Source organism: Ictalurus punctatus, chromosome 5 (genome assembly GCF_001660625.3).
Source record: "Ictalurus punctatus breed USDA103 chromosome 5, Coco_2.0, whole genome shotgun sequence".
In the NCBI taxonomy this organism is placed as follows: Eukaryota; Metazoa; Chordata; class Actinopteri; order Siluriformes; family Ictaluridae; genus Ictalurus; species Ictalurus punctatus.
The window spans coordinates 22,388,824-22,452,578 of NC_030420.2; the positions used below are offsets into that span (position 1 = coordinate 22,388,824).

The 63,755-nt window shown below is 38.0% G+C and overlaps 1 protein-coding gene across 2 annotated transcripts; it reads left to right on the plus strand.

The window, feature by feature from the left end:
* The first annotated feature begins 11,096 nt into the window (after positions 1-11,096).
* Positions 11,097-34,931, plus strand: slc6a17 (solute carrier family 6 member 17). 2 transcript variants are annotated; one of them, XM_047155668.2, is made up of 12 exons: positions 11,097-11,174; positions 14,627-15,000; positions 18,274-18,431; positions 21,145-21,271; positions 24,266-24,447; positions 24,709-24,819; positions 25,198-25,439; positions 25,630-25,822; positions 26,661-26,853; positions 28,452-28,611; positions 28,847-29,009; positions 29,833-34,931. In XM_047155668.2, the coding sequence occupies exons 2-12, from the start codon at positions 14,712-14,714 to the stop codon at positions 30,199-30,201; spliced, it is 2,187 nt and encodes a 728-aa protein (XP_047011624.1). In that variant the 5' UTR covers positions 11,097-11,174; positions 14,627-14,711; the 3' UTR covers positions 30,202-34,931. The 2 variants fall into 2 exon arrangements, with proteins under 2 accessions (XP_047011624.1, XP_017322654.1); XM_017467165.3 differs by having other exon boundaries at positions 11,115-11,346.
* Positions 34,932-63,755: the final 28,824 nt, after the last annotated feature.

The following is a 63,755-nucleotide window of genomic DNA, read 5'->3' on the forward strand; positions in this document are numbered from 1 at the left end:
CATAGTGCCTTTGTTTTTTCCCTTTAATTTCATCATAGACGTCTGAGAGTGAACCATGTAGGCATTAAGCAGGTAAATTAACATGTGGGTACAGATTAGAAGTGTACAAATGCAATAAATACATTTTTAAAAAAGCAGTTTTCATATAGCTCAGTTTTCTGTACATTACTGTGTGCAATCCCTGATCTTGTTTGATCTTTTTAAAGAGAGCTGGATATCTAACATTTATTTAATATGTATGAAAATGAATACAAGTGACAACTAACACAGTTTACTGATTTACTCTGAACCAGATACCAATAAAACTAACATGCTCAACAGACAGTGCCTAGGTGGGAATTCCCGAAATAATGTGGCAGTGTGATTCTTTATATCGTTTTAATATTCTATTTATAGCATATTCTGTATAAACTGTATTACTACCCTTCCTCTCTTTTAGCTTGTCAGACACCTTAACTAATTACAGCATAAACTATGTTGTTAATATCTTCATTTCTGGTTTGACAGTGTAAATTGCAGCATAAACAGTACAATGGAGAGATCCTTTAGAGTAACACTTAGAGCCGTGGTATAATGGTTTACCACTTTAGTTAGGGCATATTGCATGTGTCTCATTCAAAGCACCATACATAGTGTGTATGTATACACTCTTGAAGTGTGACCAAAAGAAATATCTAAAAAATGTTACAACAGTTTTTCATATGTGTGTCAAGACTTGCTTTTTGCTTTAGAAGCCAATTAGTAATAATACTTAAACTTTATTTCATTCTGTGCCAGCTTTTACACTCCCCAACCACTTTACTGGGAACACCTGTATAGCTGCTCATTCATGCAATTATCCAATCAGCCAATCATGTAGCAGCAGCACAATGCATAAACTACTGTAGCTACAGATTAACAGCTTCAGTTAATGTTCTTATCAAACACCAGAATGGGAAAAAATGCAATTTCAGGGACTTTGATTGTGACCTGTTTGGTCATGACAAACTGATCTCCTGCTGATCTATGAAATTTACACCGAATGGGTGAAAAAAAAATCCAGTGAGTAATAGCTCTGCAGAAAAGAAATACCTTGTTTATTAGAGAGGTCAGAAGAGAATGGCCAGACTGGTTTAAGCTGATAGGGAGGCTACGGCAAATCAAATAACCACTCTTTACAAGGTGTACAGAAAAGCATCTCCCACAAAAATGCAGAAGAGCAGGTGTTCTTAAAGTGGCCAGTGAGTGAATACTCAAGCGCGCACACACACGCACACACACACACGTCTGTCTGTCTGTTTCTGTGAAGCACATTGTCTCTGCAAATCATGCCTTGCACTATAATGTGGGATTTAGGCCTGATTTAATCCTCTCAATCCGGGAACGTGTTACATAAGAGAGACAACCACACTGAAGATGACTAACACAAATATAGCGGCATTTGCTTTCTGAAGGCTCAGCTGTCCAGTGGCAGGACTCTGCAGCATAGGAAAACATAGACTATATTAGGATTACATTATCAGAAATTTCAGCAATATTAATAAGAAAAAACACATCAACAAACACAAAGGTAATATTTATATGTGCAAAATAAGCTAACCAAGAAAGCTGTTCTTTAATCAGCAAAATCCTATGCATCCTTAAATAAAATATCTAAGTTGAACTTTCAATAAGGAAGAACAGGAAACCATAATCCACCAAGGCCCCAACATAGTCTTTCAGGTAACTAATAAAGTTTCAGATATAACTTAAATATGAGCATCAATTCACAAACAATGTGCCAACCATATTTATTATCAGCAATGATGCCAACATTCACTCAGCTTCAGAAGCTGTTGAGGCTAATTTGGGGCAGTGGTGGCTCAGTGGTTAAAGGCTCTGGGTGACTGATCAGAAGGTCAGGACTTCAAGCCCCAGCACTGCCAAACCACCATTGTTGGGCCCTTAACCCTCAGTTGTATGAATGAGAGAAATGTAAGTTGCTCTCTATAAGGCCGTCTGCCAATATGCCAAAAATGTAAGTGTAATTTACTCATCCTTGCTGAATATAATAATGTGAACTGTTTGTTTGCATCATTTACATTAAAATTTCTTGTTCTTTCTTCTTTAAACAAGGCTTTACTATTTTCCTGTATAAATTCTTTGGATGGGCCACTGGTACTGTTATTAGTAGTTTTTACTATAAAATGATTACTAACCAGTGAAACGACACCATGTGTGCTAAATCTTCTAGTAATGCAACTTACAATACATTCAGTAAGCATACAAAACTGAAATATAACATTGACATAAGTATTCAGACCCCTAACTCAGTCCTTAGTATGTATCACAGATATTACAGCCTTTTTGGGTGTGATGTGACAAGCTTTGCACACCTGGATTTGGGGATTTTCTGTCATTCTTCTCTGCAGATCCTGTCAAGCTCACTCAGGGTGGAATAGGACCATCAGTAGACAGCCATTTTCAGGTCTCTCCAGAGAAGATCAAGTTCAGTCTCTGGCTGGGCCACTCACAGATATTCACAGAGTTGTCACTAGGGTCCTATTGGAAGGTGAACCTTTGGCATAGACTAAAGGTCCAGCTTTCCTTCTACCCTGACCAGTTCCCCAGTCTCTGCTGTTGAAAAATACCCCCACATCATGAAGCTTAGAATTGAGGGCAATCTTCGTTTCATCATAGTAGAGAATCTTGTTTCTTGCAATACACATTCTTGCAGTACATTCAGTACATTGCTGTACATTTCCTGCAGTACATTCTTCTTTTAAATAAGGCCATTGTGCTCTTGGGAACTTTCATCCATCCATCTTCTATAACGCTTATCCTTCAGGGTCACAGGGAACCTGGAGCCTATCCCAGGGAGCATCGGGCACAAGGCGGGGTACACCGTGGACAGGGTGTCAGTCCATCGCAAGGCACAATCACATACACATTCACACACCCATTCATACACTATGGACACATTGGACATGCCAATCAGCCTACCATGCATGACTTTGCACTGGGGACGAAACCGGAGAACATGGAGGAAACCTCACAGCATGGGGAGAACATGCAAACTCCACACCCAGGGCAGAAGCAGGATTGAGCCCCCAATCCTGGCAGTGTGAGGCAAACGTGCTAACCTCTAAGCCACCATGCGCCCAGGAAACTTCAATGCATCAGAATTCTTTTCATAGCCTTCCCCAGATCTGTGCCTCGACACAATCCTGTCTCTGAACCCTGCAGACCTTTGTCTTCATGGCTTGGTTTTTGCTCGGATAACCATTTTCAGCTGATAGACCTTATATTGTATAGAGGGGTGTGTGCCTTTCCAAATTATGTCCAATCAACTGAATTTGTCACAGGTGGACTCCATTCAAAGTATAATAACATCACAGAGATGAGATAGAGAAATAGGATGGACCTGAGCTAAATTTCATGTGTTATAGCAAAGGATCTGAATACTTACGTCAATGTGATATTTAATTTTTTTTCTTTTTAATAAAATTGTTTATTAACCACAAATCTGGTTGCAAATCTTTTGCTTTTTCATTATGTGGTATGTAGTGTAGATTGATGTGAAAAAAATATACAAAGCATTTCAGAATAAGGCTGCAACATAACAAAACCCTTCTGGATGCCTGATCCATCCTGATACTCTACTTCTGGTTGGAGTTCTTCTCATCACTTGGAAATCAACCTCAACTGTTGCTGAGGATGGCTCCACATGGACAGCCTAAAGAGCAATGAGAGGTAGAATTGGTAGCATTAAGTGAGAGGATGCTACCACATAAAAACCAAGAAGATGACTTTGGACTGCAATTGATAGGAATAGTTTTGCTGTGATGGCTTAGGACTACAATTGCTATGATAGCTTTAGGTCTTGACAGTTTTGCACTCAAGTCTCCACCAGTGAACAGTGGATAACTTAAAAAAAACAGACTTCATGTGAAAACTATAATGAATTAACTGGTTACACAATTGCACTATTTGACCATGTAGTACAAAAGTAACAGAAGGGAATTATTTATAATTGCACTATTCATTGTCATCTAGATGGGAATGGGTTCCCTTTTGAGTCTGGTTCCTCTCAAGGTTTCTTTCTCATATCATCCCAGGGAGTTCTTCCTCGCCAATGTCACCTCTGGCTTGCTCATTAGGTATATATTTTTTTAAATGTATATCCTGACTTTATGTATTTCTGTTAAACTGCTTTGTGACAATGTAAATTGTTAAAAGTGCTATACAAATAAAATTTTACTGAATTGAATTTAAAAAAAATGAAGGGGTCTAAATACTTTCTGAATGTACTGTATTCTATTATATTGTAGGCTATTATAGGCACATACTACATTAACTCTTCCTCCATTTATAGGGTGCTATTACTTTTACTGTCCCAACTGAATAGCTAGTTTATTTATTTAGATTTATGGATTTGTTTCTTTCAAGTCATTAGCATGAAATTTTGTGAACGAGTCTCACAAAAAAAAGGGAAATTAAATTCATGTGCAATTGAAATAAATAAGCTATTTAAACCTGCCAACATAATCCGTATATGAAGTTGCAGTATCTCATTCTATCACTTGAGGTTCACATTAGCGAGTCTCCTTATATGCACATTTATTTCAGGAGCTCTTGTAGGATACAAATGTTTTTTTCAAACTGGATTTTAATAAATGCAAAACGAATAAACTATTTCGTATCTAGTTTGATGAGTGAGGCACAAGGTGTGTAACCTTGTACATTTGGTCCAGATGGTAGAATTTCTGCTTGATGTAGTAAATCAGGTAAGTCATTTGAAGGTCATCTAACACACTAAATAAGAGAGTGAGTCAAATAAAAACCTTAAATATCATAGTGTATTTCAGTCTGATTTCCAGAAAAGAGCAGAATCAGCACTGACTAAAGTAGTCAATGACCTACTATGTTCCTTGGGTTGTGGATATGTTTTTGTTTTGGTACTGCTGACCATAAATTGACTATAATATTTTAATGGATTGGACTAGACACTCAAGTCCTTGCCTGTTTTAGATCCTACTTTGACAGACCATTACCAAATGTGCAGTAGGGTGTGCCAAGGTTCCATTCTGGGTGTCTTATTGTTCTCCCATATACAGCAACTTAAACAGGAAGTTCACAAACATAATGCTGGCTTTCACTAACCTGATAACATGCAATCTTTCAATCAGTTTGGCCATTCAGCAGCACAGCTACATAAAATGGAGCAATGTGTTACAAACACCATTATTATTGCCCAGTAACACAATAAGTGCAGTGGCCAAAAAAATAAAACATCATGTAAATTCAGAATTTCAGCTATGTTTAGTTAACTAGCTAACCAGGTATTGCCTACAGTGAGTAAATGATAGCTCACTGTGGCTTTGGCATACCATTATCAGAATTTAAATGCTCCTTACACTACATTACGTCCACTCCATTAACATTACATTTATTCTTTGGATTTTAGCAGATTGCAACAGTTTGTGTAAATGCAATTGTTTTCATTGCACATCATTCATTCATTTATCATTAGTAACTGCTTTATCCTTGTCAATGTCACGATGGATCCAAATCCTATCCCGGTATTACTGTGCACAAAGAGGGGGAATTCACCCCAGATGGGAAGCCAGTTCATTGTAGGTCATCACATATACACATTCACACACTCATTCACTCCTGGGGTGATTTAGCATGGCTAATCCACATATCAGCATGTTTTTTGACAGTGAGAGAAAACACATGCAAACATGCAGAGAACATGCAGACTATTTTCACTGAACAGTCATTTTAATATATTTGATATGACTGTAATTATTAACACAGTTTCTGGATTAGATGCCATTAAATTTTTAGTCATTTTCAGCAGAAAACATTGCAGCAGTATGGCTGACATTGCAAGCTTGTTCTGGACTCTGACTCTGACTATTAGAATATTGGTCTTGTCTGTCATGGTCAAATGTAATGATTTGTCTAGATCTCATTCTGAAAACTCATTATATTATGAAGACTTTGACTGTACAGCTATGAATAAACAACTGTGTATTCCCTATAGTTGTGTTATGTGTTATTTCAGTCAAGAATAGTAATTGTTCCAGGGTAATTAAGCACTGAGCAAACGGGGTTTGGGTGTTTAATGATGTTGCCTGGGTCTGACATTTTTACTGTAAGAAAAAGATGCACACTGAATACCAAAAGGGAGACATCTTTCTCTCTCCGTGGCACTGAAAATGTGATAGCTATGTAGCAGCAGCCTCTCATGGCTTCTCTGACGCATACAGCAGAGAAAAGCACTATGTGCCAAGGACATTTCAGCGACACAGACACAAGGTTTAGATTGCATAGACTCTCTTTTTAATATACCATTATCTGCTATTATCTAGTAAAATTGTCTAATCATTAAGAAGTGATATAAATGTACCTGAGTTTTAGTAATACAGTACTAATACTAATAATAATAACCATCATCATCATCATCATCATCATCATCGTAATATTTTATCATCAACCCTGAATTCAAATTCATCTCTGTTACAAACTGAACCAACTGTGATTGGTAAAGAAACACAGGAATCTCTTTGTTATATTCCCTCTACCTCTCCAGGTCTGATATTTTAATGGCTGAAGCATCCACCTCTCCTTCCTCAAGCACATCCTCCTCCCTCCCCTCATGTTTCTCTCTGCTACCCCACCCCACATTTACCTCTTATTCTCAGCACCTGATGGGTGTTAGCAACACCAGAAGACATGGAAGGAGAGCGAGAATCCACAAAGCCTATTTGGCATCGTAATGCAGTCTTACTGTGAACTACACATTGGCTTTTCTGGTGGCCATTTGGCCTCGGTTTGCTGCCAAGACTAAAGCCTACATGCATGACTATTGTAAATGTTCATAGTAAATAGATGTCAGTATTGCAGCTGAAGATAATTGTTGCAGGTCTTTTTCCATTTCAAAATAATACTCCTCTTACTGTACATGGTACATAACAGTATGATTCACCACAACATCAGAACAATTAATTTGCTTAAAACAGTTACTTGCAGATTGGATTTCAATTGTGTTTATATTTTAATTAAATGTGACTCATTAAAACAGGCCTGCTGTTCTGCTTTTTGGTTAGGAATTGAATCATCACGGTTGACTCAAAGAGTGAGGTCTTGCATTCCTCACCGATTCAGTGACACCAAATGCTTTGCTTGGCCATTATGATGTGCCTGTCAGTATGGACACCATAAATTAAACCCTCAACACTGCTGAAAGCTTGTACTGCAAACCGATTGCTTGCTTAAGTACTCCATAAAGTGTCTTAACTAATCCCATCCCATTTGGCCAAATGCCACTATCAGTATGGAAGCAGTGAGTGATAGCAGGTCTCTATTTAAGTGTTATCTCTAAATATAAACAGCAGCTATAAACGCCAGGGCCAAACATGCTATAAATTCAGTCCCTTCCCCATGCTCCATTAGTTCAGTAATAACCATCCAACGAGTCATGTTCCTGCATCCAGTTCCTATGAACCTTTACACACAGTGTATGATGTCTCTATCAGTAAAGAGGAATGATGAGCACTTTCTAGGGATAAATTGAACCCATACACACACATGAGATATGTGCATTATTAGCAGTTACTGTATATTTGAAAACCTGCATCCCAACAAGCCAGTGTAGTGCTGCACTACTGACATGCCAAACAAACTGCAGTTTGTGGGGCGATCAGAGTGTGTGTTGACCAGCTACTGAGATACATCATGCTCAAGGTCATCAAAGTGATCATGGAGATTTCTCAATAATTAATAGCAAAGCCACTTTGCTGCATTTCAGTGTGCAGAGAAATTCTGATACAACAGCAATGTGTCATGTCACATGCTACAGTACTGCAGAAACACTGTTATGAGATATAATCACGCCAGACCAGAAACAACATTTTATTTTTTGAAGAGAAATGAAATTATTAATTATGAGACATGACAGAATAAAAAGTTATCTGATAAAAGATGCTTAGAGCAGGTCTGCGTCACTGTCATTGTTTTAATATCCGCTTTTCGTTTCTCCATGGCCCATTCATACTACCCTTACAAAAGCAGGAGTGCAATGAGCAAGAATCATATGATCCGCTGTTGCCATAGAAACTGATCCCAGCAGTGGGCTCTGGTGAGGTGAGTCACATGAGAGGAGCTTTCTGTGTACCTCATAAGAGAGAGCCACACGCACGCACGCATACACGCATACATGCATGCACACACACACACACACACACACACACACACACACACACACACACACACACACACACAAACACGCACACTTGCTTCAGGCTTGGGAAGCTCCAGTGTAAACACGGCTGCATGTTTTTGCACAAGGGATTACTGAGCGCTTTAGACTTGTTTCATTTGTTTTCACTGTTATCATGCATATCCTTACATGGTGCTTCATAAAAAATTCTGCCATTTGTAGGCCCAATGCAAAATGATTTAAAGCAATTATTTGAATCTTTTGCAAATATATACAATTATCATTTTCTCTTGCACACACCTGGTGTGACTACAGCTACCTGTTTAATGATCCAGAGTCTATATAGAGCTGAACAGCTGTGTCCATTCACTGATCTCCCACATCAGGACATTTGATATCCATAGCTTACACCAGTCTTTCTGTAAACATCCAACACACACACAGACTGCCTTCCATGCAGACTGCCTGCCTGCCTTCATTTTCTGTTTATTCTCTTGACTGATGTATTTGATCAGTGAATATGTGAAGTCCCTCAGTCCAATCCTTATACAGTTTGACTGTATACAGCTGAAAGTAATGAACACACACTCTTTTTAATTAACTCAGATGAAAGTGCAAAAGGTATTTTCTGGTATCACTTTTCATGGCAACCCATGTAAAATAGGAAATAATAGCCTTCACTTATATAATAACCTAAACTATCTGGTAGAGGAGTAACCTAATGTGGCAAAACAGACAAATCATCAGTATCTCGCCCACACTGAACACACATAGCTAAAGTCAAGGACAGACTACATTTTCTGGTGTGAGGAAAAAGTATGAGTCAAACACAGTCTGACACCTCTCCTGAAAGTGATTGTAGACCTCCCTCTGAGTAAATCTCCACATGTGAATAATCTACACATTGTTTCCTAGTTTTTCTGACATGTAATTGCTTTTATTTTCAGGTGTTTTTTATGATTAATATTATTAATAACTAAATACATTTTGACATGTAGGTCATTTTCAGTTGTGATTTTCTCACAGGGTTGCATGTTGGTGCAGCAGGCAGTGTTGCAGCCTCACAGCTCTAGGGTCCTTGGTCTGATCCTGAGCTTGGATTACTGTATGTTTGGAAATTCTGTGCATGTTCCATGTGTCTGTCTGGGTTTCCACCTAGTTCTCTGGTTTTTTCTCACCTCCAAAAACATGCCAGTAGGAGGAGTGACTACTCTAAATTGCCGTTGGGTGTTAATGAGTGTGTCAATGTGTGTGTACATGGTGCCCTATGATGGACTGCTGTCCCAGCCATAACATTAAAATCAGCCATAACACTGACAGTTGAAGTGAATAACATTGATTATCTTGTTACAATGGCACCTGCCAATGGGTGGGATATATTAGGCAGCAAGTGAACAGTCAGTTCTTGAAATTGATGTGTTAGGAGCAGAAAAATGGGCGAGCATAAGGATCTGAACGACTCTGACAAGGGCCAAATTGTGATGGCCAGACAAATGGGTCAGAGCATCTCCAAAATGACAGGTTTTGTGGGGTGTCCCTGGAATACAGTGGTTAGTACCTACCAAAAGTGGCCCAAGGAAGACCAACCAGTGAACCGGTGACAGGGTCATGGGCGCGCAAGGCTCACTGATGATTGCAGATTGCTGTGTATGGGGCTGCGTAGCCACAGACCGGTCAGAGTGCTCATGCTGACCCCTGTCCACCCCTGAAAATGCCTACAATGAGCACTTGAGCATCAGAACTAGACCAAGGAGAAAAGGAAGAAGGTGGCCTGGTCTGATTAATCACATTTTCTTAAACATTATGAGTGGCCAGGTGTGTGTGCATCTTATGAACAGTTGGCTACAGAGTGCACTATAGGCAGAAGGCAAGCCGGTGGAGGGAGTGTGATGCTCTGGGCAATGTTCTGCCGGGAAACCTTGGGTCCTGGCATTTATGTGGATGTTACTCTGACACGTACAACCTACCTAAACATTGTTACAGACCAAGTACACTCCTTCATGGCAACTGTATTCCCTAATGGCAGTGGCCTCTTTCAGCAGGATAATGCACCTTGCACCTTGTCACACAGCAAAAATTGATCAGGAATGGTTTGAGGAACATGACAAAGAGTTCAAGGTGTTGACTTGGCTTCCAAATTCCCCAGTTCTCAATCTGATCAAGCATGTCTAGGATGTTCTGGACAAACAAATCCCATCTATGGAAGCCTCACCTCGCAATTTACAGGATAATCTGCTATTAACGTCTTGGTGCCAGATACCACAGCACACCTTCAGAGGTCTTGTAGAGTCCATGCCTCGACCTGTCAGAGCTGTTTTGGTGACACAAGGGAGACCACAATTTTAGGCAGGTGGATTTTAATGTTATGGCTGATCGGTGTATTTTCATATGCTAACATTTTACACGTAAGAACATGAGATTCAGGTGAATCGTTCTTTTTCTTGCTCACATATTGTTCACATGTGCAACTTCAGGCAATAAAATTGTGAAATACACTTTCATATGTTTTGCCACATTCACAGAATCACATAAGGGGGAAAAAATCTTATAATTCCAATACCTGCCCCAAACAAAACCTGTACAATAAAATGTTCCAAAGTATTGGTTTCTTTCCCACCACGAGTCTGTTCAAGCCTTATGTGTGACGTTTTGTAAACAACTAGCCGAAACCACGCCCTTTTCGTTTGGTTAAGAGGAAGAAGGTATGTTCCACTGTTAATCAGATTTCTATCGAATGTTCTTATAGATATAATGAAAGAAAAGATAAGCTCGGCATCATCTGCCATTAGTATTTCATCAGCCAGGTCCCGCGCTACCTGGGTTACGCGGTGCTGACGCACAAGCGCGCTGGTGACTCACGCGCACTTATAGTAGGCTAATTTGCTCTCGCGATAAAAAGCTGGCGGCGCTGGGAATTTTTCGAACACAAATCAGCGAGTTGGTTGCACTACATGCCCGCCTCCTGTGACCGCCGTGGCTGGACCGGGTATGATGCTGAAGTTACTATTTTGGGTTGATAGCGACGCTGTATCAGCTTCACTGGAGCTTTGCGCAAGGCTCGCGCTGCGCACTGGTTATTGCTGAAACGTCGAATTATACATGCACTCTCTGATTTATACGCTGGCGATTCTTTATTGCGGGTTTTTCACGTCCAAAAGGTAAGCAATCTCCAGTATTTTTGCCAAACGCTCCCTAGACATTATCTGCAAGAAAGAGTAAAATGATGACTTCTACCTGGCGACGTATTCTGATATGATGCTTTGTTTTTGGTTTATGATAAAGGCTCGAGCAGATATCAACTCATCACTGATTTTGTGTATGGGTTTGTATTCATCCTGTGTAGTGTGCATGTTCTGGCGTGTCAGTAAAAATGATTAGCGGATAGATTATCCTGACCGGACCTGCGTATGTGATGCGTCGATTTCTGAGAGGAAACGTGACACACTTGTTTGACCTTGAGGATGCTCTGCGCCCGCTGTCTTCCACCGACGTGACTGTTTATGCGCAGCACGTGCTCATGTTATCACCCCGGTGTGCTCGTCTATTTGCTTACGTCTTAATGGGTCATAAGACACGAGCATGTTGCGCAGTGAATGTGTGACACCTTTGTCCATCACGGCAGGTGAGCTCGAAGTCCCAGTTCCCAATACATGATCACGTGCAAAGTCCAGAGTATTGACCATGTGCTATTTAGTGGAAAGCATGCTAGAATATATTCATACTTTCATTCATCTTCAGTAATCGCTTTAAGGTTGTGGTAGATCCAGACTCTTTCTAGAGAACACCAGATGCAAGGTGCGGATACACCTTGGGTGGGATGCCAGTCCATCGCAGGGTACATTTACACCTAGGAAATTTTGTAGCTTAACAGCATATGTTTTGGGAGATTGGAGGAAACCTGAGAACCCAGAGGAAACCCACATTACAAGGGAAGAACCTTTTAATTCTGCACAGATAGTAAGTCAAACCTCTGATTGACCTAGGACCCTGGACCTGTGAGGAGGCCACGCAACCCACTGCAATATTGTGTCACGCTGCGAGAATATACTGCTCACTATAAATGAAAACAAATTAAAATAGATATGTGTCCTCTAAGGCAATTCAACCCTTATAATGAGATGAGTGAACGAGCATTTAATCAAAATCTCATTGTCACATAAGTGTACCAGTAGGGTTGTTGCCATCCATTAAAGAGTCTAATCTCACACTGTAACATTCTTCATAACATTTGCCTTAGCATTGCACCTGTTAATGTGCAGGTCCGATGTGTTATTATGGCTCAGTTAGAAGATTTAAGTTATACCAGGGAACTGATGTGGACCTGGACAGTGCCAGACATCAGAATAAGCCTTCAAGAAAGTTAAATTCTCTTGATCCAGGATATTGTTATCTGATTTGTGGACAGTCAGAATGCAGACAGATGGATGATTGAAAAAGAAAGCAGAGGATCATATGAAGCAAGGAGGGAAGTGAGGATTTTGCTACTGCCTAGCAACGCATTGAGACAGACTGGAGCATTTCCCATTACAGCTGGCAACTGGGATGTAATGTGTAAGAGCATTTGGATCTTTGGCTCTTGACAAACCCAGCTACAAAAGCTGAGCCAGAGTTATGCTAGCATTACAGCTTAAGTGTCACTAGAAATATCAGTACACAAACCACATGTCAAACTATCCTACATGTTAGACAGAATTGCATAATTCTTTTAATATATATATATATATATATATATATATATATATATATATATATATATATATATATATATATATAATTTTATAATACAGTTTTTCGGATCTCTGATATAAATCTATGTGGGATACACACATGTCTTTTGGCATACACTAAACCTACCATATCTTTTTAAACTAATGGACATATCTTGCCACAGTGTATTCAGATGAGAACAAAAAATGGCTGATTTGTGAAAGACATTTAATTTATTAGTTTACATTTAGCTCAGTGATAACAAGGCCCACCTACATGGTCACTACTGAGACCGTGAATCTGAATCCCAGCAGCAGGGTTGATGTCTGCAGTGATGTAAAGTGCTACGTATATCCTGGAAGTATATCCTAAGTGGGAGTAAGTTTTAGTCTTGGCAGCTTAGTGGACATAATCAATGCAATGTTTTAGTAGTCCTGGCAGGTCAGACAGGTCTGCTTAATTTGCTCTGTTTCTCGGCACCTGCATTTCTAATGCATGCCTGTTATGAAATAAAGATGACTGTGTGTTTAGAGTGCACATTCTATTTAATAAACGTAAAAATCCTATCCTCCACTAAACAACTGCAATGAAAATGAGTTTTGAATGATTGCATGCAATTCAGAAAGCTATTGTTTATTGTATTTTGCTGGAGATCTTAGCTAGGTACATGTGACTAGGTAGCATAGTCACATGCTGATGAGAATATCAAAATCCAGTGAGTGATCTGCAGTAAGTTGATTTAATCCCATTGTGACACATTTCCTTCGGTTTAGAAAGAAACAATCTAAATGAAGCAAAAGGGCTGCCAAAGCCGACTGATCCCTGAGGTCTGTAGAACTGATCGTTAACATACCTAATGTTGTGTAATATGCTGATATGGCACAGGTGTGCATATCTGCACTTACATCTACATAATGTGGGCTGTACATTGGTACTTCAGATACGGTGCTTGAGACAGAATCGAGTCCTGCTGGAATGCTATTTGCATGATGAGGATGCGAAGCACACTCAGTGGGCATTGCCTAGCAACACAGACATTCCTCGCAATGTTTGCCCTCGATTGATTAAACATGGCCGTTTTTCTATTAGATAATGAGCCCGATTATGTGAGACTAGCCATATTCTACTTATCATTGTAATTTGATGTAGGGAAATCCAGTCTCATGGTAATCGTATTTTTTTTTATCTCGTAGTTATTTTTATGTTTCTTGAGAGAAAATTGCTTTGTTTTATATATCACATGTGATTTTTTTTCCCCATCCAGTGTATCAGTTATCTTTAATAAACATAGCTTTGTATTTCAGTGTGGAAAATGACTGTGTTTGCAAAAAATGGCCTGCACAGACTTCATCTAGAACTATTGATTGTAACCCACTGGAATTAAAGGATTTGTTGAAAACTTGCTCAAAGTTTAACACAAGCTGATTATTGCCACCAGGACCTTATTTCTAAACAATTCAGACAAAGCTTCTCTTCTTTCAGGGCAGAATTTTCTAGGAAGTAGCGAGAAACATCTGTGGTGTGTGCAAATTAAATTTTGTAGTTCAACAGGGACAAAAAATTTAATTTTTATTAGAGAAATTGGGCAAATCACATGTTTTATGGTTGAGATATTATTTTCACATAATTTTTAAGTTTTGTTCCATTTTTTTTTCCAGAATGTAATCACAGTTAAGTACTGGCTTAAAATTGTCCCAGTCATATCTAATTCTCTCCTCTGATCCCCCACAGCACAGAACTCCTATCTCATCAGAGTGCTGACTAGCATACCAGCCATCTTGTCGCACTCATATTTCTGATTTAATCCAGTTCAGCCATGCCTAAGAGCAGTAAAGTGACACAGCGTGAGCACAGCAATGAACATGTCACAGAGTCTGTGGCTGACCTGCTGGCCCTGGAGGCCCCTATGGACTATAAGAGTAGCCAGATGAGCATGAGCATGCCTGGAGGAGGCGCAGCACCAAAGCCTGACATCTCTCCAGACCTGGAGGATGGCCGGCCAGCCTGGAACAGCAAGTTGCAATACATCCTCGCCCAGGTGGGCTTCTCAGTGGGGCTGGGCAACGTCTGGCGCTTCCCGTACTTATGCCAGAAGAACGGAGGAGGTAAGGAGTTGGTGGTTGCTTGACTCCAGTGTGGATGTCTTTCTGTGGATTTTTAAATTAATTCAGTTTTATTTATATAGCACTTTCAACAATAGACATTGTCAGAAATGAGCTTTACAGATACCAGAGGCAACATTGGCATGGAAACACTGAGATGACATGACTAAGAAACCCTGAGAGAAACCAGACCCAGAAGGGAACCCTTCCTCTTCTGTGTGACACTGGATTGAGAGTTTATACTTTATTACTCTCCTACAACAATATAGTTAAACCTTATTGTGAGCATATCTTTAATCCTGGAATAAGCACCGGGAAATTCTTCATGTTTTTTAGCTAATGTCATGTCCGTGCTAGGCGATATTAATGAGTAGAAATTTTGAGGAGCTATTTGATTCTTTGAGTGCAAGACAAAGTTGAGCAGATTAACAAATATTGATGGTTGTATACTGAATACATCTTCCTAAACATATTCCATATCACAGTGCATAAAAAGCAACTTATTCAGAATACATCATGAAAAGACACATGAGAAACAACAGTGCTGTGTGGTCATTCTTCAGTTTCACTATAGACAATGTTCATTGCTGTTATTGGTTGGCAGTATTATTTATGTTATACTTTTGGATGGTAAATTTATGAATTACTGTTCATGTAAAATACTCTGCAATGAAATGAATGATAATTATAATTGATAGTTTGAGAGTTGTATAAATGATGTTTGTATTTTTACTAAAGGAAGTCTGTCATGGCTACGTGTTTGAACTTTTGCCATGTACCACTGCTCTCTAGAGCAGAACATAAATGAGAAAATGTGGAAAAATACTTAATAAATAGGCATCGGTGGTGTTTATTCTTATAAGATTATCCTAACAATAAAAAAGTGTGTGTGTTCTGAATACAGAAGACACTTCAGTTTTGTATTGTGAATATGTAACACTGTGAATTGTATTCCATTACAGCCCAACCCTGATGCTAGACTAATCTTTATGTAACATTTTATAGAAATGTTATTCAGTTATATTAGGCTTGAAGTGTGCAGTCATTGTGTTCCACATTTATTGAACTGGCAACGTAGCATAGTTATTTATGGCAACCAAAGGCAGAGACACTTTATAAACGAGCTAGTCAAGGCCACAGAGGGCACGATATATATAATCTTACGTACCAATTATGTTTCTAGCAGCTATTACTCTCTCTGCTAAGGCTGTGTATTGTGAGTCCTATGTAAAAAAAAAAAAACATACAGCTTAGTATTTATTGCACTGAATAGTATTTGTTGTCTTATTGTAGCATTGTTGTGTAGTAGATGAAAATAGAGTGACCTAAGAGATATGTTACAGAAAACAGAAACATTCCCGGTTTGTCTTTGTACACAGAAGTCATCATTATTATAGAAACAGAAAATGTCTCTTTTAAAGGAACAGGGATTTCTTTCTACCTCATAGCACATTCAGGTGTACAGGTCAGAGACGAATGTTGAGATATTTACGTTTTCTGTGTTGACACTGGATTTGTTGCTGAAAATGTCAAAATCATCATCAATGCCTGTCAGTTCCCTGCCATTAGCATTAATTTTAGACAAAAGGATTTTTTTATACCTTGTACTTGCATCTCAAATTCTTGCACTTGTATATCGAAGAGATATTGTAAGATATAGATAGGTAAAACCTATAGGTAGAACATGGCAATGTGACATGTCCTGGCTTGTCTAGTAGCCATGGAGTTGCCTCTCTTTTTTTTCCCAGTGGGCCTTGTTTCCTTTATCCTACCTCTCTCTTACTCTCTTACCCACTGTGCTCCCTTCTGTCTGTCTCCTATAGTTATATGCAAGGCCTGCAATTTTCCTTTCATTATCAGGCAGGATGGATAAGCCATGGACAAAAAGGCTAAACAGAGAAGAGGTGTGTCGCCCAACAGCAAACAAGCTCCACAATCAAACTGATAGCAAGCAGATTTTTTTTTTTAATGTACTCATCAAACTGTCTGATCAAAGTCATAACCTTGTATTAGTCCCTGTCTACTATGCAGTTATTTCGAGAGTGCTCTCTCTGACTTCAAACAGAGACTTGCGAAAAGCAGGATCAAGGTGCTGTCGGTCATCTCCGGCTGAAATCTCCGTCACCATGGAGCTGCTTGACGTCAAGCCTCTGAATGATTTGCTGTTTCATTGTGTCGCATCAGGCTCTATCTGCTCATTCATGCTTACTGGGCTTTCAGCTTTCCTTATGTGATTTTAATTAATTGAGCAAGGCACATTCCAGAGAAAAAGTACTCTATAGATGTATTCTTGTTTTTTTTATTATTTATATATGAGATCCATGATCGAAGGAAATGGGGAAATATTAAAACGGCATGGTCATTCAGAAGTGAGTAGTGCTACAGTGAACCTATCTTAAACCCTGTAAACTCATAGTTACTGAACAATAGCCTTTAAGGCAAATAATTGAATAATAAGTGGGGGCCTTAAGATGTAATATTTTAGCTTAAAAGAGCTGTATGTATCTGAGGATAAGAGTAGTAGGCTTAATGCTAGTTATTTGTAAAAGTGAAGATTAAAACAGATGACTACTTGCCTATAATGAGCCTCATTTATAAATCTTAAAGTTTTGTATAAATGTTTTCCTGGGCCAAATCAAACTACATTCCTGCCAGATTTACAAACGTTTCTGTAATGCTTATTTCCTTTGTGAGAAATGCCACTCAGCCATAAATTGCATTCATAGCACAGCTCATTAACATTTAGTGATGCTCAAAAAACTCCATAAAAGGCAAAGCTCACAGACAGCTGAAATGACAAAATGATGACTGAAAGAGTGCCTCCTAAGCACAATGTATGCTAAATCTTCCAGTAATGCAGCTCAACCACTGCAGCATAAGCATGCATTAACTCTTCCTCCTTTTATAGGGTTTAAACATGACAGCATAGTCCACAGAAATATTCAGTAACTCATCGCTAGTTAAATCATTTAAATCCTATCGATCGAAGTTGACATTTGTCAGCCAACTTAAACATGAATTTACACAACCTCACGAGCTCTTGTGGGCTACAAACCTTATTCTGAACTCAGAAGATTTTCATGAAAACAATATTTCTGTAAATGCTGCTGCAAACAATTAAATCAAATAAATTTGTATCCAGCTTGATAAATGACATGCAGTGTGAATAAATAGTTGGTGATACTGACCCATGTTGTGTAAAATATAATATCTCTACTCATTCATTAAATGCATTTCTTGTAAGGTTATCTCTAAATGGAGTTATCTTGTTTTCAGGTGCCTACCTTGTCCCCTACTTCATCCTCCTCATCCTCATTGGCATCCCACTTTTCTTCCTGGAATTGGCAGTGGGTCAGAGGATCCGCAGAGGAAGCATTGGGGTCTGGAACTACGTTTGCCCTCGACTGGGTGGCATTGGCGTGTCCAGCCTAATGGTGAGCAAATGGAGATAAATGCAGGCTGGTGACTTATTAGTTAACTAACGTTTCTCAGCTTTCTTTGTAGGTAGTCTAGAGAGATGGCAGTAGAGTTTTCTGTAAGGTCGTTCAGGACCACAAGAATAGCTGTGACTAGGCACACTCTCAACTCTAGTTTATTAATTACATTATCAAAGACCACATAATCCATCAGTTCATACAGCATGACTAATGTATAGTAGCTGTTCTTCAACCCTAATTCTGAAAAAGTTGGGACAGTATGGAAAATGCTAATAAAAACAAAGAGGAGTGATTTGTAAATGTACTTTGACTTGTACTTAAACAAAATTAAACAAAAACATATAAAGACAAGGTATTTGAAGTTTTACCTAATCAACTGCATAGATTTTGAAGATAAATGTTTATTTTGAAATTGATACATGCAACATGTTCCAAAAAAGTCGGGACAGGGGCAATTTAGGACTAATAGCAATGTGACAAATTGAAATAAGAAGGTGAAGTGAAACAGGTGAGGAAGTCATCTAATCATAGTACATGGATGTGTTGAGGCTTGCCAATCTGCTAACAGATGTGTCAGCGAATAAACCAACACTTTGAGAACAACACTCTCCAAAGACAAAGCAGTATGATTTTTGGCATTTCACCTTCTACAGTGCACAATATAATTAAAAGATTCAAGGTATACGGTCAAATCTCCATGTGTAAAGGGCAAGGCTGAAAACCACTTCTGAATCTCCGATCCCTCAGAGGTCACTGTCTTAAAAACAGTCATGAATCTGTAATGGATATCCTGACGTGGGTTTGGGAATACTTTGGTAAAACTTTGTCAGACAACACCATTCGCCGCTGCATCCACAGATGCAAGTTAAGTCTTTACTGTGCAAAGCAGAACCCATACATCAACACTGTCCAGAAGCATCGCGGACTTCTCTGGGCTTGGTCTTATCTGAGATGTACAGTAGCACAGTGGAATCATGTTTTGTGGTCAGACGAATCAACAATTTCAAATAGTTTTTGGACAAAACAGCTGTCGTGCTTTCCGAGCCAAATAGGGAAAGGACAATCCAAGCTGTTATCAGCGTCAGGTCCAAAAGCCAGCATCTGTCATGGTATGGGGGTGTGTCAGTGCCCATGGCATGGGTAACTTGCACATCTGTGAGGGCACCATTAATGCAGAAAGATATGTACACATTTTGAGCAACATTTGCTGCCATCCAGAGCAGGACAACGCCAAACCACATTCTGCCCGGATTACAAACGTATGGTTGCATAAGCAGAGAGTGCGGGTGCTAGCATGGCCTGCCTGCAGTCCTGACCTGCCGCATACAGTAGCGCAGCTGAAGAAATGGATAATGGATGAATGGGGAAAATTTTGCTTGCTAAACTGAACAAAATGGTGTCTTCATCGCCCAAATGGTTAATAAATATTATTAAAAGAAAAGGTGATGTTACACAGTGGTAAACAGTCGACTGTCCCAACATTTTTGGAGTGTGTTGCAGTTATCAGATTTGAAATGAGTGTATATTTTCACAAATAAATTCAATTCACAAAGTAAAACATCAAATAATGTGTTAATGTGTTTTCAATATAGTACAGGGTGAATTGAATTTTCTAATGACTCTTTTTGTTAGTTTTTTTTGCATTTTCCATACTGTCCCAACTTTTTCGGAATTGGGGTTGTAGCTGGACACCAGAATATCTTCAATGCCATGACTGATGTCTGCTTTATTCCAAACTGGGACTTGACATGGTTAGCTAAATGAAGTGAAGAAACCATACATTTTTGATGAGTCACTCAGCCCTGACCTGCCTGGTTGTTGGGTGATTCTCTGACTCAAATTGTAGAACAACCAGAATCATCTGAACAAAATCTTCCATGGATCATCACATACTGTATATAGTGACAAAAACTAGTCTCAGTGCTCCACTGAGGCAAGTCTTCACTGTTGCCAAAATCTGTTGTGTTCTGTTCATGAACTGATCTTGCATCATGGCCATCTTGTTTATAATGAGGTGCCAGTTTGAGGGACATATCATCTTTAAGACTAGTAAAGCAGTACTGAAATGCCTAGAAGTGAATATGCTGTGAGAAGAACAGCTATTAATAGCCACAAAGAGAGAAAGTGGCCCATGCCAGAGAGGAGATGTACTTTAATAATTCATTAACTCTCCTGGCTGTGGACCTGTGATGTTGCCAGAAGCCATTTTGCACACCAGGCCTAAAGACATCAAGAATAAAATGTACAAATGTATACAACCCCAATTCCAAAAAAGTTGGGACGCTGTGTAAAATGTAAATAAAAACAGAATGCAATGATTTGCAAATCTCTTAAACCCATATGTTATTCACAGTAGAACATAGAAAACATATCAAATGTTTAAACTGAGTAAATGTACCATTTTAAGGAAAAAATAAGGTAATTTTGAATTTGATGGCCACAACGCATCTCCAGAAATTTGGGACGGGAGCAACAAATGGCTGGAAAATTGTTATTTAAAAGAAACAGCTGGAGGTTCATTGGCATTTGATATGTTTTCTATGTTCTATTGTGAATGACATATGGGCTTATGAGATTTGCAAATCAATGCATTCTGTTTTTATTTACATTTTACACAATGCCCCAACTTTTTTGGAATTGGGGTTGTATTTTAAAAACTACAGAAAACAAAATGGTCATGTTCTCTTTGTCTTCTGTTCTCTGTCTGAAGGTGTGTGGCTTTGTGGGTCTGTACTACAATGTGATCATTGGCTGGAGCATATTCTACTTCTTCCAGTCATTCCAGTTCCCTCTGCCCTGGGCTGAATGTCCCATCCGGAGAAATGGAAGCCAAGCCAGTGAGTGTGCTGCAATACTGAAAGAAAGGCTCTTTAATGGCTTACTGTTTTCATATATGAAGCAGATATAGCACTGCACTTTTGTATATGGTTCTGCTCTGTAATCTTCTATTATTTTCATAGCAATCTATGCATATATCTAATTACTTAAGGAACATATGTATGTATGGAGCTTAGAAGCTGACGAAAGTAATTTAATATTGATTTTGTATATTTGACTTAAGGCTGAGTCAAATGAAAACTTTAAATGTGCAACATAAATTAGAATCCTGACTTTTGTTAAACCCTAGGCACTTGTACGCCTACTGAACAGACTGAAGATTATGTACAAAAATGTTAGTTTTGTGACACCTATTTGCAATAAACAATGCAAAATAAAGAAATTAAAGTTTTCGTCTGAAAACCTGTATATACAGTAGCTATAAAACATCTACACACCCCTGTTAATATTGCTGATTGAAAAAATAAGGTTTTTGTGATATAGCAACCAATAGAATTCAAGTGAAAAACCAATCAGAAGAACCAAGAAAAAGAAAAAACATACAATAACCAGGTTGCATAAATGTGCACACCCCTTAACTAATACTTTGTTAAATACATTTGCTTGTAATGCAGTCTTACTGGGTAAGAGTCTACAAGCTTAGCACATCTTTATTTGACCATTTTATTCCACCCTTCTTTGTAAAAAAAAAAAAATGCTCAAGATCTATCAAATTGTGAGGGGATCTCCTGTGTACAGCTCTCCTGAAGTCATTCCATAGATTTTAGGAAAGGATTTAGGTCTGGGCTCTGACTGGGCCATTTCATAACATTGATCTTCTTCTGAAGCCTTTCCTTTGAACCTTAAATACAATAAATACATACAGAGAAATACATACATAAATAAATACATACAGAATTTCATGTAAATTAGGACACAGATGAATCATCTGGCATTCCCAGGGAAAAGTAGATCACACTTTCAGAGTGATCAAACTCAGCATTTAGCTAATCACAGTCACATCTTACGTCCATGTCTGTGAAGTCAAGTGAAGAGACGTGGAGTTAAGTGGAGGCAAAATGGAAGATATGAATCATAATGATTTAAGTGCATTTAAAGGTTTTATGTTCTACTAAAAATAGCTGCATTCAATTAAGCAGCTAACTTTACCAGCAAGCTAACATTAGCATAGCCTAAATAGCTAGAATGTTAGCACTGAGTATTTAACATCACTATTCTCCTGAGGAAACTAGCTACCTTTTCCCTGGGAGCATCCCAGATGATTCACCTTTGTCCTAATTTGCACAAAATCTGTATTTTGATATTTGACTTTTATATTGTATTTAGGGTTCTGATTTTTCTGTCTCCAAAACTATAACCTATAACTTAGAATTTTATGTTTTAAAAGGCTAATCTTACTCCTAGCAAGCTCAAAAAAAAAGAATATAATATATAAGAATATAGTTCAAATATGTAAGAAATTGGCATTCAAATGCTTTTGTCAGATCGCAAGCTCCATAAGTATATAGACTCCTTGGAGAGAAGAAGCAAATGTTTGACTGTATAGAAAGCATCAAATGTAGATTACCCATCATCATATGTGATGTCTGGTACTTAATTCCATTGATTGTAGTCATCTCTTTTTATTTCACAGTAATAACCTTGAAAATGTTAATTTGAAATCCCCAGGATGTCTTGAATTCATGTAAATAGGAATGCACACAATGTTTAAGGAAATTGACAAAAATGTTTTGCATGCCTTGGATCCTCATTTTGGATCCTCATAGCAGTAGCATGACAGGGATATAAATTTAATTTTTGTTTCACATATACAAAGACCGGTCATTTGTAGACCAGTCAAGGTCTCACCTTTATTAATAACGTTTCACCTTATTAAGCTCAAGCACAATGATTGATATGTAACACAAGTACACGTTTTCATGTTTATCTGTGACAGTCAGTATGTTTACATGGACAATAATAATCCGATATTAACCCAATTAAGACAATACTCTGATTAAGAAACTTGCATGTAAACAGCGATTATTATCCGATTAAAGTCATACCCGAAGTAAACACAAATCGAATTAAGATATGTGGAGTACTCCTGTTTTAGTCACATTATCAAAGTGCATTACAGACATGCACACACCTTAATCACACTATTAACGTTGTGTTGGAGTTTTCACCGCATTTTGCGACAGGACACGTACATACATGCCAGTGCTCAACCGTTTGACGGTAAGCAAGAGAACGAGGCTCCTTCCAAAACCTCGCATTTATCTACTATGTAGTAGGTTAAATACATGTATTTCGGCTACTATATATTAGGTAAGTATGCGGTTTTGGACGCAGCCCATGGCTTCGAGCAGTCATCTATTTGCAGGTATAGCATAACAAATAATTAACAGCACTTGAAGCTTTCGGGAAATTAAAAATTGTATATACGCCCAAAACTGTATACAGTACCATAACGAAGGCGAACTGTATGTTGATACATGAAATTCTGGAGGGAACGCCAGACGGCATGGCGTGGGGATGTAATGACGTGTGCCATTAATCCATCTATGTTCTATAACAAGAGGAATATTCTAAACACAACTTGTGTAAACACCATAATCACAATATTGTCTTATTCAGAATAAGGTCAATAATTAGATTACTGCCGTCCATGTAAACGTAGTCACTGAGCATAGTACATACGTTTTTATTTTGATTATTTTATTTTCTTCTATGGTGTTTTAATACAAATATATATATATCCCTGATTCAAATCTGACCGCATGCATGTCATATGTAGAAAACCTTTTATGTGGTGAAATTTATATATATTTCAGATATATCAGGTTTTGAAAATTACAGGTTTTCCTCAACTGAAAACCAAAATCATGTATCTCAGCCAGAATAACCAGCTAGTATTTAGCTGTATTGAATGCACATGACTACTCACTAACATTGTGGACAGTGAGGCATTACAGTTTGTGTCTTCCCTTCCTGCTTTTACTCCTGAACAGTTGTAGAGCCAGAGTGTGAGAAAAGCTCCGCCACCACATATTTTTGGTATCGTGAGACACTAAACATAACCAGCAGTATTGCGGACAGTGGAGGGCTAAACTGGAGGATGACTCTGTCTCTGCTGGCTGCGTGGATCATTGTCTGCCTGGCTGTCATCAAGGGCATTCAGTCCTCTGGAAAGGTGAATACAAGCTCAATACAATCGTTTTTTGACCACTGAAGATTTTAAGCACATATACAGTATATTTTAAGCACGTATATATTTGGTGATTGATCACTCATCTATATGTAGAAGATGTATCATCTATAGGTAGAAGATGAAAATAATCCTCTCTTCCTGTAAACTGGCAGAGTTTTTTTTACCAATTTACCAGATGATGTACTTGATCTTGTTAAGAAAACTCTCTCTTGTACTCCCTGTGCTCTGTGGGGAACTCCTTAGGTGATGTACTTCAGCTCTCTGTTCCCGTATCTGGTGCTCTTTTGCTTCCTGGTACGGGGATTGTTTCTTAAGGGGGCGGTAGACGGCATTGCTCACATGTTCACACCAAAGGTAAGAAGGGACCCACAAACACATGCTCTTAAATTGACTTGAGACTCAGCACCTCTGAACAGAAGCCAATTTCAAGGTTTAGTCTTCTGTACTAATTATATCATGTCACGCTGGCCGCTGTCTCCCCCTGGTGGTGAACTCAGGATGACGTTATGCATATTTATAGAGCTATAAATTTATTACTCATTACTCATGCATGACCGAAAGGGATCATGGGACTATGTGAGTTATTAAGTAGGTGCATATAAATAGGTACAGGAAAGTAATTTTTCAAATAATAAATCATTGCATGAAATGAAAGAAAAAAAGGGAAATTGTCAAGTACTCTTGATCATACATGAGATGGATGAACATTCCACCGAATACATATTCCTGCAGCTGGAGATCATGCTGGAGCCACAGGTATGGCGTGAGGCTGCAACGCAGGTTTTCTTCGCTTTGGGTCTGGGTTTCGGTGGAGTCATTGCTTTCTCCAGCTACAACAAAAGGGACAACAACTGCCATTTTGATGCTGTCCTAGTGTCTTTCATCAATTTCTTCACCTCCATCCTGGCCACGCTGGTGGTGTTTGCAGTTCTTGGTTTCAAGGCCAACATTATGAACGAAAAATGTGTGGTGGAGTGAGTGCACTCTTTTACTGAATTTGCTATTAATTGTATAAAATCTGAATGTAATCAGCAAATTTATGAGGCATTGTTCAATGAGTGAGTAGTTCATAAGATATGCAAAAGGTTGATTGGTGATGTGATTAGAGATTAGTATGCAAAATTGATATCAGAAATTAATCTAATGGCTGTGTTCTCTTTCTAGGAATGCTGAGAAGATTTTGGGCTTCCTGAACTCCAATGTGCTGAGTCATGATCTGATCCCTCCTCATGTTAATTTCTCCCACCTCTCCTCATCAGACTATGCTGAGATGTATGAAGTTATTAAAATTGTGAAGGAGGACAGCTTTGCTCAGCTGGGCCTGGACCAGTGTCTACTGGAGGATGAACTCAATAAAGTCGGTCTAAAATCCACTTAATTAATGCTGTTTGGTTATGTTTATACTGTCTCATTAGCAATTTTATTTTACCGTTAGATGAATTCAGGTTGTAATCCAATGAGTAAATATTCTTTATAACACAACACTGCTGAATGTTCAACTCTGATTGGTCAGAAAGTATTCATTCATTTTCTGCAACAGCATGGTGCTGACAGTTCAGATTGCAAGGTTTACAGTATATTAATGCATAATAATAACTTACACAGGGACTTTTATGGTAGATGCACCACATAAACTAATTTAAAAACCTGTGTAATTATTGATATTGTGAAGTTTTCTATGAGGATTATGTAGCATTTTTGGAAGGAATCTTCAGTGTCCACACTTTCTAACAGTCAGAGGTAAAGCTGTTCCTTCAGGTTTTCCAACACTGGAAAGTATTCAGGACAGACAGCTGTTGCAGGAATGACTGTTCATAACTATTATTGTTATAATATATTGTTATAACAGGAGTGATAACAGAACCTAACTGGTTTCACATATGTTCCATAACATAAAATATAACAATAAATGGATAAAAGTTACAGTATGATGTTTAATATGATATATTATAATATAATCAGTAAATTGTTAGCATTGGCAGATTGTTGTGGTATAAGAGGAATAAACACTTTGGGATGTGGTATCATTAGAAAACGGTGCATTTTTGGTTGGGAATGACATCACACCACCATATACTCCTATAATAGCATGCCCCGTTGAGTTTTATATCTTACTTATTTTGGACATTTGAAAGCCTTTTTCACAAATTTTTATGTCGCTGTCTAATTTATCTCTTGTCTCATTTCACCCTCAGGCCGTTCAAGGTACTGGTTTGGCCTTCATTGCTTTTACAGAGGCCATGACACACTTCCCAGCGTCTCCATTTTGGTCAGTGATGTTCTTTTTCATGCTGATCAACCTGGGTCTGGGAAGCATGATTGGCACTATGACTGGCATCACTACTCCCATCCTTGACACGTTCAAAATACGCAAGGAGATCCTGACTGGTGAGAACTGACACACACACACACACTCTCAAGTACTCAATAACACATTTTACACATTATTTTAGGAATGACTTTATGAGTATCTGTGATATTAATAAGCTGCTTGTATTTGGATGACTTATCTAACTACTGGAGGTAATAGCCCTGATAGTCTTGGGTCAAATAACCATGGGAGTTATAAAATAGTTTTGGCAGTCACATCTAAGATGCAGACTTGAGCAGATGCCAAGTTTAGACCAAGCAGCTGTTAATGGCTCTAAACAGTCTGTCAGTCAGCAGACTCAGAATGCAATGAGACACATCTATCAAATTTGAGAAGGCTGATTACAATATTTATATTAGTAAATTAAATATTTTATTCACCATCACGTCCAAAATTTTGGCCCTATATGTTATGTTCATATTTGCTGATACTTCTATATGCAGAACACAGTGCCTCCCTTTCAGACCTGTACTCTCGTGTCCAGATATGACATATCCAGTGTACTCCTAATGGAGCTGAAGGTGTAGCTGCATTTCAGAAATATGCCACTAGAGGTGTACTTGTGAAGGATCTGAGAGTGCAGGTTTAAAATTTGGGGTCTGATGTTGTGGCACTATGACTAATGCAATTGACTATACTTGACTATGACGATACTTCAGGCAACTTCTGTCATTGGCAGGATGCGTGTTATCCACCCAAAAGTACCGCTTCCTGTATGTGTTCAAACATTATGAGTAGGACTATGGTGGCTGTTCGCATGAACACACTTGCCTGTGAAGCTACCAGTGAAGACACCAAGAAACATGATCAGATTGTTTGGTCATAAAGAGCTTTACCCTTACCAAGCATTACCGTCCATCTCATGAGGGTTCAGCTAAGAACCACAGCAGTGAACAGTGGCAGTGGTATACAATTGTGGTCATTATAAATCCCAGGACACTTATCGTAAAAGAGTAGGGGTATACCCTGGTGTCCTGGCGAAATTACCCTGGTGTCCCCCTATTGGCCTTTCTCTTTCATGGCCCCCTAATAATCCCCGTCTCTGAATTGGCTACATCACTCTCCTCTCCACTAATAGCTGGTATGTGGTGGGCGTTCTGGCGCACCACACACCACATACTATGTAAAGCGCTTTGAGTTTCTAGAAAAAAAAAGCATTATATAAATGTAAGGAATTATTATTATTATTATTGTATATAATATTACAATATTACTGCACTGAAAGCATAATTCCATGTTATAAATGTTTATTTTATGTCTGTACTTTTATGTTTGCCTGTTTAAAATTATTTCTGCAAAAAAAAGCTGTGGTGAAAATATTCATAATTTTGTTTGCTATTTTGACGATAACATTCAGCCCTGCATCAGTTTAGGGCCAGGATGTAATAATATTTTTTGTTAACCTGGGCCAACTCTAAATTTCTTTTGGCCACTATTATGCCATTGTGCAAAACGACCTTGGGCCAGCTCTGCTATGTGGATCTGGAGAAGATACACTGATAGATTTGGCTCTAATCCGGTGCAGTGTGCATTTGTTGTATGGGAGTAGACTGTGAGAAAGGGTCTCATTTTCTTTAGGAGACACTGGATAACCTCTGACCCTTATTTTCCTCAGTGGTTTGCTGTATCATTGCATTTTTTTGCGGCTTGTTATTCGTCCAACGATCAGGAAATTATTTCGTCACCATGTTTGATGACTACTCTGCTGGCCTTCCACTCACAATCGTAGTCATCATGGAAAATATATCTGTGGCCTGGATTTATGGCACCAAAAGGTACACTGTGTATATTTAGCAGCACTTTCTGTCTGGTTAGTTTGTGTACAAGTTTCTTTGCATAAGTAATGCTGACCTTTTTGAAGTTATTTTAAAACAGGATGCAAATCCCATGAATTTGCCCAGAAACAACACAGAAAAGTTTAACACAAAATGTGTGCTATAATATCATATCTCTTTTACTTTAATCAGTTTCAAATGTTCATGCAAAAATATTTGTATGGTTTATTATCAGGTTCATGCAGGATCTAGAAGATATGCTGGGTTTCAAACCATACAGATTCTACTTTTATCTGTGGAAATATGTGTCTCCAATCTGCCTCCTTGTTCTTATTACTGCTAGTGTTATTGATATGGCCATCAGTCCACCTGGATACAATGCATGGGTTCAGGACCTGGTGAGTGAAACCCAGCTTTAAAATGCCTATTTATTTCATTGTATGACTAGAGGTGGAACCATATGAAGAATTCACATTATGACAACCATGCAATACAATATCATATTTTTGGTAGTTGTAATTGAATTAAAATTTCAATTTGATGACAGTGAATTACATATAAGCGTGCAGCAGTGCTGCAAGTATTACTAAACCTGTGTTAAAGCCTATATTACTGCCTTCGTTGTAATACATTATTGTTTATTGTATGTTGTAACAGCTCAGTCACGTGGTCTTGTATGGCTCCACATACTCTGAGATTAATAGTAAATGAATTACAAATGTTATTTAACAAAAACGGATATATAATTGTTGATATGGTGAAGCTTTCTCTAAGGAGACGTTTGTTTAACATTTATGGAAGGAGTCTTCAGGACAGAGGACTTTTAAATTGCACTTTTAAAATGCTTGGTAATATAACAAGCTGCATTTTGTTTGTGCGTGTGTGTGAGAGAGAGAGAGAGAGAGAATGACTGAATTATTTTTTGGACATTCTACAATATATCACGGACATGCTACAAAATTAAATGTAACTATAAACAGAAAAAAAATGTGTTCTTTAATTTAAAAAAGGTAATGGCAAATTGCTGTGGTATAATAAAACTTATACCACAATAGTGTTTTTTGTTGTTGTTGTTGTTATTGTTGTTTTGTCTATTGTTTAATTGTTATCTATATTCATGAAATTGAAATTATTTGTGGGACATCATTATCGATTACTGATATGGCATCACCTGTGTATCAACATTACCTCAGACTCCTCTTTTTTCTCTTCTCACTCTAGGCGATCGAGCGCTTCCAGAGCTACCCTACATGGGCTCTGATCATGTGTTTCGCGCTCATCATTGTAGCCATGCTTCCTCTGCCACTGGTATTCCTCGCACGCCACTTTAACTGGCTTCCTGATGGCTCCAACAAACTGTCCGTCTCCTACCGCAAGAGTCTGACGAAGGACACCTCCAACCTGGAGGACGAGACACGTTTCATCCTGGGTAAACACACCAGCGAGACTCCCTCTCCCATGCCCAGCCACCGGGCGTACCTTGGCCCGGGCAACACCTCACCTGTCGAGCTCATCACCAACTCCACGTCCATCAGTGGCTATGGCAGCAGCTACCAGACCAACCCTGTTCCACCTAAATCTGAGTCCTGAGTTCCTCCCTGATCTGAAGGCATCACCCACGAAAGACTGATAAACCAAAAGGAAAAGGGTGTGAGAAGTCACAGCATTTATCATTATTTAATTGAAGCCATAAAGGGTGAGAGGGATGATGTGTGTGTGTGACGAGGTAATCAGTGAATAATAGAGGACTGAAAAAAAGGAAAGAAAGAAAACAGTCACAGAATGACATTCTCCATATTTAGCCCTAATTAGCAGACGGTGAGTTGCAATTAGTTCCTTCTCTTTCCTACCTACACCTACACATTTGGACCAAAGGCATTTCTACAGGATAGCTGGTGGACAGAAAGCACTGAATCATCCACATAACACTGAGACATTTACATAATCTTCCGGTAAGTCATTCACTAAAAAATGCCCTACTGAATTTTATACATACTGTAGATATGTATAAGAATGAATGTAGATTCATTTTTTAAAAACATTTAAGCCACTGATTAATTAGCCACTGACCCTCCATCGCCAGAATCTTTGGGTCTAGTAATGCTTACAGGGGAATGAAGCACAAAGGTGTTTTAGTATGTTTCTTTCTGTTGTAACTATTCTTCATGCCTGGGTTGAGGTATGACAACTGCTAAGTAGGGATCCACTGATCCCATCTTTTTTTTTTTACTTCCTTTGTCAACACAATGCACATATCACAGTTCTGAATAATCAATAATACATGAAACCGATGTAAAACCTAATTACACAAATAATTGCAAAAGGCTTGCTCTGAGAACCACAAATTGAAAAGAGTGGAAATAATATTGCTAAGATATTTTCAATATATGAAGAAAATTGTATGCCAACTTCAAGCACATTCCCAGCATATATGTAAAAAAAAAAAAAATAATAATAATAATAATAATAAATTCATTACTCTCTCTCCCCTCTCAAGCACGGCAGCTCTCGGAGGAAGCACGTGCTAGCCTTGACCCTCCCTGCTTGGTAGATGTCATGTGACAGGGGAGAACTGGCCAGTAGGTGGAAATTGGCAAACAATCAGATTAGGAGGAAATGGGGTAAAAATCCAAATATATACTGTATTTCAGGGGCTCAGATCAGATTTGATCAGATACTTTTATTATTTTCAGATACTGCTTTTCAAGCCAATATTACTCCAATACAAAGAATCATTGAGTACATTAGTGCAGTGTTTTGTGAGGAACAGTTTTGTTTAGAAATTACATTTGACTGAGGAAAGCAAATAAAATCTGGCCAAGTAGTACAACAGAGAGAAATGTACTGTATAGATCAGAGGTGTCCAATCTTCTCTGCAAAGGGCTGGTGTGGGTGCATGTTTTCATTCCAACCAAGCAAGAGCCACACCTGATTCCACCTGATTAATCAGATGATCTTGGCTTTCAGTAGACTCAGGTGTGGCTTCCACTTGGTTGGAATGAAAACCAGCCCTTTCCGGATAAGATTGGACACCCCTGGTGTAGATAATGTTGATGTATTTACCATAACTCTTGTCCTGTGTAAGTGTTTATGCCCATAGATCACTAGGTCCAGCACAATCTACCATAATCTCATACAGTACTGACCAGATGTTTCCACTCGGGGGGAGTATATGCACCAAAACCCCTACAATGCATCTAGTTTTAATGCAGTATCTCTCTCTCACACACACACACACACACACACACACACACACACACAGTATCAATAACAGCATGCCTTTGTGGCCTATTTTAGAATATTTTGTCACACTTAGCATTTCAGATATATGTACATCTAGTTTTAGCAATCAAATGCCTGCCAGATGTGCACAGCACAAAAAAAGAGGCACATTTAAAGTGTTGGGTTGCAATAATACTAAAACAATTTTTAAGGCAATCTTTATCTAGCACAGCAGTTTTAAGTACATACAAGATCTATAGTATATATTAGTATAAATATAGCAGATGACAGAAAAAAATACACATTGCACATAATACAAACATATTAATAATATTAGTAATAATGGTCCTCAGTGATCATTGATAGGATTATGTGCCTGTTCTGTGAATGTACAGGCCCAGGTTCGCAAAAGCACTGCAGCACAAGGATCATTGTAAAATGATAGCGTGAGCATCACTTCAATTATTTCTCTCTCTCCTTCTACTAATTAACATGATTTTAACTTAACTTTGGGAAACTGTACACCAGTCGAATCTAATTAGCTTAGGTATTCACACTGTCAGTTTTTACATATTGACTTTATAGCAAAAACATTTTTACAATGTAGTTTTCTTGCTTAGCCCTTTCTGAAAGGAACGGATGTAATTATTCAAGATCCATGAGAACTGAAAATGGTTTATATTAAAGTCTGTAGATGTTATGTATGCCAAAATTATGTTATAGTATAACAATAATTTTCCACAACTTGCAGTGTATTTGAACAGATACTGACTAAGCAGCCTGCACAGGTCTACTGATGAACACCTCACAAAAAGACAAAGGGTGTTGAATTGGATTTTGGAAAACCAAACGTGCTAGATTTTTAAAATTACTTTTTCATTTTATATAATGTATCCCTATACAGAATATATTACAGAAATAGGATGTATATGGTAGACATCAGCTTATTTGGAAAGGTCATAGACTATTATTGCCCTGGTGTTTACTCTATCCCCCAAGTATTTCTGCAGTTCACACTATACACTAGTTTTGCATCTTGGCAAATAATGCTGCAGAGCTTTTGATCACTTTGCAGCTCTGTGTTTGCTCCTCCTGCAACTGCCATGATGACTCGTGGTGTAAAAATAGGCCTGAGCAGCATCCTTCACCACGGTGTTTCCCCATGGGAGCCCGTGTCCCAGACAGCATGCTAACGAATTCTCATTGGGTGAGGTGGAGGATGGAAGGCCCACAATTCCCAGCATGAACATGCTGTTCCTACACAAGTCTCGTGGAACCCCTGGCAACAAACCCTTACATCAACAGGGAACAAACAAGCAGAGGGCTTCCATGCTTCCCAAGTTCCTGAGTGAGAGAAAGAATTAATGAAATGTAATGTAATTCACTGGGTTCCTTTAATTAACCAACTCCTGAAATGATTAAAGTTTCAATATGATTCAAGTATGCCACTACTGTTTAGCTGAGTTCATAATGTGGGGTGTGTAATCAGTTGACTGGATAAACTTTTCCTGGGCTGATAATACTACAAGGAAGAAGCAATTTGTTCAGTCAGGTCCAGCATCATAGTTGTTCACGTTCCATGTGTAATACCACATTGTCACCACAACGTGGCCTCGTTTACTGATAAAAGGCTGTTTGAAGGCGTGTCTCTGTGCCTCTCTCCTTTTTCACCTCCACAGCATCTCAGAGATGTCATGCCCGTATCTCCTGCCCCTGCTAAGCACAGCTGCAAGACAGTTCCTATGATTATTCCTGTAACACTGTCCTGATCGTTAGTTTGTTTGTTGCACACTTTGCTTGCTTCTTTTGAGACCAGTGCAATTAATTTCTCCAATACCCCAAACAACCTGACAAGGGGAGGGCTTTAAAAACACACAGTAGCTGATTAATAAGCATGAACCAAGGGTTATATGAAGGTGAAGGCTCCCTATTTATATTTCCATCAAATTTGTCATCAAATATTTGCAATTCTCTGACAAATGAGAGCTACACAAACAGCTAGGGCAAAGACTGTAAATCGCACTGACACACACACGAACACACACACACACACACAAAGCTGGAAAGAAGAGCCACATCCTCACATGTACGAAGCACATTACTTGTATGATTTATATAAATGGCACGTTTTCCAGTAGCACATTATATAATCTACACAACAGCTTTTCATTCAGGGTTACAATTTTTAGGACAATCTAGAATTTGTCACGAACACAGCTGTATATTTATTGAGTTGGAATTTTCCTAAACCTATCAAAGTGATTACAACTCTTGGGCCTCTGGCCAGCATCATTAAATCTCACCAGTAGGACAGGCGAGTCCTATTGTAGCTAACTTATTTTCATAGAAGGCATTTTTTATTTAAGTGGTGTAATATTTAAGTGGTGCTGGAGGCCATGGTATTTGTGAGCAAGCTGTTATTATGTATATGTATGTAAATTGTGATTCTCAATATAATAACTGTAAATATCAGTGTATATTTTGTTAAATTACTGTGAGGAGTATATACTGTATGACTATACAAACAAGTGTATTCATGTATTATTGAGTATCTATGATGTACATTGTAAACTTAGAATAACTATTTTGTACATGTCTGTACATGTGTATGTATTGTGTGTAATGATTGTGTCTGATGTCTCAACATGTGTGTTGAAAAAGGCAGGGTCGTGTTTGTTATTGTTATTTATTTATTTATTTATTTATTTTAAAGTTGATGATGTGGGTAGCGCTGCTTTCATTGGTTCTTCCCTGTGAAACGGGCTCAGGACCATGCTATTAAATGTTCTCTGGATTCTCTGCGTTACATAGAACGTTTGTTCACTTCAAAAGATTTCATTGGTAAATGTTTGTTTAGTTAGTGATGTTGATGTTAACATATGATTTAATGCCATTTGGACATTCCGCACTCTATTCAGTGTGCTCTCTTCAATATTATCATTTGCTGCTGGCATTTTGTGAAAAAGTCAGAACCTCTTGCACTTCTTAGTTTACTCTGACAACATCCTGTGTTCATTTTTATTGAAAAATAATTATAGGCAACAATGTAAACCAGCACAGTTTATGCGTCGAAATATAAAAGAGGCAAAGGAGAACAATAGTGTATATATATATATATATATATATATATATATATATATATATATATATATATATATATACACATATATATATATGAACACACTCTGGAAGTGTGTTTTTATCATTAGGGATATTTATTGTGAATGTAAATATATTTTGATCATGTTAAGTACTGCAATATTATTTTTTAAATGATTTACACAGTAAAACACAATCATGCCTTTTCAGTAGTTGTTTTTGTTTTAATCTTAAAATCTCGTAAAGTCTCTATGTTTGTGCTGTACTAGTTTTAGGTGCAAAAAGCAATATTTCTGCAGGCCTTTCAGCAAATGTGGACCATAGATAGACAGTGGGACAGATTTATGAGGTAATATCACAGTCATGGAGCATGTTCGGACCAGCACTGCCTGTGTTGTTGATAGCATAGCTGTTTTCACAAAATGAAAAATTGCCATAATGCAGTACTTTAGGCGTTTTCACTTGATATGACCCCACACCACCCACGCCCTGTTTATTAGGGTGTAAGAACATTAATATGCTAGCCACACTCTTAGCTGTACCAAGGACTCTTCTGATGTCAGTGTCATTGATATTGTACAGTATTTCTGATATACTTGGAAAGAAAATGAGCTATATGACTACTGTATATGGTCTACCACAAAAATCATCAATAAAGAGTTTATTCTCAGGTCTGTATTCATTTTTCTTTTTAAATGCTACAGTGCATAGATTTTTTTTTTTTATGAAAGAAGTCAGGTTACACCATGTCTGGCAGGAGCCACAGCCAATGGGGAGAAAGTGTGAAAGTGTAAGCAAATTAAATAAGAGTGAAAGAATCCAATACTACATTGTAAGGAAAATGATTCAGGACTGATGGGAGTTTTAGCTTTTTTTCTTGCTAAACAGATGGCATTTACTTATTCTCTAATTTGGTGAGAAGCTATGAAATTACAGTTACAGCATTTAACAGATATCCTTATCCAGAACTTATAGAAGTGCTTTGTAGTCTCTAACAAAAATACAGCCTCATAATAGTTCACTAGGTATGAAAAGTCTACACACCCCTGTTAAAATAGCAAGTTTTTGTGATGAAAAGAAATGTAAATCAAGATAAAATCATGTCAGAACTTTTCTGATCCTCAATGTGAAATTACACCGTATAACATTTAAAAATTTTGAATAATTAGAAACATTTTAGGGAAAAACTGGAAACCTAAACATGTTACATTAACCTTGTTGCATAAGTGTGCACACCCTTTTCAAAGCCTGTGCAAGGTCTCACTGATGAAAGGTATCAATAAGGAGAGGGGTACAAAAAAAATCCAAAACATTATATGTTGGAGTGGAGAAAATTCAGCACCACAGGGACATTTCCAAGAACAGGATGTCACTCCAAAATTTACAAAAGGACAAAACAAAAACTTACCAGGGAGGCTGCCAAGAAACCTACAGCAACAGTAAAGGAGCTGAAGGAATATCTGACAAGTACTGATTACTCTCTGCATGTGACCACAAACTCTAATTCTTCACATGTCTGGGCTATGGGGTAGGGTGGCAAAAAACATCCAAGCCCAGCTAACTCACCCCAAACCATGTGGCAAAATGTGTTATGGTCTGATGAGACCAATTTCAAAAACCATAATAATTCCACAATTCCAAAAGGTATGTTTAGTGCAAAAAAGCACATCACCAAAAGAACACCATACCCACGGTGAAGTGTGGTGGTGGCAGCAATTAAATTCAATTCAATTACATTTTATTTGTATAGCGCTTTTTACAATGGACATAGTCTCAAAGCAGCTTTACAGAAACATATAAACACAGGATACAGATTTTAAGTGTGTGGATTAATCCCTATTGAGCAAGCCGGTGGCGACGGTGGCGAGGAAAAACTCCCTAAGATGATATGAGGAAGAAATCTTGAGAGGAACCAGACTCCGAAGGGAACCCATCCTCATCTGGGTAACAAAGGATAGTGTGAAAGTAAAAGAAAGTTCATTATGGTTTTTACACAAAGTCTTTGTTGAACTAGTCCACTGTTCACTAAAGGAGACTTGAGTGTGAAATTGTATGTGGTAATTGCAGTCCCAAGGCCATAGTAGCAACTGTGTTCCCAGCAACCACAGCAAGAGTGTCCACGTGGAATTGAGGTCCAAAACCATTTCAAGGTACTTCAAGCGGTATCATCCTCAGCAATCTCCAGGCTGTAGCCTCCAGTTGATGAGAGCTCCATCCAGAGGTAGGGCATCCGGATGGATCAGGCAGGTCCGGAGTGCAGAAAAGGTCAGGATCACTGGCATCTTCATAAAATTATGTGTGGCTCGAGAGAAGAAGAGGGAAGTAAAGAGAAGGAGAGATTGTTAGGTTCGCTTACTATCCTGTGACTATCCTGTAAGACTGTGTACTTTGTGTAAAAGAAAGTTTATTCATGGTAAGCTTGAGTAACAAATACGTTTTCAGCATAGACTTAAACACTGAGACTGTGTCTGAGTCCCAAACACTAATTGGAAGGCTGTTCTATAACTGCGGGGCGTTGTAAGTGAAAGCTCTTCCCCCTGCTGTAGCCTTCACTATTCGAGGTACCGACAAATAGCCTGCACCTTTTGATCTAAGGGCGTGGCAGATCACAGAAGACCAAAAGTTTGCTTAGGTACTTAGCACTGTGCTTTAGGGCTGCTTTTCTTTAACCAGAACTGGAGCTTTTATCAAAGTTGAGGGAATCATGAATAGCTACAAATACCAGTCAATTTTAGTGCAAAAGATTCAAGTGTCTGCTAGTAAGCTGAAGATGAAAAGGAATTTCAACAATGACCAAAGGAATACATCCAATTTAAAAAAGGAATGGTTTAACCAAAAGAAGGTCAATGTTTTTGAATAACCTAGCCAGAGCCCAGCCCTAAATTCAACTAAAAAATCTGTGGGATGACCTGAAGTGGACTCTTTACAGGAAATACCCTCACAATCTGATGGATCTAGAACGTTTTTGCAATGAAGAGTGGGAAAATATTGCCAAGTCAAGATGATGCTGAGAGACTCTTGGGTGCAGAGCAGGCTGTGGTGAGTGCCTTCAGGAAGGTGAGGGCTGGTCTTTTTTTTTGTTTGTTTGTTAGTTTGTTTGTTTTTTAATCTGATGCATGTAGCAACTGGAGACTAGTGGAGGGAAAGAAGCAGTAGGGTTGTTGGGGCACTCAGGAGTACTGGATGCTAATAGACACAACCCAGAAAAGTTTGCAATCTCATTTAGAACCTCCAAGAATGTTGTGGCAAGCTTGAATAAAAAATTAAACAGACAGACTAAGATAAAATCTCTGAATGAAGTTTATTTTTTATTCATGGCTGGGGAAGCAAATCTATAAACGAATCTTCCAGCAACTACATATTAACATATTTACCAGACAGTTTACAAACTAATTACTTATAAACCACGACAAAGAACACTTATTATATAGGCAGTGGCAAAGGGATTACACAATTTTTTATTGTTAGTACCGCCCATCTCATACTTATGAAGCTCATATGGCCTAATCAGCAGAACATTGTGACCTAATGCTGTTTCCTTCAGACAGCTTGTACCCACACAGTTGCAGAAGGCGCAGTAGCATCTCAAGGCTATCAGTGGGCCACGGTTGCATGAAACAGTAAACATTTCCACACGCACATACCTAAAAGATCCCACTGCTAGGCACAGCTCTTAAGCATACTACTAATCATGATCGTCTAATAATTCACATGTAGTACGTAATATTAAGCTGATGAAATGAATAAAGTCAACTCTCACAGGGTGGTGTGGGAGAACTTGGGGAGATGCAAGTCTTTGGTGGCTGTATTCTGGATCAGTTGAAAAGGTCAGATGGTGCACAGAGGCAGACCAGCCAGGATCAAGTTGCAGCAGTCCAGACTTGAGATGATAAGGGGATGAACAAGCACCTGAGCAGCCTCCATGAATAGAAATAGAAATGAAATCTTCATGATGTTATAAAGGAGAAATCTGTATGACCATGACCAAGTCAAGTTAGCGATGTGAAGGATCATATGTTGTCCAGAACTACCAGAAAAGGTTTGTATGGTATCAAACGGTGAGATCTGAAAGTTGCCCAGAGAGATCAAAACATCTTGACATGGAGATAATACAGGAATTGCCAGGGATATACAGCTTAATCTGGCTGGGATTTAGTAATGAGATCCAGCTGATAAGCATAAGCAGTTCTTGTAGAGTGTGCTGTTTTGAAGCCAGATTGGTTTGGATCTTGTAGGTTTTCTGGCTAAGACAGAAAAAGAGATGGGTGTATACATCACTTTAAAGATGTAAAGACTAAAGAAAGTAGGGAAGTGATATTGGTCAGTAGTTGCTGATGTATGTGGTATCTAGTGTGGGTATTTTCAGAATGGGTAGATCCCTTTTTGTCTTGCAGGCAGTCGGTACATAGCCAAATGTTATGGAGTTGTGTGTGAAAGTGATGAAGGTGAGGAGGTTTTGCCAGATGGTCTGGAGCATTGTGGAGGGAATGTGATCCAGGTGGTAGGATGGTTGGACAAGACCATTTTAAGGGGAAGAGTCATTTTGCAGTGTAGTAATAGGTGTAGTAGTGAAAGATAATCTTTTCTTCAAGAAAAATGTCAAAATGACATCAGCAATCAGGGAGGAGGGTGACGAGGGAGGTGGAGGGTTAAGAAGTGTGTGTGTGTGTGTGTGTGTGTGTGTGTGTGTGTGTGTGTGTGTGTGTGTGTGTGTGTGTGTGCATGGGTGGGGGGGTGGGGGGATTATGGTTTGTTTAGATCAGATGCAGGCACCTCCAGCTTTCCCTTGTAGAAGGATATCTTAGCAGCTGTCACATCAGAGTAGAACTCTGACAGAAGAGAGCAGTATGAGAGGAGATCAGCATGAAGTTGTGATTTCCTCCACTTTTTCTCACCTGCCTCTAATTCTCTCAGATTTCTGCATAGAGCATCTGGCAGCCAAGGAGCAGGGTGACAAGACTTCTTAGGAATAGGAGATCAAAAGCAGAGGAGGTCAGTGGATGAAAAAAGTGAAGAGAGAAAAGTATTGGATACTGGAAGCTAGAGAAGAAGGAGAGATAAACTGAAGACTGTGGCAGGTAGGGAAAGAGATATGAGTCGTTGGTGAGAGGCAGGGAGGGCAAGAGTGAAAGACACAAAGTAGTGATCTTTGAGGACAGTGAGGACGATATCAGAGGGCACTTGTTAAAGGTCAGCCCAAAAAAAGTGCAAGAGTAAAAGCAGGACTGGACATCTCTGGAACAAAAGCAAACCTATGCCACTGCCCCTGCCAATTTCTCATAAAACAAGTCAGATGATTTATCCTTGTTGTGGAGTTATATTTGTAACTTAATTGAAAAGTACTTTAGCTAGAGAACTCATGAAAACTGTTAATAATGAGTCTTTATTTGTTCTTATACATTACAGCACAGTGAAATTATTTTCGTTGCATACCCCAGCATGCCAGGAGGTTGGGGTCAGAGCACAGAGTCAGCCATGATACAGCGCACCTGGAGCAGAGAGGGTTAAGGGCCTTGCTCAAGGGCCCAACAGCGGCAGCTTGGCATCACCCGGGCTTGAAACCCCAATCTTCCAATCAGCAACCCAGAGCCTTAACCGCCAAGCCACCACTGCCCTTAGTGACTAACAGAAGGTGTTGGTGAGTTTTGTCATTAAATATGATTATATCAGGCAAGAATGAGTGATTCAAGCTAGTTTTTTTTTTAGCTCTTGTTGAAAGGTTTTTCTCTTTAATCTGGTCCTTAGTAATTGTGACAGTCACACTGATGTGCACAAATTGTTATTTTATTCTCATAACTCCAATAGCAATCAATCAATCATGAACAATCATGAGTCAGGAATGCTTGGGCTGCACCCCAAACGGCACACTGCCTTTCTAAAGAGAATATCACTACAGTATTTGTGCCATTACTCAGTCCATACAGGAGTTCACTGAGCTTTTTTTTACGTCCAAAATAACATCCATTGTTGCTGATTTATTTATTTTTATTTTTTTTTAATTTGCAATGCAATTTGTGGAGTTTTTTGAATTGGCGGAATTGCAATTGCACAGAATTGTTTTGTCTTTCACGGTGATGTTTGTTGGTAAATGAGACCTTTTAGCTGTACTCATGTTCAGCGCACATGAATCGAAGAGAATTTGATTGAATGTGTGTTGTGATGACGTCACATGACAAGTGTTGGCTCAAATCTGGTGAAACTCTGTGGTAATTTTGAAAAATTGCAAGCTCCTCTGAATATTGTGGAGTTTGCTTGATTTTGCATTCATTTCTGTAATTGCAAAATCCTAGAGGGACTGAATACTATTTAGGTGTACTACTTAGTGCGCATTGTGCAGTTTGGGCCTTGAACGTTTACAGTATCCAAATGTGCGCTCTTAACTGAGATTAATACATGCAGGGGAGGAAAAGGACAGCCTATTTTATGAAGTGTCTAGCAACAGCAATTAAATTAAGAGTTTTAAACAGAAATTCATATAGTGTGACCTACAATATGTCATTGGGTTGTGTAGGTTCAGTTATTGGTTGCCTTCCCTTCTTCATATAAACTCAGGGAAAAAAAGAAGCATCCCTTTTTCAGGAGACTGTATTTTAAAGATAACTGTATAAAATCCAAATAAGCTTTACAGATCTTTATTGGAAAGGATTTAAACAATGTTTTTCATGCTTGCTGTACATGCACCTGTGGAACAGTCCTTAAGACACGAACAGTTTACAGGCGGTAGGCAATTAAGGTCACAGTTACAATAACCTAGAAGAAAGATGCCTAGTGTGCCTGCTCACTTACGTGAACATGCCATAGACCTGCTGCAGGGAGACATGAGGACTGCAGACGTGTCCAGAGCAATAAACTGTAATGTCTGTAATGTAACATGCCTAAGACAGTGCTACAGGGAGACAGGAAGGACAGCTGATCATCCCTGCAGTGGAAAATTACATGTATCCATGTGTCCCCCCAGATGTGATCGAAATGTCTGTGAAACGTTCAGTTTATGTCTCAGTTGTTGAATTTATATATATATATATATATATATATATATATATATATATATATATATATATATATATATATATATATATATATATATATATATATATATAAAACTAAGCCCAGATCAATTCATGTAAAGCACAAGACACGTACTTGCAACATTGTCTTATCTTTGTGTTTATAATGTTTTTTGGGACTTTATATTGAGAGACAAGTGGTTGGATTAAAGCCAGCCAGATACTATTATTGCATTCCAAACCTTTTGGTTACAAAACGCCCTTCTGCATCTTAAAGTATCTAGTGTTAGAAATTATGCATTCACTCTCCATTATGCAAGCATACAGGCAGTGCATACACACTGCATACATATACATATGGAAAGTTAAGCACTCAGTCACAACCTGCAGACTAGAGTGTGAGTCACTGTGTTGAGTGGAAGCTTCTCTAAGTCCTTACAGCCTACACACATGAATAGTACATTGGGGGAGTAAATAGCACATTGCAATGAAAGCAAAAGCAACAAAAAGAGAGAGATTACATTTTTATTAACACATACCAACAAACACTTCAGTGTAAAACAGCTGACTTCATTTAGTTCTTTTCTATTGAATTGTTGCATACTATATTAAGGTAGTTTTAATTTTCTTATAAATCTTTTTACCTTTTCATGTGTAGACCAAATGGTATTAAATACTGAAAGTGTACCAATAAATATCACATTTCATCTGCTTGCCATAACCTGCTATAGAAATCTGTGTTCAGCTTTTATCCATTACTCAGTGGTTGCAATAGAATTTAAAGATATCTTAGGGCTAATTAGGAGACATTTATATAATATCTGAGTGCACATTTAATTTGTATTAAAATATTTGTATTAAAGTAAAATAGCCTTCATTAGGGAGGAGTAATTACATACAAAAAAGGTCTAAATATGTATGTCTTTAATTCAGTAAATCATCTCACTTCAAAATTTCACTTCAAGGCTTGGAGTTTGAAAATAATGTTTTTTGGGTTTTTTTATTTTATGTCTTCTAAAACTTATTTTTAACATTTTTTTTTTTATTATTTTGTAAAATTTCTCTGCCTAAAGCTGCACTGTGTAATGCAAGTTAGCTAGCAAAAAGTGAATGTAAATGTTAAAAGTAAACCTTAACCTTAAAGCTTCTACCAAGCTTCTCATTCAGACCTCAGTACAAAAAACCTTTCCGCAAATAAATGCACTTGTGGAAATGTAAAGTAAAGTAGTCACACACCTGATTCAATTAAAATATATTATAATCTTGTTGTAAAATGGCCCTACTACCTGGATAGTTCACATATGGACAAACTACAGCCTGCATGCTTACTGTCCTGGAATACGTCAATACCTCAACTGAATGTTAGTGTTATTTATTCCTATCAATTTAACGTGGTATACATGATATATTATGTAGCACAAGAGCCTAAGCAGCACTGCTTCCAATATGCTCCCTTGTTAATGTGGCCTTTAACACTGGACACATGCAATTTTTATAAGTTTTTGTTTTAATGTGAAAATTATTGTGAATAGATGAAAGATTTTGTCTGAAACACTGCACTACATTTCAGGTTTTAGATAAGCTTTGAGTGTTACTGGATTTGTTTTATTGAAAATATGCATGAAACTATGACTTAACTTGACTTTCCTGCAGAAGCAATATATCTTCCTAACTGTACCTAGCACTGTTTATTATTTATACGTTTTTCTCATGTAAAGACATGAACCAATTTTTAAGTTACATATACCAAATATTATAAAACACTCACGTGTGTATTTAAGCGTGTGTGTGTGTGTGTGTGTGTGTGTGTGTGTGTGTGTGTGTGTGTGTGTGTGTGTGTGTGTGTGAGTGTGAGGTACACAGTTTCAGACACAATGGCGCATACTGTATAATGGTACAGTGGGGGAAATAAGTATTGGAGTGGTCCTTGGCTCTTGGGCTACTCTTCTGACTATTCTTCTGACTCCCTGGTCAGAAATCTTCCAAGGAGTTCCTGTGCGTTGCCGAATGATGACGGAGTGATGTTGCTTCCGCTTGTGGATAATGGCCTCAATGGTGCTTACTGGAGGATTCAGAAGTTTTGAAATACATCTGTATCCGATTCCATCAATATGTTTTGCAACAATGAGGTTGAAAAGGTCTTGGGAGAGCTGTTTGCTTTTACCCATCATGAGATGCTTCTTGTGTGACACCTTGGTAACGAAAAGCCTTTTTATAGACCATCGATTTACTAACTCAGCTGACATTACTTTGCACAGATAGGGGGCATAATTACTTACGGATTTCAGCTGGTTCCTTGCCTTACCTTGCATTGGAGAACTGCTTTTTCTTAGCGTGTTCAATACTATTTTCATTCCACTTTATTACACATAACTTAATTTATGGACTTTAATGTTGTGAATTCTTTATATTTCTGGATTTCTTGAGTTAATACTGATGTCTGGTGAAAATTTCATGTGAATAGCCTCACTGGAAATATATCTCCCCCACAGTATATATTTAAAGGAAATACATAATGTAACCCCCAGTATTTAAAATCTAATGTAGCCTGTCCATGAGCTACTTGATTAGCAAATGTTAAGGTTAGCTAGCCAACTCTATTCAGCCAACTCTACTCTGAAAATGCAGAGATGATCAGACTTGTACATATCTACATAGCATTAGATAACATTTAATATAGGTGTGTATAGCTATCCAATTATCTACCTGACTTACAAATTGTCTCTAGCTGCCTCTCTATACTGTTTAGAATGTCACTGCTAAGTCCCAAGCAAAATAGCATCCTGTCTAGTAGAAGCTAGAAGTCTTTCATAGACTACTGTTCTCTTTAGAAGTGAAAGGCCCTCCTGATTTTTATTCTAGTCTTGAATTGTCTGAACTGTCTTTAATAATTTCTGGTTCATCTTAATATTTAATTGATTAATTGAGATTGGATATTATGATTTATGTCTTACCATTTTTTTTATGTGCTACCTAGCTTTTGTATTAGCCCACTGCTGTATTCTCTCTTATTATATACCTGCAGAATTATTGACAAGCATGCAAGAGAATCCCCATGTGCTATTAGTTAACACCTTTGTCTTTTTGGTTCTTGATTATACAGAGCATGGGCAAAACACAAAGCGTGGACTGTTCCCCACTGATAGACTTTTAGAAGTGTTTAATAAAACCGCACAAGGCAGCATTAGGTCTAAATTTTCACAATTCTTCTGCCTGAATAAGAAGTGAAAGAGTTTATATCAGACTCTGCACTCCCTGCCTTAATCCTGAGCCATGGGATGCTTGCGGTACATCCTGTGTCTAAAGTGTGTCTCTGTCCAGCTATGCATGTAAGACTGAAGACCATACACTGACAGGAAATGAAGCAGAAGGCAAAGTAGAATCGACAAGAGCTAGTCCTCTCAGCTGATATTAACAATGAATGCCTCCAGATGGATCACATGGCCTCTAAGGGATGCTGCAGATGAGAAATGTGCAAGAAGTGCTTGAAGTCTCTACTATATAGATTAACTCTACCTGTACACTATATATTTGAATATATAGATTTGAACAGATACACGGGAAGTATATGTTGCTTTGTCCATTCAACCCCAGCTACATTCAGGCCCTTTCTAAACCTTCTCCACAATCCTTTTAGGACCATTTCAATAATTGGATAAAATTGCTGCAGGGATGCCTTGATCAAGCAGATTGCCTTCCTAAATGGGTGCATTGCTTTTGAGATGTATGTCCGCTGGCCATTATTGTCACATGGGCAATTGAGCTATGAACAGCGAGCAAGTAAGCAGGCATTAGCATGGCTCTATATCTCAGCTCTGACACAAATTATCCCACTTGAGTCTGGAGGAGGCAAGTGGCACTCACACTGCTAAAGGCAGGGTAAACAGTGGTCACTGACAACCGAACATCAGCAACCATTTGAGCTATTGAGCGCTGACTGTCCTCGGTGCTAAAAGCATGGTGATTTACTAAAGACAAGACAAAATCCTAACAGCTTCTCAGGTGAAGCTTCACATGGAAATGTGAAATAGAATAAATAAATATATCCTTGAAGATATTTTTCATGGTTTCTGAGCTGTTGTGATACTTTGAACCAGTTTTACACTGTGTCTTGCTGTTGCAGACTTAAATCGCACATTGTAAAAGAATTCTTTGGTCAGGAGTTGAGAATTGCAGTCTTAGAACTGATAATGTGACCTGCAGCCTTTTTATTGCGATTACAACCAAAGACAACCGACAAAAAAAGTTCTGGCAGTGTCATAAACTTTTTATTAAAATAAACTTTTTATTAAAATTTGAGAGTGTGGCCGCTGCTATGATGCTCATGTAAAAGTCATTAATAACCACTAATGATTGTTGACATAAGCAGTACGCAATGATTTTCTATAATCTATAAAAGTCTATATTCAGAGTATCATAATCATATAATGTGACATGTAGACTTCAACCAAGATCTTCTTTGTTTCAATGGCCGCATATCTGTAATCAGCTGGTAAACAGTAACTTAATTTTTGTACCCAAACTCAGAACCTTTTGGAAAAATAGCGGAACAAAAAGACAGCTCTGGGTCAGATGTTTTGTTTTGCACTGTAGCTGCATCAGGTTTGAACTTTCACATTTTCCCCTGTGCTCTCTTTGAAGAACATCCTTCTCATTATATCCTGTAAAAAACACCTCTCTCCACACATGCACACAATCAATAACACTCACACAAACACACATGCATATCCTCTCTCTGTCTCTCTCTCTTCTCTCTTCTCTCTCTCTCTCTCTCTCTCTCTCTCTCTCTCTCTCTCTCTCTCTCTCTCTCTCTCACACACACACACACACACACACACACACACACACACATACTCACACTGTACTATCAAACCACGCACATCCTCTCCAACCTCACATCCTTTCACTAACACACTCACATACACAGCTGCAATTGACATCCTGGCAGGCTAATTAAAGTAGGGGATGCGCTGGATTGCAGGTTCCTTTGTACATGTTTACTTGGCTCAGAGGCCAGTGGCAAAAGAGGCCACTTCCCCTTTTCCCACCATTGGAACACCTGATTTAGCAACAAACATCCTTCTGATTCTCATGCTGCCAGCCTTCACGTCACAAAATGATTCTAGTATCCTGTTCCTTCGATACTAATACACTCTCACACTTAATAAGCAATGCTAAGTTTATATATCGATGAATTATATGAAAATAACATGAAGTGTCTCAGTAAGATGTTAGGACACCATGAGGTGCCAGAACTGTTTGATGGTGCCTTGGCATAGATTCTACATGTATTTGAAAATATACTGGAGAGATACATCATTCATCCGAAAGATATTCCCTCAAATGGTCTTTAGGTGAATGCAGTGGAGAGCGCTGTCTAACATGTCACTCTAGAATCTTTCATAGGTGCTCAGTTGGTTTGAGATCTAATGAATGATAATGATTTACATCGTGGTCATCCTCATCAAATCATTCTGTGAGCCCTCATGTCTGGTGGATGAGGACGTAGTTATTCTGGAACAGACCATAGTCATCAGAATAGAAATGTTTCCTCACAGGATAAAGGTGATCAGTCAGAAGAATTTTGTATTATTTTAAAGTGATGCTTCACTCTGAGGAGACAAGTGGACACAAACCATGCCAGCAAAATGCCTCCAAAAAGCTACTGTTTTTTGTCACCCATCTCTATTTTATATACAGTAATATTCTAATCTATCTGTATACCATGCAGCTTTTCTCCCATTTAACATGCAGTTTGAGGTCAGTTTGACTATGGCATACAGCCAAGAGAATCATGATGAAATCCACATTTAATTTTCTTTTGAGTACAGTGCGTATCTTTGTTTATATTGATCATATTGTGAACTTTATCTCAATCAAAATAACAAACTAAGTGTAATTTAATATACATTTAGCCACTGGATAATCATGCAATTCACGATTAGCAATAAGTAGCCAACCACTAAGAAATGCTGTAACACTGTATGAGTGTGAAAAAGCAATTTAACCCACTGATTTCTCAATGCTAATAGTGGCAACATGGACCATTCATAATTATCTCAATTTTTAAGCAGAAAATCCACAATCAAATTTGTCTGGCATTACAGCATTTTGATATATTTAATTTTTCCTTTTAATGGGCACTCCAGTCCACTAAACATTCTGTTTAAATTAGATGGTTGTCATTTTTCATGACATGCTCTCAACAAATTGATAGTTTTACTGTGCAAGTAACAGCCAGCTTGATTTTTAGGCTACCACTCATCGTCTCAGTCAGTGACATATCCAGGACTTCCAGAAGGCCTGCTATGATGTTTTGCATACAGAATGGTCCCACCCAGTGGAAATCACAATATTATATGTATTCATTATTCAGAGCTATTTTAGTCCAAAGTACAGTAGATCCATGACTAAAGGAGTAACTATAAAAATATAAACTAGTTTGAGAAACATTGTTAATCAAGACCTAGGTTTGTGATCATACTGTCACAAGAGAAAGAATGCAGGTGAAAGACTTTTAACCTTTAAACCAGGCAAACAGTCAGCTGCAGAGAATGCATGGACCTTTCACATCCTCAGCACTAAAAACTTTTGCCAGGACATTAATGAAGCATTTCAAACTAAACTTGCATCTTGTGACGAGGCAAAATGTTTCTATTCTGTGATAGCAGGTGTCATTTTCAAACTGACTGTGACGTGAGGCCAAAAGGGACATGACCAGGTGATCAAACATATTATACCAATTGTACTGTAGAAATTGTAGCAGTAAAGTTACCGTGGTTTTCATGATTCAACTGTTTTCCAGAACTCATTGATTCCAGGGCAGCAGGAAAGGTCATGGATGAAAAATATAGCTGAAATATTGAATATTCCACTTGTTTCCCCCAAAACCTTCCTACTGGGGAAAGGAAAAGTTACCTGGTGAACAATCCCCTTCCAGATATGCACAGACACATTACATCTGGAAAACATTTCATTCTGGGCTCACTCTGGCTAACCACATGTAAGCTGACAGTCTCCTGGAAAAAGGTGAGCTCACTTCAAGGAGTCCTAGTTGTTTTCAAACTTGTTTCACTCTCCTGTCATGCTGCATAGAGTCTCTAAGTAGAAAAGGAAGTGAATATTCCTGACCCATACCATGACTTATCTTGCTAACATGTACAGTAACCCCAGCTGAGGCACTATCCCAACAAACATCTACAGGGTGTCCCAAAAGTCTCCATACATAGGGGACTTTTTAAAATTAATACTTTTTAGCAAGATGTCTTCCAAAAATTTTCATACTTAGTTTATGTTATTTATTTTTTTTTTTTTCAGATAGCCTTTAAGAATGCCTTTGACAAAAGAAGAATGTATTGAAACCAGTCTCGTGGCTGGATCAGGAAGCAATGGACATGCAGTTATAATGTAGTAAATGTAGTAAATTTTAGGAATTCAAATGAAAAAAGTTACAAGAACAGAGCTGTGTTCAGAAATTATTTTGTTGTCATTTATAGACAGATTAAAAGCAGTAATAATGCATGAAGCTTATTGTTATGACATGCTGCTAAATGTAACTCTACTCTGTGCTCTCTCTCTCTCTCTCTCTCTCTCTCTCTCTCTCTCTCTCTCTCTCTCTCTCTCTCTCTCTCTCTCTCAGCCTGTATAACTGTGGGGGAGAGGCATGAAATAATTGAAATATCAACTCAAACTGGTGGAAAGAATATAGTGTGATGCAATAACAAAACAGGTTATTTTTTTTATTTTCATACACTTGTATTATAAAAAAAAGTTCTACATATACCTCTATATCCCTTTTTTATTGAAACCATTTTGATAGGAAACTAGTTGAGGTGCTGACATGAAATAAAAATATTAAATTGCAATGGCAGGATATAATGGTATTTTTTCTTACATTTATGTTGCCATTGGCTTGTTGAAATATCAATTTAACAGCTTAGTGCTGAGTTTAATTTAATTGCTGAATTTAATTGCAATTTCAAATCTGTTTTTCAATTTAATTATTTTCTAGACTCAGCCATTAAGGACTCGGACTTTAGTCCAACTCGGCCCCTTTTGGACTCGAATTTGGACTCGACTGGTCAAGGACTTGGTCTCAACTCAAACTCGACAAAGGTGGACACGGACCCAACACTAGTATAAACTGTAGTTGACAGTTTGTTGGTTGGTACAAAGGAGCAGTGTTAATTGGCCTGTTTAAAAGCCTGGTGCATTGTGAGAGGTAGGAGGTGAGTGCAAGCAAGAAAATTGGTGCACTGCAATCTTTGTTCTGCAGTTTTCAATCTGTGTAGCATATAGTTTAATGTCAGTTTGATTATAGCACAGTAGGTGGCCAGAGTACCATGATGAAACAAGTTTCCTAATGAAGTCCACAATTTATTTTGTCTTGAGGTGAATTCAAGAGTATAAACTGTATTCATACTGATTGCTTATGCCAGCACAAAACCAGAAAATAAGTATGAAAGAAAAAAAAAAAGTATGGGTTATGTCATTTTTTAACATTTGGTATACTAGCATGGCACAATAGCATTAGACAGTTGTTAAAGCTCAAATATGTGTTTAAAATTCACCAAATCCTCTCTCTACTTACCAGAAAACCATTCACCTGGGCCATAACCATGTTTGATCAAATGACAGTACACCAAACATTCATGTAGTTCAAACAGGAGTTCTGAGAGATTTTTGATAACCATGTCATGGGAAAGGATGCAGGTGACTTTTAACCTTTAAACAAGGAAAACAGTTCTACTGGAGAAAGTTACCTGATGCACAATTGTATTCCAGATTACACCTGTAAAATTTTTGTTCATGGTCTCCACATTTCCTCATAAGCCCATTGTTCTGGGCTCACTGTTAACCACACATAAGCTGACAATCTCTGGAAAGAAGGTGAGCTCACGTCATGGACCCTTAGCTATTTTTAGACTTGTCTCTTGCTGATCCTGAACAAGTTGAATGTCCATAAGTAGAAAAGGAAATGAATATTTCTGACCTAGACCAAGACCCAACAGAAGTCTTCACTAAAGCAAAGACGTTAAGCTATCTCCACACTGCCAAGGGATTATTCCATTGACTTTCTACCTGGCACCTACCCTACTAGATACAGAGCATATCCTCTTTTGAGTACTGAAACCAATGGAAGGCAATGGAAGAATATATCAGGGACACATTAGAACAAGGATTCATCCATCCCTCCATTTTGCCCTCTTTGTGGAGAAAAAGGATGGCAGTCTTCAGGCGTGCTTAGATTACCAAGGGCTGAATTCCACAAGTCTGTCCTCTTCCTCTGCAGCCTCAGCCTCATGTCAAAGGAGCAAAAATATTCACTAAGGTGGACTTTTTAAGCACCTATAATCTCACAGATATCAGGGAAGGCTAAGAATGGAAATTGGCATTTATTACCACATACGGCCACTATGAATACCTTGTTATGGCCTACGGACTCATAAATGTTTCTTCTGTGTCCCAGGTATTCATCAACATTATACTGAGAAAATTATTGAATCAATTTGTCATCATGAACATCCTAATTTTCTAATTCTCAAAGGTAGAAAAAATCATTATGTCCTGCAATTGCTGCAGAAACCTCTGAAAAACCACGTTTGTAAAGCTCAAAAATGTGAGGTCTATCATTCTTTGGTTCCTTGGTTATCCATGGATCCAATGGATGAATGAGGAGTTGTTTCTGTGGCTCTCAAACTTTTACTGGTACATCAGCTCTGGGGCTGCTTAACTAACATCCAGATGCCCCTACCACAACTTAACACTCTCTCCCATTTATGGTTTAGGTGGATGCATCTGTAAGCAGCATAGGAGCCGTATTGTCTCTACATCATTATCATCCATCAAAAGTCCACCCATGATCATCCTTCTTGAGAAAATTTAACTCCAACGAGTGGAACTATGATGTTGGGAACCAGGAAGTTCTCACAATCAAGGCTGCTTAGTGACACTGACTTGAGGAATCTGAACATTAATTCCTTATACTCATTGATCAATGAAGCCTAGAATACACCAAAACAGCTAAATGATAGACTTCACAAAAAGGCATGTGGGCCCTCTTTTTCACACACTTCAAGTTTAGGTTAGCATTCAAAAGTAGGTCAAAGAATGCTAAAGCTGATCTCGTCTACATAAACTCACTTCTGTAGAAACTCTCCCTGAAACGATCCTCGTCATTTTTGCAGCTCTCATTAATTGGAACATTATGGAAGACATCCAATGAGCCCAACAAGATGATGGTAAAATGGTATGCACTTATATAGTGCTTTTATCCAAAGCACTTTACACTGTGTCTCATTCACCCATTCACCAATGGTAGCAGAGCTACCATGCAAGGTGCTAACTTGCCATCGGGAGCAAGTTGGGGTTCAGTGTCTTGCCCAAGGACACTTCGGTATGTGGAGTCATGTGAGCCGGGAATTGAACCACCAACCCTACAATTAGAGGACAAACCACTCTACCCGCTCTACCACCTGAACCACAGCTGCCCCAGATGATCCAGATAGTTCTCCTAAACTGAATTTGTTCCACAGAGTATGGGTGAGCTGGTGAGCCAATGGGTACACATTTCATTCAGTTCTGGTCACCCAAGCATCCAACCGACCAAGAGGTTATCGAAAAATAAGTTCTGGTGGCAATCGATGTTTACTGATGTTGAGAAGATTGTTAAACCCTTTGCTGTCTGTGCTCAGTCATCACCTGTCCACATTCTACATAGACCGTGGCCCCAAATTGCTGTAAACTTCATCACTGACCTCCCTAACTCTCAAGGTAACATCACAAACTCGACTCTTATTAATTGCTTCTCTAAGGCAACTAATACTATGCCCCAAAATATCCACTGCCATGGAAACTGCTGAAGTTGTCTTCAAGGAAGTATTCATGCACTACGATCTCCCAGAAGACATTGTTTCAGACTGGGGAGTCCAGTTTTCTTCAAGAGTCTGTTAAGCATTTTATTCATGCCTTAATATCAATGTCTGTCTATCCTTAGGTTACCATCCACAATCCAATGGCCAAGTTGAACGATTGAATCAGGAGATTGGGAGGTTCCTGAGGTCATACTGCTCCACCAACCAGAATAACTGGAGCCACTACCTCCCATGGGCAGAATACAACCACAACTCATTAACTCATGCATCTACAGGTCTTAACCCATTGTGTGTTGGGTTACCAGTTAATTCTCATTAGCAGTTTCTTTTTAACAGTTTGGTACATAACTGAGAAACAGCAAAGCTCAAAGTCCTCTGTCCTGTAGATGTTACCAATGAGGTTTCTAGCATGAAGTAAAAATGTCCATAAATGTTAAATGTCTCCATACAGAAAGCCTCACCATGCAACATCTATATGTTTTAACTTAATGTCATGGTAGCAGCAAAGGGCACAGAACTACACTACCCATCTGTCCGAGCACATCACATGTCTCACTAATCATTTGCATCTGTGTCTCATTATGCTTTGTTAGCACTACTTTTTAAGTTCTAGTTTTCATTGTCCCCCCATCAAGCTTCTGTAAATGTAAGTTGTTGTCATGTGTTGCTTATAGTCTGTATGTTTGGGGGTTTTTTTTGCCTCGTGTCCACAGTTCATGTTTATGGCTCTTATTTCCACAGTTTTGTTTGTTTTGTTTGCACTTCACAAAATTATGTGCACTTGCATCTGTCTCCTCTGCAACTCCTGACAGAAAGCTTGACCAAACGATGGATGCAGCAGAATTTTTTAATTCCATCAGGATCTCCTGGAGAAGAACTGCCTGATGTGGGAGCAACAGGGGAAGGGATACTGGGTCAGTGCCACACTGGAATGACTCGAAGCCATGCACCCCCTCAGGAAATTTTCTGATTTCTCAAAGCTTCATTACTCGGCTAAGGCTGTCCCTCTATCCCTCTGCCCCACAGAGGATGCCATAACGGCTCATGGCCTTGCCATGGGCTTCACTCCATATCCCCGTTCTGCCTCGACCGTCACTATGCCACCCGGCTCTGCTTCGGACATTGAAGGACTTGTTATTATAAAAAAATTTTAAAATAGACCTTTGCATATAAATCTTTGCAGCCGACACTATTGTAAAATTGTGTTTGTCTTGTAGAAAAATTATCAGTACCTTTTGGCCAATCAGGTTCAAGATTTAAACAGCACTGTTGTACAAATGAACATAAACAACTGTTTATGAACAGTTGCATACATAGAGGTGTATAGGTTTGGGTGTGAAAAGCAGGGGTGGTGCAGGAGTGGCTTGAAACTGATCAAGACCTTGCTTAGGGCACCAGAAGGGTTATGGCTAACCCTAGGTCATTAAATACTTCATTACTTAGTTATGCATCAGGTACGTACTTAATATCTAAATTTAAATTGGTTAGAATTAATGCTGAAACAGAAAGTTCTGTCTGAAATTCAGTGATTTTAAGATATCAACTCATAAAGATACAAGGTCAAAGCAGATACAACTAAATTTTTTAAGTTTATATTTTAAAAACAAGGTTAACTGTAGCTATAATACAGTAGCTATTATATTAACCCATAATTCCAAGATCTTGATCTTTAATTTCCATTCATACAAATTATGTTACTATGTGAAGCTGATTAATGTTAATCTTGAGGCATCATGTTCATTAAGCCTGGTCCTTCTTTAATAACACAGCCAGAGACTAATTTTCTTAATATATATATATATATATATATATATATATATATATATATATATATATATATATATATATAGAGAGAGAGAGAGAGAGAGAGAGAGAGAGAGAGAGAGAGAGATAGATAGATAGATATGTGTCTGTGTATCGGTGTGTATATACATATATATGTAGAATAAATTTATACTACACATAATTTTGCGTCACTGTATTCTATCAAATATTTTACTATGATGTTCTGGGATTTGCAAACAGCACACACATGACTTAGAAACTTACACACGGCAAGTACTGTGTGTGTGTGTGTGTGTGTGTGTGTGTGTGTGTGTGTGTGTGTGTGTGTGTGTGTGTGTGTGTGTGTGTGTGTGTGTGTTCTTCCACTTAAGTATGTGTTGCCATGGAAGTTCTCTTGGCTGACAGAGGCTAGATTGGAGTGGCTACTGATTAAATGATTAAAACAGAGGCAGTGTTGTTCCATTCTCTCCCTCATTGATTTTAATGCTACAGGGAATTTCCTCCATCCTGTAGCAGATGTCATTACTGAAAATGTACATAGCTGCTTTCCACACATGGCACACTGAACAGTTGTTTTCTTAAGCCAACCAACAAATACTATCACTGCAGTAAAGTCTTCAGTTGGATGGGATCAAAAAGTAGACTGTAAAGCTGATTCATAGCAGGATTAATAGAGAAATGAACTGTTCTGTGCTGTAGAAGCATCTGGTGTAAATGGGCTAGCAGGGCTAAACCCCTCCTGTCATTCAAAGATAAAAAGACATCAGTATACGGTTTCATTTTTGCAATCCACATCAGATTATTTGCTGTTAACACATGTCTTAAAGCAAATGTTGTTGTTCTTTTGTGAAACCAAGTGCAGCAGCACTATCAATGGAGAAGAAAAGTACACAGTATGAATAAGTGAGGCTGGGGCTGATTTTTTTGTAGCTCAGACTGTAGATTTATGCAGCCTATAAGTGACTCTCATTATGCGGGGTGAAATGTAATTTTGATCATCATTCGGGCTGATCATTTTCAGCCTTTGTCGCTGATGAATCTGTAACATCAGTTGGGTGTGTAATGAATTCAACCGAGGTGGATTATTTACTCCAGCATCCTTTTTAGCTCATAATACCTTTAGAGGAGAAACTAAAAGTAGACAGTCTAAGCACACATTGTCCAGTTGTTGTACAAAGTACACAAAAATACCAGAAGACAGAACTGTGGGTTTAGTGACTTTTGGTTTGTACAGAAGGATTACAGCATTTCTGTTTAACATATTTGGTATTCAGAGGAAAAATGTCATGAACCAAGGGGAGTTTTATAGACTTGAAACATTAAAAAAGAACATTAGAAATTATGAATGCACCTGCCAATTATAGCACCACCAAGACCCACGACATAATGCATTGCACATTTCGAATACTTTAATTTTCAAGCTACAAAAAGCTAGTTTTTGTAAACCTGTAGATGATGTCTTTGCATTGTGTTGTACAGAGCCCTCCACTAATATTGGCATCCTTGGTAAATATGAGCAAAGATGGCTGTGAAAAAATGTGTTATTTGTTTAAACTTTTGATATTTTGTTAAAAAAATTCACAAAAAATATTCTGCTCTCATGGATATCAGACAATTGCAAACAAAACAGAGGTTTATTTTTTTTAAAAATGTTAAATATATGTGTGCTACAATTATTGGCACTCCTATGAATTCATATGAGAAAAATATTTTTGAAGTATATTCCCATTGATATTTTACTTTTTAGTACACCTGGGTGACTAGGAACAGGAAATTGTTCAACCATGACTTCCTGTTTCACAGGGGTATAAAAATGAGATAACACCTTAGTCGTCGCCTTAGTCATAAGAATGGGTAAAACCAAGGAAAATAGCTGTGATGTGTGGCAGAAGGTTGTTGAGCTTCACAAAAATGAGAATTTCCACCATCAGGGCAATAATTAAGAAGTTCCAGTCAACTGGAAATCTTATGAATCAACCTGGAATTGTGTCTATATAGACGTGTCTATATTGTCTCAACACACCGTGAAGAGGTTGGTTCGAGTGACCAAAAAATCTCCAAGGATCACAGCTGGAGAATTGCAGAAGTTAGCTGCATCTTGGGGTCAGAAAGTCTCCAAAACTACAATCCGAAGCCACCTACATCACCACAAGTTTTTTTGGAAGGGTTTCAAGAAAAAAGCTCTCTACTCTCATCCAAAAACAAACTTAAGGTTCTTCAGTTTGCCAGACACTACTGGAACTTTAAATCAGATCTGGTTCTATGGTCAGATGAAACCAAAATAGAGCTTTTTGGCAGTAAACATCAGAGAGGTAGTTATATGGAAAAGTTCCTCATGTTAAATATGGTGGTGGTTCTTTAATGTTTGGGGGCTGTTTTTCTGCCAGAGGACCTGGACATTTTGTTAGGATATATGGCATCATGGACAATCAAATTTCAACAGATATTAAATGAAAACCTGACTGCCTCTGCCAGAAAGCTTAAAATTGTCTGCTGACCACAAAATCACGGTTTAACAAAAGGTTAAACAATAAAGACAATTTTTCATAGCCTTCTTTGCTCATATTTACCAAGGGTGCCAATATTACTGGAGGGCATTGTATGTGACACCATGGCCCTATAGGCACAATTTACTTTTCTTGGCTTGTCTCTGACTGAAGCTGACAGTGTATTTCAATGATAATGTATGTCAAGCACTTGTCTACACTGACAAAAAGTCAAATCTACTAATGGCTCTCAGTTCATTTCTAAATAGTTTCACTCCCAGCCAAATGTGAGAAACACCACTTGGACAAGGGAAATTTTTGTTTTCTTACTTTAAAAAAAAAAAAAAAAAAAAAAAAAAAAAAAAAAAAAAAAAAGAAAGAAATTTGACCAAACTGTTCCAAACAGAACAGGGCAGGGTAATGGTACAGCACAAATGTCTGGAACAAAAGAAGCAACAGCTGTGCATGCTTTCTGAACCTTGGGGTGACTGGAGCACACACAAAAAAAAACTTGTTAGCTTGCTCCCTGTGCTAACAGATAAAGATGACTATAATGATTGCACTTGTGTATGTGTATGTGTGTGTGTGTGTGTGTTCGTGTGTGTATGTATATATATATATATATATACACACACACACACACACACACACACATATATATATATATATATACATATATATATATATACATATATATATATATATATATATATATATATATATATATATATATATATATATATATATATATATATACACACACACACACACACACACACACACACACACACACACACACATACATACATAGTAGTTCAAACTCCAACACCACCTAGCTGCCACTGTTGGCCTTTGACCCTCAACTGCTCAGATGTATAAATGAGATAAATGTAAGTCAATCTGGATGAGGGCATCTGCCAAATGCCATAAATGTAAATGTAATGTAAATGTCTCAGGCGTGGAGTCATTTAATTGGCTTAGAAAAAGAATTTCATCCACAGCTGTTAACATTTGGCACCCAGTATTAATAACTTAATTCAAATCAGTAGACTGCATTTAAATTGAATTAACTCAAAACTGTGTTATTTGGCATCCTACAATTTATACTCATGATGCAGTTTAACAAAATCCAGCACATGAAAAACAGGATGCATCAGAGTAAAGTCTGTAAGTCAGATGAATCATGTCTCTTTCTCTTAGTCATCCAGATTCTGTAACCATTTCCATCTGAATAGATCCATTATTTTGGCTTTTTCTCAATATGTGTATGTATATAAAGCCCTCTACACAGATATTTCCATATTGTAGACACTTTTGCTTTATGCAGCCATTGCACCTGGGCCTTCAGCCAATGTAATTAGCTCAGCCACTGTCATACCAGCAGCAGGCATGTCTTCTTGGCCAAATATGGCACCCAGCAAGAATAAAGCAGAGTTGAATCTGTAGATGGTGTTTCATAATGCCCAAAAAAAGTCATACTACTAACTGTAATTGCAATCAATCTCATGTCAACACAAACAGTCTGATTAGGCATTCATATTCATAGTATACTGCACAATAACTGATACTATTCTTATTTAGTTTTAAAATTTCTTGTAATATTTTAAATGTCATATTGGTAATCATAATGTAATGTGGCTTACAATGTTAATGTTATAATTGTAATCACTGTTTTCAATCTTTTGCATAATAGTAATAATAATTATTATATTATCTTATTTTTTACAGTATATATTTATGTTTATCTAATTTTTTGTTGCATTTATATTATATTACATGTGTATTTTTTTTATAGTTTTTTCTGTGAGTACTCTGGCTTCAGCGGCAATGTCTAATAGTGGACTGTTTCCCACTTCTTTGTAAATAATAATAGGCTAATAAATAAAGTTTTTGTTATTGTGTACTCCCTGTGATACTGTATCTGACTGTGATTACAGCCAGATACAATGGAATGCATCAGACGAAATCAAATCACACCCCATGCATACACAGATGGTAGTTTGGTGCTACACAAGAGAGATACAAGAGAGAATTGAGTCAAAAGAAAAGGTAACACATGGGGTGGAGCACAAAGTGGAGGATTGTGTCCATTAGTCTGTACTGAAAATGGATCATTCCCACTGGGACTTTATTGTACATCACCACTAATGTGCATTTTGCTCAAGCTCTTTATGTGCCTTTAATGACTGAAGTTATATAGATTTTCTTTAAGAAGCACACATCCATTTTTAAGATTTTCAGTCATCCAGGTCTTTTGTAGTGTATAGTTGAAGTCAAAAACAGTGTGCCAAAGAAGAATGGGGCAAAATTTCTCCAAAACAATGTGGGACACTGATAAACTCCTACAGCAAACATTAACTTCAAGTTATTGACTAATAGTCACTAAAGGTGGTCTACATGTTACTAGATTACAGGTTGTTCTTATTTGTTCCCACCTCATTCTGAATGTTGGTTTATTTGTTGGGAAAAAATGACTACATATTGAAATGTGTTGTGTTTTTTGTTGTTGTTGTTGTCTGTCACCTGAGGCTGGCGAGGACAAGACAATTGTTATTTAGTACTCCTTCAATAAAAAATTTAAGGAGTACTTTTTTTTTCCCATGACTATAGCTGCTATAATGTAAATAATAATAGGAACTAATTTGTCTCGTAGGCATGCTAAACAATATATGGTTTAAGATGATGTTTGAATTGAATTGTTTGCCAATTTCTGTGGTATAAGACGAATTACTTCACAGCATACCATTAATGTTTTATTCCTTACTTAATTCATAATTAATTTAACAGAATACAGATACAGTGATATATAATTAAAAGTTAGTGTGTGGAATTATCAAGTGGACAATAACATCTGAATCCTCCTGATGATGGAAAGGTTGTCTATAAACAATATTAAAACCCTTTTGTGGATAACCTAAGCATGACAAAATACTGAATCCCAATAACAGATGCTCTTCTCAGATAGAAAAGCTAATTAAAGAAAAAGGCACGGGCTGACTCTGTTGACTCAGCCTGACTCTGGGGGATTGTGGAAGGAGACTTGTCTTTCGTTATTCCCAATATTCTCAAATGACGAGGCTGAGGAAAAGAGAAAAGAGGGGTGGGGGTTGGGGGGTGCTTTGATGGGTGCCACAGATTGGCATTACCATGACAACTCTTTTGTGCCACATTTTTTATTCATTAGTATTCAATTAGGGCACAGAGCAGTGTGAAACTGTATTTGACTGCAATATAACAAGACTAAGAGTCCAAATCTTCTATCACCGGCATGCCTCATTTACAGATCAGTAATCTGTCATGTCAGTATTTATCAGTGTCATTTCAGAAAGCTCAAAACTGTCCAATAAGCCAATAAAAGCTGTAAAGTGGGATCATCTAAAGGCTATACAGCTGGAAGGGTTTAGTGGGCGGGGGGGGGGGTTAGTTGTGTGTTTTTTATTTTATTTATTTAACTGAGACAAGTTTCATTCCAGTTTAACATTATGCACTCCTTTTGGAGCGAACACTCCTTTTTGAAATAAAACACTGGAATGTCTCACACTATCTTTAGTCAAAAACACACTTCTGAATAACAAACAGAAGTTGCCAAGGAGCTCAAATGTTAAGCAAGGCCTGAAACACAATGTCCTTGGCTTCAGCAAAGCTGTAACTTATCACACTCTCTGCTCAGCTGCCAATACAACTAAATAGAAATGTTTTCATTTCTTTTCTTTTTTTTTTAGTTTACAGCTGGCCATATTTGCGACCGGGTTGAAGAGGCAGATGAGCATCTCCCCATGGCAACCATGTGCTATATTGCCATGACAACTGGGTTGGTGGGGTAAAATAAATAAATAAATTAAAAAACACAACAAAGGTGAGGTGAGTGGAAGAGACTGAGGTATCTGATAGATTTAACCATCATGTTCTTTCTATAAGCTTTTTTTTTGTGCATGGCAAGGTTAGCATCCTACTAGCTATGCTGCACGTGTGTTTTGTGTTTATATCACACCACAGAAAATCCTTAGAGACACTCCTATTAACTAGCCACATATGTAACTACTATGTTCACAACAAAGTAAGTATTAATCCAATGCCATAATAAGTTCTATAATTCAGGGACAAATAACAGAAGTATATTCTTAGGAGAATTTATATGGAATATGAAGTGAAATGGAATATGAATTATAATATTAATAAACTTGGTTTAAAAAATCTTCATTAATTACTTTAATAAGCTATTTAAAATAAATGTATACATATCAGGTTATAACATTTTTCAACACCAGTTCTATGGTCCAAATGAGTTGCTTAGTTTCAGCTTCCTCTTGTGCCAAGACTCCTCAACATCTCGATACTGAACTGAGATCCTGGAAGCAGTGGACTGGAAGTGAGAAACCCTGTGAATCATTAAAAATATTTCTTTTCAAAATTGCTTAATTAATGTATTTACTAATGTTTAATAATAATTGAGAAAGATTTTTACATTATCCTGGATGGGATGCCAGGTAATCACAGGACACCATTCACTCACATACACACATATTCACAGGTAGAGGCAATTTAGTGTAGGAAATTCACATACCTGCATGTTTTTGGACAGTAGGAGGACATCAGAGAACTCAGAAGAAACCCACAGGAACACTGGGAGAACATGGAAAGCTCCACACATACAGAAACCCAAGCTCAGGATTGAACCAGGGACCCTGGAGCTGTGAGGTGGCAATGTTACCTATTGCACCACTGTGCCACACCTCTGTAATATTAACGAAATACACAGTGCACTCCACTAATATTGGCACCATTGGTAAATATGAGCAAAAGAGGCTGTGAAAATGTGTCTTTATTGTTTAACTTTTTGATCTTTTGTTTAAAAAAAATCACAAAATACTCTGCTCTCATGGATATCAAACTATTACAAAGAAAACACAGGTTTATCAATAAATATATTTGTTAAATATAGGTGTGCAACAATTATTGGCAGCCTTTTAGTCAATATTTTGTGCTACTTCCCTTTGATAACAGCTAACAGATAACAGATAACAGCTCTGAGTCTTCTCCTATAATGCCTGATGAGGTTGAAGAATACATGGTAAGGGATCTGAGATCATTCCTCCATACAGAATCTCTCCAGATGCTTCAAATTTCGAGCTCCACGCTGGTGGACTCTCCTCTTCAGTTCACCCCACAGGTTTTCTATGGGTTTTAAGTCAGGGGACTGGGATGGCCATGACAGGACCTTGATTTTGTGGTCAGTAAACATTAAAGAGCCACCACCATATTTAACTGTGGGCATGAGATACTTTTCCATAGGGCTACCTCTCTGTGTGTGCCAAAACCACCTCTGGTGTTTATTGCTGAAAAGCTCTATTTTGGTTTCATCTGACAATAGAACTTGAGAGCTTGAGTTTGTTTTTGGATGAGAGTAGATGTTTTTTTTCTTGAAACCCTTCCAAACGACTTTTGGTGACGTTGGTGACTTTGGATTGTAGTTTTAGAGACTTTCTGACCCCAAGAAGCAACTAACTTCAGCAGTTCTCCAGCTGTGAACCTTGGAGATTTTTGGGCCACTCAAACCATCCTCTTCACAGTGCGTTGAGACAATATAGACACACGTCCAATTCCAGGTTGATTCATAACATTTCCAGTTGACTGGAGCAACAATAATTAAACAATTATTAAACAATAAAGACACTTTTTCACAGCCATCTTTGCTCATATATACCAAGGGTGGCAATATTAGTGGAGGGCATTGTGTGTACAGAAAGCAATGTTTGTTTAAATATGGGTGGAACTTTCAATTAATTATTGAGCAAGTACGTAAAAAATCGGTGTTCAAAACTGTCTTACCTTACCCTGATAGTGATTTATAATTTGAGTTGTTGGGTCGGATTCCGTGGGAAACATCAGTTTGACGTCATTCATCTTTGTGTGGTTACTACACATCCGTAAACAGAAAGAGACTGGCTACTGTACTATATCACATATGTGTGGGCTGAGGATGGTAGAGTGTTTGTAGCTTGTCCTTACAAGAGTTGCTTAGAATTTAAATTTGTCACCTAGATTTTAATCTGGATAGTTCTAAACACAATCATTGTTGACATCTGGGGAATCAGCAAATGTTTCCTATGCTGTTGCTTTTTGTTGTTGTTGTTTGTTTTGCTATGGTCAATGTGGTAAACTTATTTTATGCTAGCTGTGAGAGAGCGCAATTCACCTCTACTCCAAGAAAACCGCATCCACCTCCACCTCTGTTGTCAAGTATTAGAGCCAATATACAACCCATATGAATACCTCAACCCATCAGATTCATACACACAGAGGAGCAGTGCCAAAGCAACCCCCATAAAATAAATAAATAAAAACTCTGCAAAACATTGTATATTAATGCTGAATGAAGTTAATGGTTTGGTCATATTAACTAAAATGAGTAACTAACTACTAGTTAATTGAAGCTTAAGTAAAGTGTTACCATAAAATATGATAAATGTAGACTTTTTAATTAAACTGTATGTATGTAAATTGATATATTAAATGCATTACATTGATATTACAATTTAAAAAAAGACTATAAATGATGTCACCATTTAATTCTCAGTTTCATTGGTTTTCCTTTAGATTGCTGTGTAACAGTGTTCATAAATAGCTTGCGAACCCAGTTCTCATCATCCTTCACTACATAAGACAGAGAG

Bases quoted from the DNA above. Each gene is read 5' to 3' on its own strand.
- slc6a17 (XM_047155668.2), top strand. From the start codon at position 14,712: ATGCCTAAGAGCAGTAAAGTGACACAGCGTGAGCACAGCAATGAACAT. The intron at 15,001-18,273 runs GTAAGGAGTTGG...TCTTGTTTTCAG, and splicing joins ATGCCAGAAGAACGGAGGAG to GTGCCTACCTTGTCCCCTAC. The intron at 24,448-24,708 runs GTGAATACAAGC...GGAACTCCTTAG, and splicing joins GCATTCAGTCCTCTGGAAAG to GTGATGTACTTCAGCTCTCT.